Raw genomic sequence first — 72,089 nt, forward strand, 5'->3', positions numbered from 1 at the left:
AACAGGAGAAAATAGATTGGAAAAGAGTTGGCTGTGTACAGCCAACTGCTGCTCGGTCTAGGTGCACCGGACTGTCCGGTGGTGCTTCGGACAGTGTCCGGTGCGCCAGACGAGTCTAAGGTGAACCGGCCGCTCTCGGGACTCAACGGCGGCATACGACTATAATTCACCGGACTGTCTGGTGGTGCACCGGACTGTCCGGTGAGTCGTCCGCGGCGGAGTCGTCGCTCTCGGGAAAAGTTCAACGACATACGGCTAAAATTCACTGGACTGTCCGGTGGTGCACCGGACTGTCCGGTGAGCCAACGACCGCCAGCGCAACGGTCGGTCGCGCAATCCGCAGGCGACGCATGGCCCACACCAACGGTCGACAGGGGGCACCGGACTGTCCGGTGTGCACCGGACAGTGTCCGGTGTGCACCGGACAGTGTCCGGTGCGCCAACCAGCCCAGAGTTGCAACGGTCGGCTGCGCCAGAAATAGAAGGAAATCGCGCACCGGACATGAACAGTGGCTGTTCGGTGGTGCACCGGACTGTCCGGTGCGCCACCCGACAGAAGGCAAGATTAGCCTTCCAAGATTGTCTCCAACGGCTCCTAGCTGCCTTGGGGCTATAAAAGGGACCCCTAGGCGCATGGAGGAGTACCCCAAGCATTCACTAAGCAATTCTAAGTCTCCACACTCCGTCTCCACGCACTCGATCGATCGTGTTAGTGATTTGAGCTCCGTTCTAGCTGTGAACTCTCTGTGCTTCATTTGAGCTCAAGTCTTGGCTTGTGTGTGTGTGTGTGTACTGCGGATTTGTGTGTGTTGCTCCCAACCTTACTCTTGTGTTTTCATTGTGATCTTTGTTGTAAGGGCGAGAGGCTCCAACTTGTGGAGATTCCTCGCAAATGGGAAAAGATATAAGCAAGAAAAGTCGTGGTATTCAAGTTGATCATTGGATCACTTGAAAGGGGTTGAGTGCAACCCTCGTCCATTGCGACGCCACAACGTGGAGGTAGGCAAGTGTTATACTTGGCCGAACCACGGGATAAACCACTGTTCCTTTTGTGTTGTCTTTCTTTGTGATTATTGTGATTCGCAAGAGCTCACTCTATAGCCACTTGGTTCTTTTGAGCACTAACATCTTTATAACCAAGTTTTGTGGCTATTAGTTGTTGAATTTTACAGGATCACCTATTCACCCCCTCTAGGTGCTCTCAGGTACCCATGACCTTCTTTAGCAGGACAAACCTCTGAGGCAATTGGAATTTCTCGTCGTAAATGTGACACAACCGCGGATCTGCGCCGCTGCGTGGGCATAACGCTGGCGCCCCAATCCGAGGTGAGGTCTTTACCCTCGTATTCGCTAGAACCCGAGCATCGTTTTGCACTATTTGCTTTTGTGTTCGGGCTCTTGGTGGTTGTACCGACCTACGCTGACCATGGCCTCCGTCGTGCGGGCACCGCCGCCGCTGTTTGTGTGAAGAGGTGGGCGATAGAGAGGTAGGGGAGAGAAGTTCAACCGTTAGATCTCTTGATGGACGCAGTGGATTAGACCAAGGTAAGTTTTCGCCTGAGCTTGTCCATCGTCGTAGATCTGTCAACGGACGCACGAGAATAGACCTAGGTATTTTTAAATCCTGGTCGTTTATTCAGAATCGGGTGTTTAGGGTCGTGGGGGGGATATGGGTTGGGTGGACGATCTGCAGCCCTTGGATCGTGATCCTACGGCCCTGGTCATGCACGTGTGTCCGGCCGAGACCGTTTTGTCAAAGAGTCCCTATGTTTTCTATGAATAAACCCGCTGTCCTCCCTACGGTAAGAAAATTACGCAGCAGCCCCTGAAAATTGCAAATAAGTCCCTAGAGCTCGATTTTAATTATAACAATGACCTAAAACCCATTTAATCCCTATATTGCTCGTTTTAACCCCGATTTAGTCACTTAAAAATCGCGTTAGCTTCGTAATAAAATTATCTATGTAGTACCAAACATTATTGGACCATATTGCATAAGAATTGGATATTTATTTAACTTTTGATTAGTAGACTAACCATCCTATTTAGGGTAAATCCTTCGATAACATTGACTAACACATGACCTCTAAAAACAAGTTATAGTGTTGATTACAGATTGAATTAGGTATTTCTTTGTAATATTTCTCTCACAAAATTTATATTAACCCACAGGGAAAATAGTTTTATTATTAATCACTTAAATCTTCGGAAAATCATAACTTTATAACCGTAACTCCAAATTTAGCGGTTCTCGAACCTAGGATCTAGTTGTGAAGCGTAGATCATTATTATGCAGTATGTTCTCATGTTTAGTGTGATGTTAATATTTGCTTATACTATGTCTGTTTGTATTGCTACGAATAGCAACGAGGTTACGAGTCACTTGAAGACCAATTTGGTACCTGGGGATCTCAAGTCTAAGACAAGTTGTGCCTTGATCACTCTTCTTTACCTAATAATGTTCCTATTAATCACTGTGACATGCTCAGGTTAATTTGATGGGATCTAATAGGTTCCCCTAGCATTGTTTATCCCCCACCTTGCAAACAGATGAACTATAGGGTAGATTTGCTATTGCTCTACCTTGTTTTAGGAAATTAATGTTTTATTATGATCATGTTCCAATTATGTTTTTGTTTTAATTATTGTTCATGATAAGATCATCTTGTTAATTGGAACATGGAGAACCACCCACGAAAACAGTGCTACCACAAGGGTGGAATGGGACGCCCTTGGCCAAGTAATTAGGAAAGCTAGGGAGAGATTACATTACCCGAAAGGGGCAAGACGGGAGGCGTCGCTGCTAGAACATAGGGAGGTTCTCGGGTCGAACTGGTGCGATGGCAGTTCGGACGAGGGATTCCTATGCTTCCTTCATCCTGAAAACGTAGTGGGTATTCTCGAACTAGTGGAACTTTGGAAAGGTCTCGTAGTGCTACCCTACCTCGCTTCCTCGGTAGAGGTGTATGTGGTCCGATCAACCTCGCGGCAAAAGGGTAACACGACTTGTGGGTAAAGATGTGCAACCTCTGCAGAGTCTAAAACTGATATATCAGTCGTGCTCACGGTCATGAGCGGCTCAGACACTCACATGATTAACTTATGGAATTAAACTCAATTTGTCATTTGCGTTGCATTGTGGGTGTTATTATTAATTGTGATCTCTTACTTAATTGGGTTGGTATCTACTTATACCTAGTAACTGCTAATAAAATTTTGACCAACTTTAAAAGCAATGCTTAGCTTTAACCATCTCCTTTGGTAAGCCTTACACTTCACATGAGCTCCCACCTTTGGTGAGTTCATGCACATTATTCCCCACAACTTGTTGAGCGATGAATGTATGTGAGCTCACCCTTGTTGTACTCACATCCCCCAGGTCAAGGACAGGTACCACATGATGAGGCGCATGAAGGATGTTGTGATGAGTTCGTGAGAGGTCTAGGTCGTCGTCTGCCAGTCAACTATGGTTGTTGGATCGTTGTCTTCGTAGGATGTAATTATTTAACTATTTTATACAGAACTCCATTATATTTTAATGATGTGACATTTGTTTCTGTACCATGTGTCATCATATGTGTGAGACTTGATCCTAGCACACATTTGATTTCGCGCCCAAGTTTGGCCCCCGCAAATCCAGGTGTGACACTTGGCCATAGGTGGTTGGTACCTTGTAATGTGTAACTTGGTCGATTAACCACTACCGTTTGTCGATCTAAAGCCTAGACGCGGTGCAGATCTCTATCGGCCATGGCTGTGCCACGGAGGAGATGTAGGGCAATCTGAAAGGGAAATGTGCCCTTGGGCCATTTCTAAGTATTTTGGTGATTTAGTGTCCAACACAAGTGCCTAAGTGTAAAATGGTGGACAAAGTACAAATCAAGGATAAAGGTATGTTTCTCAGACTTAGTACATTGTTTTAGAGACTAATGTATTGTGTCTAAGTGCTGGAAACAGGAAAAATCGAATTGGAATTGTCTTGGCTTGAGCAGCCAAGACTCTGCTCAGTCTGGGAGCACCGGACTGTCTGGTGGTGCACCGGACAGTGTCGGGTGCGCCAGACTGGTTCGAGCGAAGTGGCCGCTCTCGGGAATTCACCGGCGACGTACGACTATAATTCACCAGATTGTCCGGTGTGCACCGGACTGTCCGGTGAGCCAACGGTCGGCCGGGCCAACGGTCGGCTGCGCGATCTGCGCGGGACACGTGGCCGAGCCAATGGCTAGAAGGGGGCACCGGACTGTCCGGTGTGCACCGGACATGTCCGGTGCGCCAACGGCTCCAAGTCTGCCAACGGTCGGCTTCGCCATTTAAGGAAAGAAATCAGGCACCGGACAGTGTCCGGTGTGCATCGGACTGTCCGGTGCGCCAGACGACAGAAGGCAAGAATTGCCTTCCCAGATTGCTCTCAACGGCTCCTAGCTGCCTTGGGGCTATAAAAGGGACCCCTAGGCGCATGGAGGATAGAACCAAGCATCCTTTGAGCACTATTGATCACTCACACATCATTCTTGCGCATTTGTTCACCATTCTTGTGATTTGAGCCCCGTTCTAGTGTGCTAGTCTTTTGAGCTCAAGTCTGGGTCTTGTGTGTGCGTATTTGCTGTGATCTTTGTGTCTTGTGTGAGTTGCTCATCCCTCCCTTACTCCGTGATTCTTTGTGAACATCAAAAGTGTAAGGGCGAGAGGCTCCAAGTTGTGGAGATTCCTCGCGAACGGGATAAGAAAAGAAAAGCAAAACATCGTGGTATTCAAGTTGATCATTGGATCACTTGAGAGGAGTTGAGTGCAACTCTCGTCCGTTGGGACGCCACAACGTGGAGTAGGCAAGTTTTGTACTTGGCCGAACCACGGGATAAACCACTGTGTCTTCTCTGTGTTGAACTCTTTGTGGTTATCGTATTGTGCAAGATCTTCTCTCTAGCCACTTAGTGATTATTGTGCTAACACTTAACCAAGTTTTGTGGCTTAAGTTTTAAGTTGAACAGGATCACCTATTCACCCCCCCTCTAGGTGCTCTCAATTGGTATCGGAGCCGTTCTCTTCAAGAAAGGGACTAACCGCCCGAAGAGATGGATCCTAAGGGGAAGGGAATCGTGATCAACGACAAGGAGAAGGAGTCCTTCATCAACGAGCCAAAGGATGACAAGCCTAACGACTCGGGCTCGGGCCACAGACGCAAAGATGGGAAGAAGAAGAAGACAAGACACATCAAGGAGATCATTTACTACGACGACAGCGATGAGTCCACTTCTTCCCAAAAGGACAACAACAACGACGACTACGAGAAAAAGAAAACGGTCAATTCAAACTTTTCTTTTGATTACTCTCGTATTCCTCAAAGTACAAATGCTCATTTATTATCTATCCCACTTGGTAAACCTCCTCATTTTGATGGAGAGGACTACGGATTTTGGAGTCACAAAATGCGTAGTCACTTGTTCTCTCTCCATCCTAGTATATGGGAGATTGTAGAGAGTGGAATGCACTTTGATAGTACGGATAGTCCCATGTTCATTAATGAGCAAATTCATAAAAATGCACAAGCTACTACTGTTCTTCTAGCTTCATTGTGTAGGCATGAATACCACAAAGTGAGCGGCTTGGACAACACCAAGCAAATCTGGGACACCCTCAAGATCTCTCATGAGGGGAATGACGTCATAATGCTCACCAAGATGGAGTTGGTAGAAGGCGAACTCAGGAGGTTCGCTATGATAAGGGGAGAAGAGCCAACCCAAACGTACAACTGGCTAAAAACCCTTGTCAACAAGATAATAAGCTATGGAAGCACGCGATGGACGGACCACGGCGTCGTTCGCCTAATGCTAAAGTCTTTTACTGTCCTTGATCCTCATCTTGTGAACAATATTCGTGAGAATCCTAGGTACACCAAGATGACGCCCGAGGAGATACTTGGAAAGTTCGTGAGCGGGCGAATGATGATCAAGGAAGCAAGATACGTGGACGACGCATTGAATGGTCCAATCAATGAGCCTCAACCTCTTGCTCTCAAGGCAACAAGAAGCAACGAGACGCTACCTAGCAAGGTGGCACAAATTGAGGCGGCCGGACTTAATGATGAAGAGATGGCCCTCATCATCAAGAGATTCAAGACGACGCTAAAAGGTCGCAAAGGGCAGCCAAGCAAGATCAAGACAAAGGGGAAGCGCTCATGTTTCAAATGTGGTAAGCTTGGTCATTTTATTGCTAATTGTCCCGACAATGATAGTGATCAGGATCAAGGGAACAAGAGGGAGAAGAAGAAGAACTATAAGAAGGCAAAGGGTGAGGCACATCTAGGCAAGGAGTGGGATTCGGATTGCTCCTCTTCCGACTCCGACAATGAAGGACTCGCCGCCACCGCCTTCAACAAGTCATCCCTCTTCCCCAACGAGCGTCACACATGCCTTATGGCAAGGGAGAAGAAGGTATGTACTCGAAACTCTACTTATGCTTCTTCAAGTGAGGACGAATCTAGTGATGAGGATGAAATAGATTATTCATGTTTATTTAAGGGCCTAGACAGAACTAAGGTAGATAAAATTAATGAATTGATTGATGCCTTGAATGATAAGAATAGGCTTTTAGAAAAGCAAGAGGATTTGTTGTATGAAGAACATGACAAATTTGTAGAAGCACACAAATCTCATGCTTTAGAAGTTAAAAGAAATGAAATGCTTTCTTGTGAATTATCTTCTTGCCATGAAACAATTTCTAGCTTAAGGAGCATTAATGATGATTTGAATGCTAAGTTAGAAATAGCTAGTAAATCAACATCTTGTGTAGAAATTGTTGAAACTTGCAATAGGTGTAAAGACTTTGATATTAATGCTTGTAGCAAACATCTAGTCTTAATTTCTAAATTAAGTGATGAGGTGGCTAGTCTTAATGCCCAACTTAAGACTAGCAAGAGTAATTTTGATAAACTAAAATTTGCTAGGGATGCCTACACGGTTGGTAGACACCCCTCAATTAAGGATGGACTTGGCTTCAAGAGAGAAGTCAAGAACTTAACAAGCCATAAGGCTCCCATCCCCGCCAAGGAGAAAGGGAAGGCCCCTATGGTTAGTAATGCTAAAAAGAACCATGCTTTTATGTACAATGATAGAAGACAGTCTCATAGGAGTTGTAATGCTTTTGATGCACATGCCTATGATTCTTATGCTATGTTTGCTTCTAGCTCTTCTTATTCGCATGATAGAGATATGTCTAGGAGGTATATTCATCATGTGCCTAGAAAGAATATTGGTCATGTTGCTAGTAAAGTTATGGATGGTCCTTCTACAATTTATCATGCTTTAAATGCTTCCTTTGCTATTTGTAGAAAGGATAGGAAGATAGTTGCTAGGAAATTAGGGGCAAAATGCAAGGGTGATAAAACTTGCATTTGGGTCCCTAAGACAATTGTGACTAACCTTGTAGGACCCAACAAGAGTTGGGTACCTAAGTCCCAAGCCTAAATTTGCCTTGCAGGTTTATGCATCCGGGGGTTCAAGCTGGATTATCGATAACGGATGCACAAACCATATGACGGGGGAGAAGAAGATGTTCACCTCCTACGTCAAAAACAAGGATTCCCAAGATTCAATAATATTCGGTGATGGGAATCAAGGCAAGGTAAAAGGATTAGGTAAAATTGCTATTTCAAATGAGCACTCTATCTCTAATGTGTTTTTAGTTGAGTCACTTGGATATAACTTGCTATCTGTTAGTCAATTATGCAACATGGGATATAATTGTCTATTTACAAATGTAGATGTGTCTGTCTTTAGAAGAAGTGATGGTTCACTAGCTTTTAAGGGTGTATTAGACGGCAAACTTTATTTAGTTGATTTTGCAAAAGAGGAGGCCGGTCTAGATGCATGCTTAATTGCTAAGACTAGCATGGGCTGGCTATGGCATCGCCGCTTAGCACATGTGGGGATGAAGAACCTTCACAAACTTCTAAAGGGAGAACACGTGATAGGTCTAACCAATGTTACTTTCAAAAAAGATAGACCTTGTGCAGCTTGTCAAGCAGGTAAACAAGTGGGAGGAGCGCATCACAGCAAGAATGTGATGACCACATCAAGACCCCTGGAGCTGCTACATATGGACCTCTTCGGACCCGTCGCTTATCTAAGCATAGGAGGAAGTAAGTATGGTCTAGTTATTGTTGATGACTTTTCCCGCTTCACTTGGGTATTCTTTTTACATGATAAGTCTGAAACCCAAGGGACCCTCAAGCGATTCCTAAGGAGAGCTCAAAATGAGTTTGAGCTCAAGGTGAAGAAGATAAGGAGCGACAACGGGTCCGAGTTCAAGAACCTTCAAGTGGAAGAGTTCCTTGAGGAGGAAGGGATCAAGCACGAGTTCTCCGCTCCCTACACACCACAACAAAATGGTGTGGTAGAGAGGAAGAACAGGACGCTCATCGATATGGCGAGGACGATGCTTGGAGAGTTCAAGACCCCCGAGTGCTTTTGGTCGGAAGCCGTGAACACGGCTTGCCACGTCATCAACAGGGTCTACCTTCATCGCCTCCTCAAGAAGACTTCGTATGAGCTACTAACCGATAACAAACCTAATGTATCGTACTTTCGTGTATTTGGGAGTAAATGCTACATTCTAGTAAAGAAGGGTAGGAATTCCAAATTTGCTCCCAAAGCAGTAGAAGGGTTCTTGTTAGGTTATGACTCAAATACAAAGGCGTATAGAGTCTTCAACAAATCATCGGGTTTGGTTGAAGTCTCTAGCGACGTTGTATTTGATGAGACTAATGGCTCTCCAAGAGAGCAAGTTGTTGATCTTGATGATGTAGATGAAGAAGATGTTCCGACGGCCGCTATACGAACCATGGCGATTGGTGATGTACGACCACAGGAACAAAAGGAGCAAGATCAACCTTCTTCCTCAACTATGGTGCATCCCCCAACTCAAGACTATGAACAGGTTCATCAATAGGAGGCGTGTGATCAAGGGGGAGCACAAGATGATCATGTGATGGAGGAAGAAGCGCAACCGGCACCCCCAACCCAAGTTCGAGCGATGATTCAAAGGGATCATCCCGTCGATCAAATTCTGGGTGATATTAGCAAGGGAGTAACTACTCGATCTCGATTAGTTAATTTTTGTGAGCATTACTCCTTTGTCTCTTCTATTGAGCCTTTCAGGGTAGAAGAGGCTTTGCTAGATCCGGACTGGGTGTTGGCCATGCAAGAGGAGCTCAACAACTTCAAGAGGAATGAAGTTTGGATGCTGGTGCCTCGTCCTAAGCAAAATGTTGTGGGAACCAAGTGGGTGTTCCGCAACAAACAAGACGAGCACGGAGTGGTGACAAGGAACAAGGCTCGACTTGTGGCAAAAGGTTATGCCCAAGTCGCAGGTTTGGACTTTGAGGAAACTTTTGCTCCTGTGGCTAGGCTAGAGTCCATTCGTATTTTGCTAGCATATGCCGCTCACCATTCTTTCAGGTTTGTTCCAAATGGATGTGAAGAGCGCTTTCCTCAACGGGCCAATAAAGGAGGAGGTGTACGTGGAGCAACCCCCTGGCTTCGAGGATGAACGGTACCCCGACCACGTGTGTAAGCTCTCTAAGGCGCTCTATGGACTTAAGCAAGCCCCAAGAGCATGGTATGAATGCCTTAGAGACTTTTTAATTGCTAATGATTTCAAGGTTGGGAAAGCCGATCCAACTTTTTTACCAAGACATGTGATGGTGATTTGTTTGTGTGCCAAATTTATGTCGATGACATAATATTTGGTTCTACTAATAAAAAATCTTATGAAGAGTTTAGCAGGGTGATGACGCAGAAATTCGAGATGTCAATGATGGGCGAGTTGAACTACTTCCTTGGGTTCCAAGTGAAGCAACTCAAGGATGGCACCTTCATCTCTCAAACGAAGTACACACAAGACATGCTGAAGCGGTTTGGGATGAAGGACGCCAAGCCCGCAAAGACTCCGATGGGGACCGACGGACACACTGATCTCAACAAAGGAGGTAAGTCCGTTGATCAAAAGGCATACCGGTCAATAATAGGGTCGTTACTTTACTTATGTGCTAGTAGACCGGATATTATGCTTAGCGTATGCATGTGTGCTAGATTTCAATCCGATCCTAAGGAGTGTCACTCAGTGGCAGTGAAGCGAATCCTTAGATATTTAGTTGCTACGCCTTGCTTCGGGCTCTGGTATCCAAAGGGGTCTACCTTTGACCTAATTGGATATTCAGATTCCGACTATGCTGGATGTAAGGTCGATAGGAAGAGTACATCGGGGACGTGCCAATTCTTAGGAAGGTCCCTGGTGTCATGGAACTCTAAGAAACAAACCTCCGTTGCCCTATCCACCGCTGAGGCCGAGTATGTTGCCGCAGGACACTGTTGCGTGCAACTACTTTGGATGAGGCAAACCCTCAGGGACTTTGGCTACAATCTGAGCAAAGTCCCACTCCTATGTGATAATAAGAGTGCTATCCGCATGGCGGAAAATCCTGTTGAGCACAGCCGCACAAAGCACATAGACATCCGGCATCACTTTTTGAGAGACCACCAGCAAAAGGGAGATATCGAAGTGTTTCATGTTAGCACCGAGAACCAGCTAGCTGATATCTTTACCAAGCCTCTAGATGAGAAGACCTTTTGCAGGTTGCGTAGTGAGCTAAATGTCCTAGATTCGCGGAACTTGGATTGATTTGTAGCATACATGTGTTTATGCCTTTTGATCATGTTCCTTCTGCATTTTGTTGCTTAATAATGGTGCTCAAGTTGTACAAACACTCCCTAGATCTCACAAGTCCGTTGCAAAGTGATGCACATGTTTAGGGGGAGATGTGTTACAACTTGACCCTTTGAGACTAACCATGTGCTTGAGTTCGCTTGTTTTAGTCTCAAAGGAGGTTAGAAAGGGAAAAGGTGGACTTGGACCATGAAAGACTTCCACTGCACTCCGATGAGAGGGTAACTTATTCCAAGTTCATCTCATATACTCTTATTGCCTTTGTATTCTTATTGAAGATTTTGGTGAGGCAATGGGGTTCTTGGGCCAAGATTAATCCCGTTTTGGTGCTTGATGCCAAAGGGGGAGAAAATAAAGGCCAAAGCGATAAATGGATCAGCTACCACATGAAAGATTTTGAAAATAGTAGAATAGAGCTTTTGGTTTGTCAAAACTCTTTTACTGTCTCTCTTGTCAAAAGTTGGCTTCTTGTGGGGAGAAATGTTGATTATGAAAAAAGGGGAGTTTTTGAAATCTTGAATCAATTTCTCTTGGAATGACTCTCTTTATGTCTTAACATGTGTGTTTGACTTAGAGATAGAAATTTGAGTTTGATTTGCAAAAACAAACCAAGTGGTGGCAAAGAGTGATCCATATATGTCAAATTTGAATCAAAACAATTTGAGTTCTTATTTGAAGTAAGTTTGTATTTGTTCTACTTGCTTTATATTGTGTTGGCATAAATCACCAAAAAGGGGGAGATTGAAAGGGAAATGTGCCCTTGGGCCATTTCTAAGTATTTTGGTGATTTAGTGTCCAACACAAGTGCCTAAGTGTAAAATGGTGGACAAAGTACAAATCAAGGATAAAGGTATGTTTCTCAGACTTAGTACATTGTTTTAGAGACTAATGTATTGTGTCTAAGTGCTGGAAACAAGAAAAATCGAATTGGAATTGTCTTGGCTTGAGCAGCCAAGACTCTGCTCAGTCTGGGAGCACCGGACTGTCCGGTGCGCCAGGCTGGTTCGAGCGAAGTGGCCGCTCTCAGGAATTCACCGGCGACGTACGGCTATAATTCACCGGACTGTCCGGTGTGCACCGGACTGTCCGGTGAGCCAACGGTCGGCCGGGCCAATGGTCGGCTGCGCGATCTGCGCGGGACACGTGGCCGAGCCAACGGCTAGAAGGGGGCACCGGACTGTCCGGTGTGCACCGGACATGTCCGGTGCGCCAACGGCTCCAAGTCTGCCAACGGTCGGCTTCGCCATTTAAGGAAAGAAATCAGGCACCGGACAGTGTCCGGTGTGCACCAGACTGTCCGGTGCGCCAGACGACAGAAGGCAAGAATTGCCTTCCCAGATTGCTCTCAACGGCTCCTAGCTGCCTTGGGGCTATAAAAAGGACCCCTAGGCGCATGGAGGATAGAACCAAGCATCCTTTGAGCACTATTGATCACTCACACATCATTCTTGCGCACTTGTGCACCATTCTAGTGATTTGAGCCCCGTTCTAGTGTGCTAGTCTTTTGAGCTCAAGTCTGGGTCTTGTGTGTGCGTATTTGCTGTGATCTTTGTGTCTTGTGTGAGTTGCTCATCCCTCCCTTACTCCGTGATTCTTTGTGAACATCAAAAGTGTAAGGGCGAGAGGCTCCAAGTTGTGGAGATTCCTCGCGAACGGGATAAGAAAAGAAAAGCAAAACATCGTGGTATTCAAGTTGATCATTGGATCACTTGAGAGGAGTTGAGTGCAACTCTCGTCCGTTGGGACGCCACAACGTGGAGTAGGCAAGTTTTGTACTTGGCCGAACCACGGGATAAACCACTGTGTCTTCTCTGTGTTGAACTCTTTGTGGTTATCGTATTGTGCAAGATCTTCTCTCTAGCCACTTAGTGATTATTGTGCTAATACTTAACCAAGTTTTGTGGTTTAAGTTTTAAGTTGAACAGGATCACCTATTCACCCCCCTCTAGGTGCTCTCACAATCGTTAGACAGACAATCATGGGTCGACAACTAATGGATAGTGTCGACGCTAGACATCAGGTGGCTAGGGTTAGAAAGTAGACTGGAATGATGCCGTTGTCGATGGGGACATTTAATATTTTTCCACCTTTACAGATAATACTAAATTAGCAGTCACTAACAATTGAGTCATTAATATGATATTTTTTGTGACATCAACCTTGTAAATATGACAAAAGATTAGATTATATTGTTAGATACAAACATAATTGATGTGTAATGGATAATAGAGTGAAACATTTAGGCTAGTCCAAATACCTACTCCCTCTACTTCTAAATCATCGTCAGGCAGGGCTGCAACCCCGACAGCCCCCTTTCATCCGCCCCTGCGTACAATATTTTGTAGCTTGGGTCCACTGTTGTGCAAACTACCAATGCTTGGGTACAATGTAGGCCTTACCTCATCGACAGAGATGAATGACTCCCCTTTGTCATCATCGGTTTACACACCCTTACCCATTCTGCATCGCTTGTTCATGGTTGGTTACCGTGTTGCCTCGCAGGTACATTCCTCTCGCCTGCGCGAGCACTCCCCCTTCCATTCCTTACTTTCGACGGTGTTCGGACCGCCTCCTCATCTTCCCGTCCGTTCGTCGTCGATGGTAGGTACGTTGGTGTGGGACGACCTCATCGACGAGTTCCTCCAGTTGTTGCTTTGTGAGAGGGCGACAGCGTCAGTACAATGGGTGAGTTCTTCCATTCATGGGATAACCAGATTTGGGACAATTTTGTTTCCTTCTATGCACCCAATGGGTTGCAATCATTCTAATGATTTGTGTTTGATCCATGGCCTTTAGATTAGGGCTACTCAGATTTGCTGAAAAGTAAGGTGATGTTCTACATCTCTACTTGTATTACATTTTGCACTTTATTTGATTGTGGATTAGGTTTAGGGTTCATTTATAGGGTTTAGGGTTTACTCGGTTTCATTGGGTATTAGGTTTTGGGTTCGTTGTGTGTGGGTAGCTGAGCCACTTCATGTAAGAAATCTGTTGTAAAACCTTGTGGTTACCTGGATGTTAGATTGTCCCCATGCCATCGTATACCAACAACCTAAATCCACATCAAATGGATTCGGCAAACTCCATAGCCGACAAGGCAATTGTAAGGATGCAAGTAATTTTGGACAAGATTTTTTCCATAGACAGGGAAACAACCCGTCCTGGATGAAGTTTGGCCATGTTTGACGCTACCAAGCTTTGTGTAACATTGGAGGACATAACGTGCATGCTGGAGCAAGACTCTCTGGTGTTCCAAGAGTATTTGGACAAGGTCAACAATGATAAAAACCATGTTGATGACGACTATGTACCCTCAGACTTGTCCTCACCAACCCCTACTGAAGCAGACCTCGGTGAAGACTGGCACTTCGCCGAGCACTTCGAAAACTTGTGGGTGTTGAATATGACTCAGATCATATGTCTTCCTTTAGTTACAATGAGGTCTAAGTTAGTTTAGTGATGTACTATGCTAAAGTAAGGCTACGTACAATAGGAGAAGCCTTTTGGTTAGGGTTTAGGCTTTATCTGTTCCAAGGGGTATGAACGTCAATGGTCGGGTGGATTGATGTGAAGTATGCTAAGTACTTTATGAACTTGTAATAAGCGGTACCTGATAGTTCCTTTGTAGTTCTAGTACAACCCTTTGCATTTCTGTTACCTGATAGTTCCTGTTGCGTGCATAGTTCCTTTGAAGTTCTGGATTGATGTGAAGTATGCTAAGTACTTTATGAACATCAATCGAAAGTATGTCCATTATGTTTTGTTGTCTTAAGGTTCCTTTGTAGTTGTGGTACAACCCTTTCGTCGACATCCTTTTACCGTACCTTTAGTCCAACCTTATTCCTTGTTGCTTAATTGTATACTTGTTTTGCATTAGATGGACAAATCTGGGAAAGTGATAACAAAGTGGGACACAAGAGCAACTAAGATTTACATAGAAATATGTGTAGAAGAGGTCAATGCACGCAACAGTCCGTAACACTTTTTGAATGCAGAAGGGTATGCTAACCTCATTAGAAAGTTTTGAAAGTTCCATATGCCCGGGAACAAGATCTTGATGTCACCTAGAGGGGGTGAATAGGCAAATAATAATTATCACTGTAAAACTTAAAACCTTACTCTACTCAAAGACTGGATCGCAGCGGAATGAAGATTGCTTCGAGTAGGTGGCAGCGGAAATGAAGTTCATGTCCCAAAAAGTCATGCACTTCACAAGTAACTCATACCACATGTAAGAGTATATGAAGTGCACACAGTAATAAGGAAAGAGACAAAGAACAGAAACAGAGATGAGACAAGAGTCACAGCACAGAGCACGCAGGACACAAGGATTTATACCGAGGTTTAGCCAATCCTGAAATGCTTGCCTAGTCCTCATTGGAGTTAGCCACACCTTGGCTTGGAGTATCTTACTCCGTCCTGCTATGTGCTCAAATCCGTCAGTGTGATAGATAGAGCCTTCCAATATGATGATGGTTGTTACAACGTTGCCACGGCTGCTTACAACTTTCTTGACAGTACTCCGGCAGAGTAACAGTGCTCAAGATCTTGATCTTCCTCTCAGCAGCACTTCCTCTCTCTCTCTAAAGGCCTATAACTGTGCCTCTACACACATTAGATAGAAATACACAAAAGGGGGAGAGCAAAATGATCTGCAATGAGTCTACAAAGTGTTACCGCACTTGGGAGTCTTCCACAATATGTCTTGCTATGTTTCTTGGGCTCCCACACCTCCAAATAACCGGTTGGGGGTATTTATAGACTCCCCCACACTTCTAGCCGTTGGACAGAAAGCAGCAACTTTTTGTCGACGGGCGTACCAGACAGTCCGGTGTGCACCAGATAGGGCACTGTTCACTGTCTGGTGCCTGCCATGTCAGTCGACCGTTGGATCTGACCATTGCCACCCTTCGGCCACTTGGCGCACCGGACAGTCCGATGGCGCACCGGAGAGTCCGGTGCGACTTGATGACCGTTGGCTTAGCTGATGTGGCCGGCGCTAACGGTGCGACCGATTGTTGGTCAGGCGCATGGCTGGCGCACCGGACAGTCCGGTGATTTAACTACTTCCTGAGAGCGGCATGTTCACCAAGGGCCAGCCTAGGCACCGGACAGTCCGGTGTTTCCAAACAAGTGCAACTTATTTACTCCAATTTGTCTTCTTTTGGGATGATCCCTAGCACTTAGACACACACAGTTAGCCACTAAAACAATTGAATAAGTCTTGGGATCATACCTCTTTACTCTAGGATTTCTGATCTACTTTAGACAGAGCTTCAACATAATCAAGTCAACTAGACTTGATCTAGATTAATACACATAAGCTCCAACACCTTGCAAAGGTCACATAGAACATATCCAAACATAGGAACAACCCAAACTAAAGGTCAAAGTAAACCTAGCTCTTTTGGACTGCTTCTAGTTTTGACCCTGCTCCTCCTTCTAGTGACCTTGTTCACTTCTCGAGCTTGATCTTGAGCCTTATGACTTACACCACATAAATGTAGATGTTACCTCATTGGTTGTAAGTCATGTCCTTATGTAGTGATCCTTGATGCACCATAACTCTTCTTAACTCGATCAACCTTGAGTTTGCAAGTCTTCTTGTTCACCCCTGGCTTTGGGTTCCTCGTCCTCTTTGACCTTCTCCCGTGCATTCGATACCTCGAAGCTCTTCTTCCCTCCATCCTTCGCTTGATCAGTTGTCTCCGAGTTACGCACACCGAGTCTCACTTAAGCAATGTCCATCTTACTTATGATGTCCAATATCTATAGATATTCCATTCCTTGGACCATCACACTTGTTCACTTGCGTTGAACCTTGTAAGCTTTGCATTAAGCACCTATTCAACACTTAGCACACCTGTTAGTCCTTTAATTGGGTTGTCATCCAAACCACTAAAACCCACAAGAGAGCTTTCAATCTCCCCTTTTTGGTGATTGATGGCAACACAATTAAAGTTTACACAAGAATAGGATTTAAAGCACAACTTTTTGAATTTTAAGTTATAGAATGCTCCCACTAAATATGTGCTTACATTAAAATCTCAACTTTGGCCTTATATGCCAAATTGGACATACTTAGGCTAATTGCGAATCATTACTACACCTTAGCACCCGTGGGATGCATTGTGTCAAGAATCAAACAGTGATGTGTATGACACACAAATGCACAGAATCAGAGTTAAACAGCAATTAAATGGATATACCACAGGAATATCAACCTACCACTATTCACCATTAAGATACCAAGTTAAAGCACGAGAACCACATGAATATCTATCACAAGATAAACAACAAACGCAATAGATACCAATTGATTCATATCAACGGAAGCATTAATTATGCATTATCACCATATAATACAACATGAAGCATATGATAAGCATTATCAACAAAACTAACACATCCTTCCCCTTAAGATCACAAGAACTCAAGGAAACCCCTTTGAGTCCTTTAGCACACACAAAAATAATCTTCACCCTAAAGATATCTTCACCCTTAAGATAAGCTTTCCTCTTAGGTCGAGGTAAGCTTTAATGCACCCTGAAGATATCTTCACCCTTAAGATAAGCTTTCCTCTCAGGTCAAGGTAAGCTTTAATGCACAAATCCTCCCCCTTTGACATCAAACACCAAAACCATATTCAAGCAAGAACATAGGATGATGTCAAGGGACAACAAGGTATTAAGCAGGGAAAATGCAACACACTAATATTACTCCCCCTTACATATTGAACATATGCAGTACCAGTATTAGAGAGAAATCAAGGTACAAATACTTAATGTAAGAGAGTCCATACCTCCTTTTGTAGCTTTACCATGGGATGGTGTCCTTTCCATCTAGTTTTGCAAAGTTCCCTTTTCATTAATTTAAGATTTCCACCTTGAAAGCTTTATCTACAGGGAGCTCCTTCACACTTGTGCCTATTCCTTTATCATGACCTCTTCTTGTTGCTAAGACACCAAACTTAGAACAAGTTATATTATTGTGGCACGAGAGGAAACTACTATTCTAGTGACCACCAAGAGATACCAATTGAAGCACACTACCGAGGCTACCAAATGAAAGATCATCACCAACACAGCTCTATGATATTTAAAGACAAGCATCTGGGATCACCAACTATTATAGAGCACGAGCAATCTTTAAATACGCAGTTACTCACAACTTTAGATACCAATTACTCGACTTGTGGAGGTACCCAAGTCCTGATCACTCCATTTCTTGCTCATCTTCCCTTTTTCCACCTTGAGACTATATAGGATCACTCAAGAAACAGTTAGTCTCAAAATACACAAGTTATGTGTGCTCCCCCTAACGTTGTGCATCAAGTATTTGAATGACTTGCACCTTGCACATTCTAGCATCCTCAGAACTAGAGGGGATCACAATATACCTTGGTCTAGGCATAATATATCAATTGCATCACAAAAAAGATACCAATTGAATAGATGACATAATACAACTTATGCCTAGTAGAAACAATGCATGCCTCAAGATATATAACATTTTAAAAGACACCTAGGCACGCTACACACATGATGATCATTGCAACACATATATCAATTTAAAAGGCAGGATCATACATATAAAGCACAATGTCTAAGCACATCATGATTAAGAAGTATTTTCTTAGGTACACCAAATGAAAGGAAACAATATTTTAAAGCATAAAGCACCTAAGCCAAGATACTACCAATTGAAAGGCAAGAACATAACTATGATCACAATCAACGGAACTTCAAGATATTCAATGAAATTGCATAGTTCCATTCTCCATACCTTTGCCTTTTACCTAAATGCCATGAGATCCATTATTTTAGGTAATGTGAAGTGGAATCACCTGTTGTTACCAATTCATGGCTTCTTTTTGCTTATGAACTTCCTTTTTTAAGATTACCTTGACACAGCTCAAGGGAGTGCATTAGAGACCCAACAAGGATTTCCCTTTTCAGTACGCATAATACTTAAGACAGAGAAATCATGTGAACATGGACTTAAACAAAACTATCATGCTTGCACATAGGTTAATACATAATCATTAAAAACCTCACAGCATGATTTACAAAAAGATACTTATTTAGCCACATACACCAAGAGAGTTAATGATGGTAGATATATCAACTGAAAAGCTACCCATTGAATGATTCAAGAGATATAACCTATAAAGCACACAGTCATGATGAGCAAACATGATTATTATCTTGGAAATCATGGATCACTAATTGAAAGATACTCAACACAAGCAATCTCAAAAGCATAACTACTCCAAGGATAGGTATAGCACGGCAATCCAACTTAATACCAATTGTAAATAATACACTTAAGATACACTGGTACCATCCTTTGGAGAGCAAGATGCAGATTCTCATCAAAGTACTTTGATTGATTCACAAATATTGATTAAGGACTTCTACAACTTATTTAACTCGAGATGAACACTGGATTAGTATTGCACAATAATTCAACCTTGGGTCAATAAATAGACAATAAAATCGACAGCTTAAGCATAGAGTTGAATTAACCATCTTAAGCTCTCCCAAGGTCTCTAGTCCATATGAGGCACCTCATGGTCTAGGTGGCACAATTTGGTACCCATCTGGGGATGGGTCCATAGATATCATTTAAAAGAGCCTTTAGTACCCAAATAGCATTTGTGCTAATTCTAGGTGATCTCAACATGGGTCTAGCACAAGTGTATGATTTAGGTCTCCTAAATGAATAAAAATGAGATGAATTTATTTGCTTAGGAACCTTACCCTTCTTACATACCTTTCATAGATGACCTTGCTCACCACACTTGTAGCAGAAACGTCGCTCAGCTTGGTATGATGCTTGTTGTCCATTCTTGTTTTTGGTGAGGGTCATCGTGGGGAATGCATGTCTTTGATTCTTCATGAGCGAGCATGAGGTGATCACATGGTCCTTATCGTTGCATCCAAAGAATCTTCTCATCATTTCATCCTTGTCTTTGTGTGGACAAGACGCAATGAAGTGGCCTAATTCCTTGCACTTGAAGCATCTCTTTTTTCTTCTTCCCTTTTTGCTCTTGGATGAAATAGAGAGATGATCAATGCAAACAACATGACTAATTGATTTTTTACCTTTTTCCTTGTTCATGTTGATTGCTTCATTTATTGCTTTAGGAACTTCCTTCTTATGCAGTTTGAAACTTGCTGCGATTTCTCCCATCTTAAGCTTATTCACCACGCGTCCGTGGATATCTTGAGGCGGTTGAGCAATGCGTATTATCCTTAGTTGCTTTGCTTTCTTGTTCCTTTCTTTATTTATGGGCAACTTTTCTTTTGATCCTGTAGCTTCATGCTCATTCAAAAATTGGCTTTCTTTTGAGCAACATGGGTTAGCACATGGTGATATATTATCTAAATGCGCACATGTGCAAGAATGAAGTTCACATGAATTTAAGCTCGCAATTAAAAACCTCATGAGCAACATCAAGCATGATATGTCTATCCAAAAGATTATCATGATAATAAGACAATATATCATATTTTTCAGTAAGAGCAAGTTTATCATGATTTAGCAATTCTACTTGCCTCTTAAGCATGGCATTTTCAATTTAAAGTTGAGCAACACAAGATAAAGCATCATCATTATTTCTTTGCTCAATTAAAACTGAATCATACCGTTGGACCAAATCATCATGAGAGCACCTTAGCTCCTCATGTTCTTTGGTCATCTTCTCTAGGTTGTCATTGGTTTTGATGAGAGTCTCCTCCAACCTAAGAAGCATCTTGTCTTGTTCCTTGTTCCTCCTCAACAGTTTAATCAAGAGCACCTTGTCTTCTTTGTTGAGATGGGTGTATAATTGGCAAATCTCCTCTTCTCCCACATCCTCAGTCTCATTTTCCCTGTCATCATTATTAACGGAAGCAATACGAGAGAATGTACCTTGTGATGATGTAGATTCATCCTCACTATCATCATGTCCCTCCTCATCGTCGCTTTTGTCTCCACTATCATTGTATCATCATTAGCAATAAGACATTTATAACTAGTGGGAGACAAACTTATCGGTGAGGTGGATTCATCGCTTGGTGTCCATCGTTCTTGTTCTTCTCCATTGGACAAGTTAGTACCACAAGCAATAGAGGGAGCAGAACATTGCATACGGACTTAAAAAATTTCAACTTAATTATAGTCCATAGATCATGAGCATCAACAAATAAATCACTATCACTACTCATGATGGCAAAATAAGCACCTCTAGAAAGAGAGTCAACTAAGATGTTGCAAGCATGGTGATTGAGAGATAAACATCTTACAACCTTAGAAGAATTTTTACTAATATCGGAGGAAAAATACTTCTACTAAAAATCTGTCTCAAAACAACATCAATATGCGTGAAAGCATTATAAATAGAGACAGACCAAGATTTATAATTAGAACCATCGCCTAAAAGAAGTTCTAGAGTTACCTCTTGTGACGACATCATCATCTCCGGACGGCTAAGCCCACACTGGAGAGGCCTAGCTCTGATATCAATTGAAAGTCCCCTATGCCCAGGAAAAGGATCTTGATGTCGCCTAGAGGGGGGTGAATAGGAGAATAATAATTATCACTGTAAACTTAAAACCTTACTCTACTCAAAGACTGGATCACAGCGGAATGATGATTTCTTCGAGTAGGTGGCAGCGGAAATGATGTTCCTATCTCAAAAAGTCCTGCACTTTACAAGTAACTCATACCACAAAGATAAGAGTATATAAAGTGCACACAGTAATAAGGCAAGAGACAAAGAACATAAATAGAGACAAGACAAGAGTCACAGCACAGAGCACGCAGGATACAAGGATTTATACTGAGGTTTGACCTAGCCTGAAATGCTTGCCTAGTCCTCATTGGAGTTAGCCACACCTTGGCTTGGAGTATCTTACTCCGTCCTCCGATGTGCTCAAATCCGTCAATGTGACAGATAGAGCCTTCTAATATGACGATGGTTGTTACAACGTTGTCGTGGCTGCTTAAAACCTTCTTGGCAGCACTCCGATAGAGTAACAGTGCTCAAGATCTTGATCTTGCTCTCAGCAGCACTTCCCGTCTATCTAAAGGCCTATAACTGTGCCTCTACACAACTTAGAGAGAAATACACAAAAGAGGGAGAGCAAAATGATTTGCAATGAGTCTACAAAGTATTGCTGCACTTGGGAATCTTCCGCAATATTCCTTGGTATATTTCTTGGGCTCCCACACCTCCAAATGGCCGATTGGGGGTATTTATCCCCCCACACTTCTAGTCGTTGGACAGAAAGCAACAACTTTCTGTCGACGGGTGCACCAGACAGGGCAGTGTTCATTGTTTTGTGCCTACCACATCAATCGACCATTGCCACCCTTCGACCACTTGCCACATCGGACAGTTCGATGGCGCACCGGACAGTCCGATGGCGCACCGGACAGTCCGTTGGCGCACTGGACAGTTTGGTGCGGCTTGATGACCGTTGGCTTGCCTGACGTGGCCGGCGCTGACTACGCGGCCGACCGTTGGTCAGGTGCGTGGCTGGCACATTATACAGTCCAGTGTACACCGACCAGTCTGGTGATTTAACTGCTTCTCGAGAGCGGCCTGTCCACCGAGGGTGAGCCTGGGCACCGGACAGTCCGGTGCTCCCAGACTGGTGCAACTTCTTTACTCCAATTTGTGTTCTTTTGGGATGATCCCTAGCACTTAGACACACACAATTAGACACTAAAACAATTGACTAAGTCTTGGGATCATACCTCTTTACTCCAGGATTTCTGATCTACTTTAGACAGAGCTTCAAAACCATCAAGTCAACTTGACTTGATCTAGATTAATACACATAAACTCCAACACCTTGCAAAGGTCACATAGAACATATCCAAACATAGGAACAACCCAAACTAAAAGTCAAAGTAAACTTAGCCCTTTTGGACTGCTTCTAGTTCTAGTTTTGACACTGCTCCTCCTTCTAGTGACCTTTTGTTCACTTCTTGAGCTTAATCTTGAGCCTTATGACTTACACCACATAACTGCAGATGTTACCTCATTGGTTGTAAGTCATGTTCTTATGTAGTGATCCTTGATGCACCATAACTCTTCTTAACTCAATCAACCTTGACTTTGCAAGTCTTCTTCTTCACCCCTGGCTTTGGGTTCCTCAGCCTCTTTGACCTTCTCCCGTGCACTCCGTACCTCGAAGCTCTTCTTGCCTCCATCCTTGGCTTGATAAGATGTCTCCGAGTTACACACACCGAGTCTCACTTAAGCAATGTCCATCTTACTTGTGATGTCCATTATCTATAGATATTCCAGTCTTTGGACCATCACACTTGTTCACCTGTGTTGAACCCTGTAAGCTTTGCATTAAACACCTATTCAACACTTAGCACACCTGTTAGTCCTTTAATTGGGTTGTCATCCAAACCACCAAAACCCACAAGAGAGATTTCAATCTCCCCCTTTTTGGTGATTGATGGCAACACAATTAAAGTTTACACAAGAATAAGATTGCTGCTGACCATCTGAAATTAGGCAATCGAATTTTACTGCAGGCAATGTAGGGTGTATTATGTTCAAATCTTCCCCTCTTGAAAATGAGGATGACCTAAAGATCATGTTTGGCCCAATTGTGTGCACCAATGAGACTACTCTAGTTCCTGGAGTTGAGGATGCAAATTCATCCTCTGATGGTCACGAGGAAGATGCGATCGCTGCTATTGAAAATAGTACTCCTAACCCAAGTACTAGAATCAAAGGAAAGCGCAAGGTTTACCACGACTCTCTGAAGCCTAGGAAAAAAAGAACAGAGGGATGACTACTTGAGAAGGATTGTAGATGCATTTGAGGCAAGAACTTTTAGCTCCACCAAGAGCATTTCTAATTATGAGGAGGACCCAGTTCGTAAGGAGGTTGTAGCTCAATTGAACCAAGTGCTTGAAGACGGTGCTACCGAAGGAAGCGATTTGCATTTCTTCGCAACACAACTGTTAATAGACAAACGTCATCGCGATGTCTTCGCAACTCTTCAGACAAAGGAAGGAAGGACAGCTTGGCCTCGCCGCGCGTACGAGAAGCATGAAAAGTCGAGTTAATAGAATTGTTCGTGCCGGCGCGCTTGAGTTTATTCTGTTATGTCGTTTTTACGGTACTGAGTGAGTTGATGTCGGTCTACTGTTATAAGTTTTCCAGAACTATTGTAGTTCAAGTTTTTCGTCATGTTTGTTATGCTTCTAGTTTTAGGTCATGGTATTAGGTTCGAATAAATACACTTGAGAGTGAGTCTGGTTCGTTGTAAGTCGGACACTGACAGTTATGTGATGTTGTTAAATAATTTGCATTCCTTCCTTCCAACTGTCTATTTCAATTGTGCATGATGTGTGAATCTGTAGTACATATGTTGTTTGTATGCAGACGATGCAAACGGAGGATGAACAAAATGACAACGATTGTCATGAGGAATTTATGGTGGCTATTCTCGCCTTGGATATCTGGGAGAGCTCCTCAAGTGGGGTTCCACTTGAACCAATGGGAGAGACAGGTATCCAATGGGTTGAGAGTACCTTACAAATTAGTGATAATTACTACGACATGTTTCGCATGCGTTAGTGTCGTAGTTACTTATGTGAACCAATCGATAGTTAGGTTGTAATGGACATGTCATCTCTAAATGTAAAGAGGTATTGTTTATTGTGTATTTCTCTGTTTCCTTTTGTGACTCAGAATCTACAATCTCAGAATCTGCATATCCAAACACCCAGATTCTAATCAACAGCTTCTTCCCACAGCCGCCCAACCAAACACACAATTCTTCTCCGTCAGCTTCTCCCCACTATCAGCTTTTCAGAAAAGCTCCGCAGAAACAGGCCGTGTGTTGAACACTATCTGGTGATGCAAAGCTTTAGTTGTCATCCTTGATATGGGGTGTGGGTAAAATGGGGATGGGTTTCCATTCTTTACCCAGTCGCATGGCTACTGCTGTCTGCTTTACTCCTATACGTCTTTCCAGTCGTTGGCCACATGGTGCCCTGCCTAGCACGCTACCAGTACCACAACGCTGGTACATGCATCACACGACTCGCGCGCCATGCATGCATCGCGTACCGCTTTGTTGGGTACTCTCATCAGTGTCCAGTAGCGCTCACGAAAGTCATGAGCTGTGTATGACGGTGTCAAGAGCGAGCTAGTGTGCCAGTCCTGGTCGCTTTGCTTGTCTCGGACGCTGATCGAGATCGATACGGCACAAGCATCGCACCACAGTCCACAGCAGACAGCACCAGGCAGCTGTTGCCGCCGTTTGCATGCTTCCGAAAAAAAAAAAAAAAGACAAGAGGCTCCTGCTCTTGTACTTGTTCGTTTCCACCGCCGTTACCGTTGCTCGCTCATGCTCGTGTGCGGGCTGCAGGTGGGGCACCTGGTCCCCGACGTGGGTGCGCTGGAGGTGGCTGCTGTCTGCTGGAAGCCTGGAAGCTGGAGTGGGACTGCTGCCTACAGGGTAGGCGCGCGCCGGCTTCACCAACTGCTCGCCGCCGGCGGGCTCCTGCTGTCCTGCATGGATTGCCTTGGCGGTTGGCTGGCACCCCACCACTTGACGTAGTACATGGTACTGTCGCCTAGCGACTCTGTCGGTCGCCTCGTTCCTGCTTGCATCACTTGTGAGCGGCGGAACCAGAAACTTTGATTAAGGGAGGAGGCAAACAAATCAGACGACATCTCCAATATGACAAATATATATAAAAAAGCGTATGTTCTAACAACTTTCCCAGTATTTTTACACATATAGTTAGTATCTGTAACAAAAAAAAAACATAATATTATTTATTATGGTATATAAAATGGGTAAGTTATGCTATAAATTGCAATATTTATAGAGATATTTAAAAAAACATTTCTACTGGATTTGGGGGCCACTGAGAGAGATATCAAATTTAAGAATTCATTATTCATTTTTTCGATACCGGCTCAGTTACACCCGTCTCCTTTTATACAGGCCACCGCCGACACCTGGCTAACGGCTGACATAACAGTAGACTAACGACTCTCAACGCTTCTAGTACAGTAGTGCTAGCCAAAAACTACAGCTACGGAAGGAAAACAGGCTTGAAGAGCCTAAACCCACCTTCAGCGCATTCGTCTACCTCCCCTCGAAACCTAGCTTATCTAGGGACGAAAACGGTCGAAAACGATTGAAAAAATAGCTAAATTATTTTTATTTTCATATTTTGTTGGTCAAAACGAAAATGAAAACAATGGTCGAAATACGGGATCGGAATTGTCGGTTATTCGAAAACGATTGAAAACGATAAACTATAAACATAATAAAGTGATGTATTGCCTAATTTTTAAGATATAAAAATATACAAACAACACTTTTTCATCATTCGTATTAGTTAGAGTAATTATAACTTTTGCTTTTCGCTTATTCATTCACTTGAACACAACAAAAGTCTCTAAGAATAAATTATATGCTAGATCTATCTCATATTATATAAAAACGGTATCATCACAACTCAGAAACTAAAAATACGAAAACGATCAGAAATCTAGCTAAATCGTTTTCGTGCCCTTTCTAATCGGTTCCCGAACAATTCGAAAACGATCGAAAAAAACAGTATTTGAAACGGGACGGTACGGAAATTTCTCGTCCCGTTTTCATCTCTAAGCTTGTCCTAAGTTGTTATATGAGGAAAACTTCGCTTGAGCCACGTCCGAAACGAACTATGCATGTTGCCCTCCCACGACCACATCTCCAGTTATGGGGAACAACTCTGAGCAGGATTCACAATGCCCAACTGCTTCGGGGTATGTCATTGCGAATGATATAAGGAGCTCATCAACAATTGTGTGTCATTGAGTCGAAAGAACACCCACCACACTTGTAAAATGCTCAGTCCAAGCAGCTTGTAAACGTTATCGAAATAAGTTTGAGCTACCTCTACAACGGTGTAAGGATGAGACAGAGAAACAAAGTCGCCATATATACTTTGTGAATTTCTTGATGACCACCATAACTGTATCAAATTTGGATGACTTGGGCAGCACCATTATGAAACCTAAACACACAACCTGTCGTGCTTGATTGGGCACAAGAAGTGGCTACAATAAACCCGTGTTTGGCTGATCTCATCCGACTTGGTCAGGGAACTGAGTCGGATGCCATCATCGCTCCCTAATGGAGGGTGCAACAATTTGTTGGCAATCCCTTTCACACCACAAATAAAAACAAGAAAAAGGGTTCGACATATGAATCAGTGTTTGCCATACTCCTTTTACCAAACACACACCACGTATAAAAACAAGAAAAGATTTGGCATATGAACCAAATGATGAATGAACAATGAACAAACGTTTCAAACATAGATCCAGTCGCTCCTTTTGTCCATCTATTTGTAGATGATATGAAGAGCTCATCAACAATAATAATTGCATATCAGTGAGTCGAAACAACTCCCACCACACTGTACTCAATGCTCCGCGGAAGCCCGTGCAGCTTGTAAACATTATCCAAATAAGTTTGAGCTACCTATAGAGTGGTGTAAGGATGGTCTAGAGGAACAAAGTGGTCGTACTTTGTGAATTTGTTGATGACCACCATAATTAATCATATCGAATTCGGCTTACTTGGGCAGCACTCTATGGAACCCAAACACACAATCTGCCATGCTTGATCGGGCATATGAAATGGCTGCATTAATAAACCAGTCTTAGGTTGATCTCATATGATTCGGTCAAGAAACTGAGGCAGACGTCATCACCGTGTTTTGATTTAGGGCATAATATTTTTTGTTGTCGACCCCTTTTACACCACATATAAAAATAGGAAAACGGTTAGCATACGAACCAACAATCATTGCACCCATCTTAACAAACACGCACCTAAGATCTAATATATCTACACATGGTTAGTTAATGGAAGGTCGTTGCGGTAATGCTCACAGCTCCCAACTCACTAGACTTCGATGCAATGACATCCTCCATGGTTTTGGTCTTAGACCCTAACCCTAGATATTAGGCTACCTTTAGTTTTGGAAACAATCATAAGTCATCCCCCCTTCACACACAAACCTTGGTTCCATGTTCCTACCCATTAGAACAAGCTGAAGAAGAGAGAAAGGCAAACCCTAACATGGTTTTCCCCAAATCTCTAAACCTTAACCCTAACTTTTTCCTAATCTAGACCTCTTGAGCACAAAGAGGAAAGTGAAAGGGGTCTTAGATGTTACCTGGTCATCGGTGAGGCCAACAAACCATGGAAGGCGATGATATGACTGCCAGCCTCGGGCGTGAAGACGCACGTAGGGCCTTAGGGCACCACTGAGAAACAACTTGACAGTGGCACGCTCACCACCGGTGAACACATGCACTCGTGAGGGGCATCAGTCACACCTGGGTTTCAGGGGCACCAAAACCCGGGCACGAAATAATCACCAAGTGTGCTAGGATCAAGTCTCACACATATGATGACTCATGGTATAGAAACGAATGTCACATCATTAATATATATTGGAGTTCTGTACAAAATAGCTTAATAATTACATCATACGAAGACAACGATCTAGCAACCCAAAGTTGACTAGGAGACGATGGCCTAGACCACTCACGAACTCATCACAGCATCCTTCATGCGCTTTGTCCTGTGGTACCTATTCTTGACCTGGTGGGAGCCCATGTTGTGGGGACAATAAGGGTGAGCTCACATACGCTCATCGCTCAACAAGTTGTGGGGAACAATGTGCACGAACTCACCAAAGGTGGGAGCCCATGTGAAGTGTAAGGCTTACCAAAGGAGATGGTTAAAGCGGAGCATTGCTTTTAGAGTTGATCAAAATTTTATTAGCAGTTACTAAGTGTAAGTAGATACCAACCCAAATAAGTAAGAGATCAAATTAATATCAACACCCACATTGCAATGCATATGACAAATAAGTTTAGTTCCAAAAATTACTCATGTGAGGGTCTGAGCTGCTCATGACCGTGAGCACGGCTGATATACCAGTTTTACAATCTATAGAGGTTGCACATCTTTACCCACAAGTCGTGTTACCCATTTGCCAAATGATCGTGACTTCCCATTCATCTCTACCGAGGAGACAAGGCAGGGTAGCACTAAGAGGCCTTTACAAAGTTCCACTAGCTTCAGAAAACCCGCTATAGTTTCTAGGAAGCCCTAGTGCAGGGATTCCTCGTCTGACCGCCATCGCAGCAAAATCAACCTGAGACCTCCCTACACCGACCACTCCCCTACTGCCCTTGCCCCTTTCGGGTAAGGTAGTCATCCACTAGCTTTCCTAATTAGTCAGCCAAGGGCGTCCCATACCAGCCTTATGGTAGCACTATTTTTCCGGGTGGTTCTCCATGTTCCAATTAACAATATGATATTATCATGAACAGTAAATAATGAATTGATAATAAAAGCATGATCATGAATAATGTGTATCTCAATACCCAAAACCACATAAAGCAATAGCAGGTACTACCCAAAAGTTCAGTGGTAAGCAAGGTATAAAGATAGTCAAACTAGGCTAACCTATTGGGTCCCATCAAAATTAACATATGCAGATCATAATGATTAACAGAAACATTATTGGGTAAATAGAAGTGATCAAGCTAGGGCACAACTTGCCTTCAACGAGCTCCTGCTCAGTAGTCTCCACCTGCTGAACACCTGGGTCCTCATTGGCTTGCTCGTCTACTCGCAACAATACAAACAAACATGGTATAGGAAAAAATAACATCACACAAAACAATAGAACATAATGCATGATAATATTCTACGCATCATAACGACACAGTAGGAACAAGAATCACTAAATTCGAAATTACGGTTGTCGAGTTATGAATTTCTGAAGTTATTAAGTGCTTAGTATAGAATGAATCAAGTGAACAATTTTAATCTATGTTTCATGGCTAAACAGAGTTACCAAGTGATAAATAATATTAAAACAAAATTATTGCAACTGGAATGGATCAGTTTGGAGTAAAAATGAATTTTATATGAATTAACTAAGATTCTGGAATTATTTTAGTACAAGGAATTGTTTTCTATCTCAATTTATTTGATTTACTTGGTTCTTGGACTGCGCACACAAATCTGGAGAAGTTCAGGGTTCATTTCATAAAATCTAGGGCCTCGGTTTAAATACTTTATAATGGTTGCGGATGGCGGGTTGATTCCTCATAACCAGAGCGGCTCTTATGTAAAGTGAAGTAGCCGAAGCGGTATCGAATGATCACAACCATCCGATCAAACAAGACGACCAGGATTAAAATCTCGCCCGCCCGAACCGTTATGCTACGTCGATCCTTAGATCCAGATCCAAGGGTTTAGCACCTATCCACGCCATGGCCCAACACCCGCCTTTCGATGTGATCAAACGACCCTGGGCTTAAAGCGGTGAGCTGGCTAATCCAGGCCATCCGCTCGAGATTGGACGGTGGAAGACGCCCTTACCTCCCCCGGCTACCCGATCGGGCGACGGGGAATTCCGACGCGGTGGCGCCATGGCCGGACCGCGCAGATCTCCGGCATGACGCACCAAACCTCGATTCGATCGGTGCTACACGATGTGCTATGCTAAACGAATAGGATGTATGGGTACTTACTCCTTAATTCCCCATAGATTGACACGGCTACGGCAAGCGGTGGATCCGCGAGTCCAGTAGGTTATCGGCTTGAAATTGGGCCAATCCCAGGTGCCCGACGCACAAGGACACCTCCACGCAAGCCTCCCCGGCGGCGGTCGACCCCAACCAGCGGCAGTCAGGGCACGGAAGGCGAGAAACGTGTCGTCGACGCCTGATCTCTTCACTCGCAGAGCTCTCTGACGGTGGCGAGGTTTCTCGATGATTTGGAATACGGCGAGCGTAGCTACGAGCCCAACCCCCATCATATATGTGCAGGGTAGCTAGATTCTAGGGGTCATGACGCGCGCGGAGGCGGAGATCGCGGACGCAGTTGCGCCGGCGCACGCGATTTCCCCCAGGAGATGGCCCTGACCCACTAGGCCCGCAAGGCATAGGCGCGCGCAGCCAGCGCGGAGTCAACAATGGTGGAGGTACGATGACGCGCGGGCTCGGAGCATCGGTCACGGCTTCCCCGCGACGCGGCGTTGGTTGGGCCCGCGGGCGCCGAAGTCAAGCGGACTACAATGGCGCGCACAGGCCCAATTAAGCTCCTCACACATTGCCTCTTTCTTTTATTATGTTTTCCTTTTTTTTGAGTCTCAATTTTGAATTCAAATTTTGTGGCCAATTTTATACTCAGATTGGTTATATAATTTGATCTTGATCTTACCTATATGGGATGAACTTATTTGTTTATATATTTATTTTGGTACAGTGTAGGACTTTTCTTTTTCCCTTTTACATTTTCAAATCCTAATTTCAATTTAGGGGTTAATCCGACCTTCCAATCATTATTATACTTTCATTAATATTATTATTATTTTTATTAAATGCACAAACAAAGGACATACAACATGATGCAGAATTTTCAGGTATCTTTAATAGGTATTTATCTGAAATAAAATGTGTCTCATGCAAAAATCCCTTCATTCAAGGAGCTTCTTTATTAATTTCCTTGACAAGGTAATCAGTAATCTATACTAGGGTTTACATAGGCTTCTCTATCAGCCAATTCTCCTAGGTGTGCTAAGAACTGGCTTACATGCTCGTGCGTGCTTTTCCCACTTTCACCGGAGAATTTAGAAAAATCTGGCATCCTTGTCCCTTGCGGATATGGCACGATGTTGAATCGATGGTTATAAGGTTTCTGATACGACTGTCTTGATATGGCTACACTTATGCTGAGCCTTTCTCGGAGTAGTTCAACAATTTCTTCCCTAATTTTTTCCATAGCGCCTGGTGGCAAGCCACCGGTCCTTGGGAGGTAGGGCTTATTTGGTCGGGCCTTTCTATGCCTGCCTTCCTACTATGGTTGATCGAGAACGACGCTCGACCTATGATCGCATGGCACTCCATGAATCCGATATGTAGGGTGAGTAACATATTATTGTTGCGGTATATAATAATTTGGTGTGCTTTGCGCCGCAACAAGTTCTGCATACGTGTATCTAGACGGTTCGGTCAAGGTGACCAGACGGTCCAGCGCACTGACGGACGGTCCGTGGATATATCCAGACTGTCCAGTCGTGTTTGCCACCACTGAGGGGCCACGTGGCAGTCCTAGCATGGGTCCGGACTATCCGATAGAGAGAGTTGGATTGTCCGCGATTAGATGCGAACGGTGCAGTCATATCTAGATTCAATGATCTGTCAAGCAAGGATGGCGACCATGGAATTTGCCCTTGATATGAATTCATTGACATACCATATGTTGGAGCGAAGGCAGAAACGCCACCCTTCGCTCGAAGTCTCCGCTGCTTAGCCGCTGCTCTGACAGACAAAGCAGGCAGGGACACCCTTCGCTTGATCGGCACCAAACGAAGACCGGCGACGAAGGCATCCCACAGTGCGGCCTCGTCCAGCTCAGAGGCCCACGTGCGATCCGGCCCATTGTAACGGGCCCTGCGTGGCCGCCGCGTGTTACGGGCCTAATTTGTAAAGGCATCCCTGTAATTACAGTCGGTAACCCTGCTTTATGGGAATATTCTGGGGATAACCTAGGTAGCTGAGGGCACATGCGTCCTTAACACAAGGCGCTGGGCGTTCAGGTACCTATAAATACCCCCGCACAGTGCCCGTGAGAGGCCTGGTTAATAGAGCTATTTGCCATCTCACGCGTAACCCTACTGTCCACACTGTTCACCCATGTTGGCTTTCTTGCGACTGATAGCAAGTTCCAACATTTGGCGCCCACCGTTCGTGCTACGACAAAACCACCCGCGATGGCACCCAAGAGAGATAACCCGAAGGCTGACGAGGCTGCGAAGGCAGCACTGCTTGCCGCAAGAAAGGGCAAGGCCCTCGTCCTCACCCAATCCACCCACCAAGAGCCCACTGAAGACAATGTTCCCCGCACCTGCGAAGACGACACCTTCCGCACCTGCGGGCCCGAAGGACAATCGCAGCCGCCCCCAGGCTTCGCCCCAGTGGAAGGCGCGGATCTCACCGAGGACGGCGAGGTCCTCGGCGTCTCAACAGAAGAACAGCTACAGCTGCGCGCCCTGCGCCTCAAGAACCGCAATCTCCAGAGGCAGAAAGAGATACTGGAGGCCAAGCGCCAGCGTGTGTCCGCACTAGCCAAGGTGCGGCAAATGATACGCGACGAGGAGCAGAAGGCCCAAGACCTCGAGCGCGAGATCACGCTGATGCAGCGCGAAGGCCACCTCGATCTACAGCAAGAGCCGCCCCTCCAGCAGCGCGCGCAACCGGAAGACACGCGCGAAGGCCACCTCGGCCTGCAGCATGGCCCACCCCTGCAACACCGAGCGCAGCCGGAGAACCCGCGTTTCCCCCAGCATGACTACACCTTCCAGCACGGCGCGCCATTCCAAGGGGTCAACTACCTCGACGAGCGAAGTCCCCTGGCGCCACACCTGCAAGTGACGCCTTGGCCAGCTAACTTCCGAGCAGGGACCTATCCCAAGTACAACGGCAGCACCGACCCGGCGCAATACATAATGAGTTATCAGGTCGCCGTTGCATCCGCCGGAGGGGACGACGCCACAATGGCGAAGTCTTTCATCATCGCCCTAGAGGGCCCAGCACTCACCTGGTTCACCAGATTGCCTCCGCTGTCCATTGATTCATGGAGAAGTCTTAGGGACAAGTTCCTGCTCAACTTCCAAGGGTACCGCCCAGACACCGACGCCTTGGCCAAGCTCTCGCTTTGCAAGCAGCTGGAAAAGGAGACTCTGCGAGAGTATTACCGCAAATTCTTAACACTCAAGTCACAGCTGCCCTCCGTCGATGATCAGATCGCTATCCACTACGCCATCAGTGGCCTTCGTGCCGGCGTCCTCTACAGTCATTGTATCAGAGATCCACCCAAAAACCTCCAGGAGCTATATCAGCTCTTTGAAAAATATGCCAAATCCGAAGAGCTCCACCAGCGCAAGGTTGAGTCACAGCGGAAGCCCAAAGATGCCCCGCAGTCCAGCCGCACATGGACGAGGACTCCGCAGCCAGACTCCGGTCGAGACGGCCGCAGTCAGCAGCAAGTGCACAACATCGCCAACCAGCATCCCGCTGCTGACCCCCCTCGCCGCCAGGAATATCCCCCCCAAGGCCGCGGAAATGGAACTCGTGGCAGGGGCCGAGGGCGCGCACAGCCGCCGCGCCGATTCTACTGCCTTTTTCACGGTGAAGACTGCGCCCACCAAACCAAAGACTGCCCCGAAACGAAGGCCACCAGAGACAGAATGGCACGGGCGCAGCCAGCCGACAACCCCAGAATTGTCGCGCACAACTACCAGCAACCCCCTCCACCATATATCCACGCCCCCGCTCCGCATCCACCGCACCACGCTTACCAACACCATCAGGAAGTACAAATCGTACCTCCTCCACCCCCACCTCCACACCAGCAACATCAAAACATCCCCCATGCCCCAAAGCAGGAAGACTTCGCCGATCAACCATATCGCGGAGTCATTCACATGATAACAGGGGGGTCAAGCACTGACTTCGACACCAAGCGGCAGAAGCGGGACCACTACTGCAGCATCAACCATGTCGCCGTCACTGGCCCAGTCGTGCAGACAAAGTGGTCCCACATACCGCTAACCTTCGACGCACGAGACGTCGACCTGCGCAGCGCCCCCACATTGACGCCATGGTCATCAATTGCAGCGTGGCAGGCTGGGACTTACACAAAGTCCTAGTCGACAACGGCAGTCAGGCGGACATCATCTTCCTCCATGCCTTCGACCGCATGGGTATAAGCCACAGCCTGCTCAAGCCTTCGGACAACCCGTTGTATGGCTTCGGCGGCAAGGGCACCTTTCCCGTTGGCAAAATAGAGTTGCCCCTCTCCTTCGGTGTAGCACCCAATGCCCGAAGTGAGCAAGTAACCTTCGACATTGTCGACATGGTATATCCATACAACGCCATCATGGGCCGGGGCTCCATCAATAAGTTCGAAGCTGCCATCCACGGACTGTACCTATGTATGAAGATACCAGGTCCGCTAGGCGCTATTACGATCTACGGCAACCAGCAGACGGCGCGCAACATAGAGCGGGACTTCGTGCCTGGTCAGAGGAACGTGCACTGTCTCACGACCCAGCGCGAGGTCCCTGCGCCCGCCAGCCCAACCGATAAGCTGCATGACAAGGCACAGTTGCAGAGCCAAGACGGGACCAAGACTGTCCCCCTCGATCAGGCCATGCCCAAGCAGACAGTCACTGTCAGCGAAGACCTTACCTCACATGAAGAAGAGAAGCTTCTCTGCTGCCTGGCCAAGAATAAAGATGTCTTCGCCTGGTCCGCCCTCGACCTGGTCGGAGTCAGCCGATCCATAATTGAGCACAGCTTGGGAATTGACCCTTCGGTGCGACCAAAAAAGCAAAGGCTTCGCAAAATGTCCGACGAAAAGACAGAGGCCGCCAAGGCGGAGGTGCACCGCCTCCTAGAAGCTAAATTCATCGAGCCAGTGGCTTACCCCACGTGGCTCTCCAATGTCGTAATGGTGCAGAAAAAAAGCGGGAAATGGCGAATGTGCATAGACTTCACCAGTCTCAATAAGGCCTGCCCAAAGGACAATTTCCCGTTGCCGCGGATCGACAAAATAGTCGATAGCGCGGCCGGATGCGAGGTCATGTCACTCCTCGACTGCTTCTACGGCTATCACCAGATATACATGAAGGAGGAAGACAAGGCTAGCACCAGCTTTATAACACCCTTCGGCACTTATTGCTTCATCAGAATGCTAGAGGGACTCAAGAATGCCGGGTCCACCTTCTCCAGACTCACCAAAACAGTACTCGAAGGGCAGGTTGGCAGAAACATATTTACATATGTGGACGACATCGTCGTCGCCAGCAAGAATAAGGAGGACCATCTCGCCGACCTCGCCGAGACATTCGCGAACATGCGAGATGCACGACTCCGCCTAAACCCGGAAAAGTGCATCTACGGTGTTCGCCAGGGCAAGATATTGGGCTACCTGGTGTCACACCGCGGCATCGAGGCCAACCCAACCAAGATCCAGGCCATCGTCGACATGTCGCCTCCGCAGTCCGCCAGGGACGTCCAGCGTCTGACAGGCAGATTGGCCGCTCTCAACAGATTCATCTCCAGGTCCGCCGAGCGAAGTCTCCCCTTCCTCAAAACACTCCGCGGTGCAAAAGACTTCGCCTGGGGACCGGAGCAAGCAGCGGCCTTCGCCTCACTAAAACAGTACCTGTCGAAGCTGGCCATCCTCACGAGCCCCGACTCCTCGCTCCCCCTATTGCTCTATGTCGCGGCTTCGCCGCACGCGGTCAGCGCGGCACTAGTGCAGGAGCAGACAGTTGAGGGCGCGGTCAGAAAGTGCCCTGTTTACTATGTCTCCGAGGTCCTGACACCGTCCAAATGCAACATGACAGAGCTGGAGAAGATCGCCTACGCAGTTGTTATGTCTTCGCGCAAACTGCGCCATTACTTTGAAGCATTCAAGGTCCGAGTCACCTCAGACAGGGGGCTCGGCGAACTATTCAGAAACCCGGAGGCATCGGTGAGGATTGCCAAGTGGGCAGCCGAACTCTCCGGCTACCACATCAGCTTCGAGCCCAGGACAGCCATCAAGTCACAAGTCCTGGCAGACTTCGTCGTCGACTGGACTGGGCCAATAACACAGCCGGACCCGTCCACAGAGAAGGTTTGGACCATCCATTGCGACGGCGCATGGTGCCATGCAGGGGCAGGCGTCGCTGCAGTCGTCACCTCACCAGCCGGAGTCAAACACAGATATGCAGCACGCCTCAGCTTCGCTCTGGAATCCGACAGATGCACAAACAATATAGCAGAGTATGAAGTGGTTATCCTGGGCCTCCGCAAGCTAAGGGCCCTCGGAGTCACCACATGTATCATCAAAACAGACTCCAAGATAGTTGCCGGCCAGGTCAAGAAGGACTATGCAGCGAAAGACCCCGCGCTCATGCAATACCTCGCGGCCATCCGAAGTCTCGAGAGACAGTTCAAGGGATTCACCTTGCAGCATGTGGATAGGGCCAAGAACGAGGAGGCCGATGCACTGGCCAAGGCTGCCGCCAGGGGCGAGCCCTTGCCCTCCGACGTGTTCTTTCACACCATCGGCACGCCAGCCGTCCGGAGCCCCGAAGGGCTCCAAATAACTAATGACAGCGAGGGCCACCGCATAGTCAACCTAATCATGACTGAAGACTGGCGGGCACCAATAACCCTGTTCCTACAGGGGTACTATCACCCAACCGACGTCAGTGAGGCCAAGCGCCTCAGACATCGAAGCCGGGACTTCGCATTGATTGAGGGCCAACTCTACAAGAAAGGGGTCAGTCAGCCAATGCTTAAGTGCGTCACCGAAACCGAAGGCATGCAGATCCTACGTGAAGTCCACAGTGGCACGTGCGGTTCGCATGCAGGGCCAAGGGCCCTAGCTGCCAAGGTGATCTGCCAAGGGTTTTATTGGCCCGCAATGATCTGCGCCGCAAATCGGGTCACAAGGTCCTGCGAAGCCTGCCAGAAGTTTTCTCCTCGGTCAGGCAGCCCCTCGCAGTATACAAAGCTGATTGCCCATACATGGCCTCTCCAGCGCTGGGGCCTGGACATCGTCGGGCCCCTGCCCACCGCTCAGGGGAACCTCAAGTTCGCCTTCGTAGCCGTCGAATACTTCACCAAATGGATCGAAGCGAGGGCTGTTTCTACAATAACATCAAAGACTGCCCAGAAATTCTTCTAGCAAAACATTGTTTGCCGCTTCGGAGTACCGTCCGAGCTAACAGTTGACAACGGCAAGCAGTTTGACAGCCAAGATTTCAAGGATTTTTGTTTCTCCATCGGCACCAAGCTTGCCTTCGCTTCAGTCTATCATCCGCAATCCAACGGGGTCGTGGAGCGCGCCAATGGGAAAATCTTCACAGCTGTCAAGAAGATGCTTCTCGATGAAAAAAAGGCAGATGGACCGAATTGTTACCGGAGGCAGTCTGGGCGCTAAACACAACTGAGTGCAGGGCGACTGGGTTCACTCCTTTCCGCCTTCTATACGGATCGGAGGCCATGACCCCGCAAGAAATAAAGCATGGGTCCCCGCGTACAGTTCCGTCAGCCGTCCCCGACGTGGACGAGCCAACTTCAAAAGATCTCATTGACGGAGACTGGGTCTTCGCCCTACAGGCCCTAAACAAATACCAAGCCCAAACCAAAGCATGGCGCGACCACGCAGTCATCCCGAGGGAGTTCAGCGAGGGGGACCTCGTACTCGTCCGAACAGCTCGGACGGAGTCCAGGGGCAAGCTGGAGCCCAAGTGGGAGGGCCCCTTTATAGTCAAGACAAAAGCTTCCCCCAGCGCTTACAGGCTCACAACGCCAAACGGCGAGGACCTGGAGCACTCCTGGAACATCGACAACCTTCGCAAATTTTTTGTTTGACTCATTAGGGCTGATTTCGCCCTTGTAATTCGCCAAAAACAATCTTGTACCGGCCCACACTCTTTTCCTCCCGGGGGGTGAGGTTTTTAACGAGGCGAAGCCATGTAATATATGTGTGAAAAATCCCCCGCAAAAACATGCGTCAAAAAAAGACCGCGACGACGGTCTTCGACATTCGACCAATTCGAGGTCACCGCGAGGCTAAGCGCTAGCCACCCTCGCGTGCGACAAATCCGCGCAGAAGTCGCCTAAGGGTGCAACCGGACTAGCACAACAAGTGCGAAAAAACACGAAGTCTATCGCGAAGACTATCCGCGCAGAAGTCGCCTAAGGGTGCAGCCGGACTAGCACAACAAGTGCGAAAAAAACACGAAGTCTATCGCGAAGACTATCCGCGCAGAAGTCGCCTAAGGGTGCAGCCGGACTAGCACAACAAGTGCGAAAAAACACGAAGTCTATCGCGAAGACTATCCGCGCAGAAGTCGCCTAAGGGTGCAGCCGGACTAGCACAACAAGTGCGAAAAAAAACACGAAGTCTATCGCGAAGACTATCCGCGCAGAAGTCGCCTAAGGGTGCAGCCGGACTAGCACAACAAGTGCGAAAAAAAAACACGAAGTCTATCGCGAAGACTATCCGCGCAGAAGTCGCCTAAGGGTGCAGCCGGACTAGCACAACAAGTGCGAAAAAAAACACGAAGTCTATCGTGAAGACTATCCGCGCAGAAGTCGCCTAAGGGTGCAGCCGGACTAGCACAACAAGTGCGAAAAAACACGAAGTCTATCGCGAAGACTATCCGCGCAGAAGTCGCCTAAGGGTGCAGCCGGACTAGCACAACAAGTGCGACAAACACGAAGTCTATCGCGAAGACTATCCGCGCAGAAGTCGCCTAAGGGTGCAGCCGGAATAGCACAACAAAGTGCGAAAAAACCCGAAGTCTACCGCGAAGACTATCCACGCAGAAGCCGCCTAAAAGGCGCAGCCGAACTAGTACAACAAAAGCAGAAACGACAACATCAAACCGTCCGCGTTAAGACCGACTATAACCACACCAGCACAGCATAACAAAACATACCAGACAAAGTACACAACGCCTCCGCAGGCACATGCAAGCGAGGGCACACAACTTCATCGTACAAGCCTTTACACATATACACGCGAGGGCGCCACACTCTACATCGGCTCAACCTTAGGAATAATTCCCATCTCCCTATAATTAAATAACATTATCCTAAGCTCCTCACCCGCAAAAAGACTCCGCAGTTCCCCTTCCCCTGTACTCGCGGCGGCCGGCAAAGACAACAGTTCCTGCCGACCAGCCCTACTCACACGAAGCCGAGACCTTTCCTCCGTACTAACTCTACGCTTTGCAACCGCCCTTCGCCGTCGGCGCCCGGTGCTAGGACCTGGCACATCTTGCGCGTCCGCAGCGTGCGGCGAGGTCTCCGCCGCAGCCACATCCAAAGCCGTGAAATAGTCCAAATCCTCCTCCGACGACTCCTCAGTCCACTCAACCGAACTCCCAGAATCAGCAACACCAAAAAACTCAGAAAATTTAGATCCAGATCCACCACATTCATTACCACCTTCCGCGGTCGAAGCCGCCAAAAATTTAGCAGTAGCGGTTGCGTGCGCAGGCCCAAAATCTTGAACCTGCGCAGCAACCAAAATTCAGTAACATATCAAAAATTCCCCAACCCTATTACACCCACTATGCCACCTGCGAAGGCCCTGACGCTGCGGGAGCCTCCGCCGCTGGCTCCGCCGCCGCTTCTGCTGTTGTTTCCGCCGCCTCCGCCGCGGGATCTTCAGCACTCGGCACAGCAGCTGCGGGGGCATCAGGGGCGCCTTCGGCCACCTTTGGGGGCAGGTCTTCGCCGGCCGCAGCAGATGTGGGGGCAGCCGTCGCGATCGCCGCGATCTCCGGGGTTGGCTCCAGGGCGACCCCGGACACGGCCTCCGCAGGGGTCGGCTTCGGGTCAGGCAGCGCGCTGTTCAGGGCCCCGAGGTCGTCCACCCGCTCGCCACGCAACGCCTAAGACAAAACACGCAAGATTCAGCAAACACACGCACGCCCCACATCCAACAAACGCCAAACAAACGAAAATATTACCTGAGCCATCGCCGTCTCCGCCCGCTCCCTGACCACCTCGCGACCGTGCGGACCCCACATCCGGTCGTAGAGGGCCCCGGCAGAATCCTTCACCACGAGGTCTTCAACCTTATAGACATCTCGATCAAAATCTTCATCCGCTTGGTCGAAGACCTCGAAGTGCCGGCACCCTTCGCGGGAGAGCGCGTTCATCGCCCCCTCGCAGGTGACCAGGGAGGCGTACGACATAAACCCCCCCACGATAGCGGGGAGTTCCAACACCATACAATGGTTGGGGCTGCAAATCCTCATTTGTTACCGATGTATTAGACACAGTGATGAGGACATCACTCCCATGGATTCAAACAACACTCCCCTAGTTGATGTTCAAGGTCCGATTACTCGCTCACGCGCAAGACAATTGAATTCGCAGGTGAGCTCATTCCTATGTACTTATTCTTGTGCATTTGAGTATAGTGTGCTACCTAATGAATTAATTGTACTTAGGAATGAAGAAAAGGACCAGCAAGTACATGGTGAAGGACTTGGAGGCGTGGAAGGCCAGCAAGGACGTTCGGATCAAGGTGGAGGTCCATAATCTGTCTCGGTGCTACAACACCGTAACTTGGCCTTTGGGCCATGTATCTTTGTTGAGCCCATTAGGGCGCGTCCAGGGAGGGAGTCACGCTCCTAACCCTTATATAATCAGTAGCCGCCACCACATTAGGGCTCGGGTTTTGCTTAAGTTATTCTGTCGAGAACAGTTTGCCGCTCAATCGGTTTTGTGAGACCCCAACTTGTGAGCTTAATCATTCATCCGCAATATTCCAGATTGTGTTCTTGCTTGTGTCTTCAATTCTCAGGCAAAAATTAGCCCTCGTGGTGAGGTCAATCGCGTTGATAACCAGAGGAGAAGTGGTGCTGCGATTGCGGGGTTCTAGTCGTGTTGATTGGAAGCCGGATCGTCTGTGTGACATCTCCACCAAATCGATAGTTACCTTCACCTGATGGAAGATCGGGCACCCCTGTTCCTATCAAGTGGTATTCAAAGCCTCAGGTATTACCGTCAGGTCTACCCTAGTTTAGTTTATGTTTTTCATCCTATAACTCAAGAAAATTGCCATACAAAAAAATTCCGATGTCCTAGAACCCTTGTTTAGCCTTTGCAATTTCGTTTTCAATTTGGCTTTGTTCAGTTCGTGTCCGTGGTCGAGTCGTGTTGCTGGTTTAGGTTGTATCTTCGTCGTAGTTCAACTGCACCTTCACCGTACCCCATCCACCATTACCCAGATCACAAGTCGATCCACCCCATTAATCGACTTTCCCTAACCGCCACGCCGCTTTCTAGTCGTGCCTCCCAAAAACATAACTTGAGGTACTTTCCTTAAAACCGGCATAACTTTTCGCTCGGTTGTCCAAAAATTCTGAAATTTTTACAGGAGCTTGGTGACGGCCTGTTTGTTTTCGATAAAATTGTCAAAAAAATTTAGGAAAATAAAGAAAAAAATTTGTCAAAGATCTTGCACGCTTTTCAGAGAACATGATGATTTTATGTAGACCACATCTGACCTCTGTTTTAGGTGAAACTTGGTGTGGTTCCTATTTTGTTACTTCTTGTGCTGAGAAAAATATCAACAAAATCATACAAAAAAACAAAATCACCTGTGATTCCTACTAGTGCCTTTTTGGCCTCGGTAGTACAATATTTGTGGTACTGCCATTCTGCTAGTTCGGTGAGCTTCCCATTGTTCTTTGCTCCAACTTGTTATGCTACGCCTCAGATACATCTCTTAGCCAACAATTGTGACTTGTGCTTTGGATATTTATTGAACTTCGCTCATCTGCACTCGATTTTGTTCCACATTCACATACATATTGTGCCTGTCCTACAGCTCCACATACTATATCTTCTGATCAATACAGATTTGATCTTGCAATCGCGGTTTCACTACCTCTTGGTAAGTATCACGAACCAGCCTCCGATTGTACCATCCTTTGCTTTGTATTTCGTCAGACACTTGTAAGAGCTTGGTAAGATACAATAGAGCGTGTTCTCGTGTTCCACCGAGAGGAGCGTGTAGTGAAATTATTAGGGATAACCTTCACTGTTTGTTTCCTGTTTTTGTGTTTCGATGGCAGGCGACGAAGAAGAAGCAAGGATCCCTACAGACTTCGATGAATGTGTTAGCCGCCAAGATCTTGAGGCAAACAACAAGCTCCTGAAGGAGCAAATGGAGGAGACGCTCCACAAGTCAGTGCATGCTGCCTTCATTGACATGGACCTTGGCAAGACTTACGAGAGGCTAGATCGATGATTGTCCGAGATCGTCGACAGACTTGCTGTGTTGGAGACGCAACAACAAGCACCGCCACCACCACCTCCTCGTCCACGTCGTCCCGATGATGCGGTGTTTGATGCAGAAGGTAACTATGATGAAGCGGCCACCAGAAATTTGCGCCTACCTCGCCGTCTTCATCAAAACACAGAAGGTATGCCACACCGCCAGCAAGGTAATAACAATCGTGCTCCTGACGACCCTTATGCTAAGATTAAATTTACTATACCATCCTTTTTGGGTCATTATGATGCTGAGGGATATCTTGATTGGGAGATGAAAATAGAACATAAATTTGCTGCCCACCTTGTACCTGAACGACATCAAGTTAGACAAGCCACTAGTGAATTTAAAGATTTTGCTATTGTCTGGTGGATTGGTCTAGTTAGGGATGGCAGAGCACCTACAACTTGGGAAGATCTTAAGGTAGCTATGCGCGATAGATTTGTCCCCCCATCTTATCATAGAGAATTGCGTAAGAAATTGAAGTGTTTAGAGCAAGGGGATAAATCTGTTCAAGATTATTATGCTGAGCTTCAGAAGGGATTGCAGCGTTGTGGGATAGTAGAGGGACATGAGGACGCTCTTTGCTGTTTTTATTCAGGTTTGCGGTGTGACATTCAGGACATTGTGGATTACAAAGAATTTAACACTGTCAACAAGTTGTTCTAGTTTGCTATGCTTGCAGAGAAGGAATTGCAGGGACGCCAACATCGACCTAGGGCTACTTTTGGCGCCTCCTCTACATCACGGACGCACACACCTGCCTCGAGTCATACACCTTCGACCACTCCAGCACATGTTGGTAAACTTCCTTTGCAGGTACCCGCCAAGAAACAGAATTCACCAGCACCTGCAACACCTTCTAGTGGTCGTTCTTCGGGTATTGTTTGCCATCGTTGTCATGGGATTGGTCACGTGAAGAAGGATTTCCTGAGTCAGCGAACATATATTGCTACAGATGATGGCTACATTAGTGCTTCCGACGGTGAGGATGACGATGATGATTCCTGTGATGTGACTGCTAATGATGATGCCATGCTTGGTGCTGATGCTACGGTGAACCTTCGAAGCATCATGGTGCAGCGTGTTCTTAGTTCTCAACCTGAATCATCAGAGAAGCAGCAACACCATAATTTGTTCCAGACTTTCTTCGCCATCGAGAATTGGGGTGCACATGTTATTATTGATGGTGGAAGCTGCAATAATTTGGTGAGTTCAGATTTGGTCAAGAAGCTTGGCCTGACCACACGTCCACGACCACATCCATACCACATTCAGTGGATCAATGACTCAGGCAAGGTTAAGGTAACACACATGGTACGAGTGCATTTCTCCATTGGTATGTATTCTGATTATGCGGATTGCGATGTAGTACATATGGAAGCTTGTTCTCTTTTGTTGGGTAGACCTTGGGAATATGATACTGATGCACGTCACCATGGTAGGAGTAATACATACACTTTTAGGCATAAAGATAAAAACATTACTTTGCTACTTTTGACTCTTGCTGAAATTGTACAAGCTGATAAAGATAGAGCTGCAAGTACCCATAAGGAATCAACTAATGAGACAGAAAATCAGCAACAAATTAAATTGAAAGCTCCTGTCATGCTTGCTACTAAATCTGATCTTCTTGAAACTCATGCTACTGATGCTAGTTGCTATGCCTTGGTTTGCAAAGATGTTTTCTTTTCTATTGATGATATTCCTAGCACTTTGCCTGCATCTGTGACTAACCTTTTGCAGCAGTTCCGAGATGTTTTTCCCTCTGAGTTACCTCCAAGACTTCCTCCCATTCGTGGGATTGAGCACCAGATTGATTTGATTCCTGGAGCGAGCTTGCTCAACCGTGCTGCATATCGAGCAAATCCTGAGGAGACTAAGGAGATTCAGCGCCAAGTCCAAGACCTTTTGGACCGCGGGTATGTACGTGAGAGCCTTAGTCCTTGTTCTGTTCTTGTCATTTTGGTTCCAAAGAAAGATGGGAGTTGGCGCATGTGTGTAGATTGTAGAGCCATTAACAACATCACTATCCGGTATCGTCATCCTATTCCTCCATTAGATGATATGCTTGATGAGTTAAGTGGTTCTAAAATATTTTGTAAGATTGATTTGCGCAGTGGGTACCACCAAATTAGAATGAAATTAGGCGATGAATGGAAAACTGTTTTTAAAACCAAGTTCGACTTGTATGAGTGGTTAGTGATGCCTTTTGGATTAACTAATGCCCCTAGTACTTTTATGCGTTTGATGAACGAGGTTTTGCGCCCATTTATTGGAAAATTTGTGGTGGTTTATTTTGATGATATCTTGATCTACAACACTTGTTTATCTGAACATCTTGACCATCTACGTGCTGTTTTTGATGCTCTGCGCGCCGCACTCTTATTTGCTAACCTTGACAAATGCACCTTTTGCACCGAACGAGTATCGTTTCTTGGCTATGTTGTCACTCCTTAGGGTATTGAGGTTGATGAGGCCAAGGTGCATGCTATTCAGAGTTGGCCAACGCCATCGACGGTGACACAAGTGCGGAGTTTTCTTGGACTTGCAGGATTTTATCGTCGTTTCATGAAGGATTTCAGCACCATCGCTGCCCCATTACATGAGTTGACCAAGAAGGGTGTTTCATTTTATTGGGGGCAGTCACAAGAGGATTCTTTTGCTCTTTTAAAAGAGAAGCTTACTCACGTGCCACTACTCCAACTTCCTGACTTTGGTAAGACTTTTGAACTCGAATGTGATGCAAGTGGAGTTGGCATTGGTGCTGTTTTGATGCAAGGAGGTAAACCCGTTGCATATTTTAGTGAGAAATTGAATGGCCCTGTTCTTAATTATTCCACTTATGATAAAGAATTATATGCTCTCATACGATCTTTGCAAACATGGAAACATTATTTGTGGTCTAAGGAATTTGTTATTCATTTTGATCATGAGTCAGTTAAGCATCTTCATAGTCAAACAAATCTGAACCGTAGACATGCTAAGTGGGTAGAATTTCTTGAAACTTTTCCTTACATCATTAAATATAAAAAAGGGGAATGATAATGTGATTGCCGATGTTTTGTCTAGACGCTATGCTATGTTGTCTCAACTTGATTGTCGTATTTTTGGACTTGAAACAATTTAGGGACAATATGCTTTTGATGATGATTTTAAAGAGGTTGCATTAAATTGTAAAGAGGGCCATACATGGAATAAATTTGTGCTAAATGATGGATACTTGTTTAGAGCTAACCGCCTATGCATCCTAGTTGGTTCGGTTCGTCTTTTGTTGTTGCAGGAAGCGCATGGTGGTGGGTTGATGGGTCACTTCGGTGCCAAGAAGACGGAGGTTGTGCTGTCCACACACTTCTTTTGGCCTCGAATGCGGCGTGATGTTGAGCGCTTTGTAGCAAGATGCACGACGTGTCAAAAAGCTAAGTCACGATTGAACCCACATGGTTTGTATATACCTCTTCCTATTCCTTCAGTTCCGTGGGCGGATATTTCTATGGATTTTGTTTTGGGATTGCCTAGGACGAAGAGGGGGAGCGATAGTGTTTTTGTTGTGGTTGATTGTTTTTCTAAGATGGCACATTTTATACCTTGTCACAAAACGGATGATGCCATTCATATTGCTAACCTCTTTTTCAAAGAGATTGTTCGTTTGCATGGTATGCCTTCTACTACTGTTTCAGATCGTGATGTAAAATTCTTGAGTCATTTTTCGCGTACTCAGCTCTATGGAACAAATTGGGGACAAATTGCTGTTTTCTACTACTTGTCATCCCCAAACTGATGGACAAACGAAAGTTGTGAATAGAACATTGTCTGCAATGCTGCGAGCAATATTGAAGAAAAACTTGAAAATGTGGGAAGAGTGTTTGCCGCATGTGGAGTTTGCATATAATCGGGCGGTACACTCCACCACCAAGGTAAGTCCTTTTCAGGTAGTGTATGGCTTTAACCCTTGTGCTCCTATTGATCTTTTGCCTCTACCTACTACCGATCAAGTACATAGTGATGCTAAGGAGCGTGATGACTTTATTTTGAAACTTCATGCTTCAACTAAAGCCAACATTGAAAATATGACTGAAAAATATAGAATTGCTGGTAGTCAACATAGAAAACCAGTTAAGCTTGAAGTGGGTGATTCAGTGTGGTTGCACTTGAGAAAAGATAGATTTCCAGAGTTAAGAAAGTCTAAATTGATGCCACGTGTTGCTGGTCCATATAAGATTTTGGAGAAAATAAATGATAATGCATATAAACTTGAGTTGCCTCCCAAGTTCTGGGTTAGTCCTACATTTAACATTGCAGATTTGAAACCGTATTTGGGGGAAGAGGATGAGCTTGAGTCGAGGACGAATCCACTTCAAGAGGGGGATGATGATGAGGACATCACTCCCATGGATTCAAACAACACTCCCCTAGTTGATGTTCAAGGTCCGATTACTCGCTCACGCGCAAGACAATTGAATTCGCAGGTGAGCTCGTTCCTATGTACTTATTCTTGTGCATTTGAGAATAGTGTGCTACCTAATGAATTAATTGTACTTAGGAATGAAGGAAAGGACCAGCAAGGACATGGTGAAGGACTTGGAGGCGTGGAAGGCCAGCAAGGACGTTCGGATCAAGGTGGAGGTCCATAATCTGTCTCGGTGCTGCGACACCGTAACTTGACCTTTGGGCCATGTATCTTTGTTGAGCCCATTAGGGCCCATCCAGGGAGGGAGTCACACTCCTAACCCTTATATAATCAGTAGCCGCCACCACATTAGGGCTTGGGTTTTGCTTAAGTCATTCTGTCGAGAACAGTTCGCCGCTCGATCGGTTTTGTCAGATCCCAACTTGTGAGCTTAATCATTCATCCGCAATATTACAGATTGTGTTCTTTCTTGTTCTTGCTTGTGTCTTCGATTCTCAGGCAGGAATTAGCCCTCGTGGCGAGGTCAATCGCGCAGTGCACGGTTGATAACCAGAGGAGAAGTGGTGCTGCGATTGCGGGATTCTAGTCGTGTTGATTGGAAGCCGGATCGTCTGTGTGACATCTCCACCAAATCGATAGTTACCTTCACCTGACGGAAGATCGGGCACCCCCGTTCCTATCACATAGATATCCTATTGCTAGTTTCGTATGACAAAAAATTAGGAGCAACAAATTTCTCAAATGTGTGTGCTAATTTTCTAATTGTTTCTTCCAACCCTCCAATCCGTTGTTTCATTTCATCTTGTTGTTGCTTAAAAAAATTGGATGTCATCAGATTTACTTACATTCGAGATTCGAAGCGCAGGTAGGAGGTATGCAATCTCGATCTCTCCATGCTTAGTAATCTTCTGGTGGCGATCCACCATGACGTATGATAAGAATTTCTTTGTCTCCTCCTCTTCATCCTTGGCAATTTGGCGACGTGCTTCCTCCCTCAGTTGACTCATCAAGTCATCAGATAGTTGTTGCTCATCGGCCGACAGGCTTCTGATAGCCGGCCTAAGGATATTGTATACGGAGATATCAGTGTGATCTTTAGAACCGGCCATTTGGTGGCCTGATTTTAGTAGATCTTGACACTTGGTCCCAGCAAAGTCACCAAAAAGTATTTTGCTGCCGATCTGGGTGTCAAACACGGTAATGAACCATCTGACAGTGTTCTCTGCAGTGGCACGGACGGTCCGCGACACAGGGTCGTACGGTCCGCACCCTAGGCGCAGGAGCGACTCCTCCTCTGCGTACGTCCGGATGATCCGCGCCTGGGGCTCGGATGGTCCACGAGGGCGCAGAGAATCACCTTCTTTGCATCAGACCTAGATCTTGCCTCCCGGGAGGGACCCTATCGAGATCCTAGGGTGTATTGGTGTCAGCAGGCCACCCAAGACGCTTCTAGTTGACATAGAACCGAAGAGAGGTGAAGGTTCAAGGTAGAGGAACGCTAAACTAGGGCAACTCCTAATGCATAAAGTAAAAACGAGAAGTAGAGTTGATTTAATCGATTGTGTGGGGTTCAATCGACTGTAACCCTTCATCTATATAAAGGGAGGAGGTCCGAACCGTTACAAATCGGTTCTAGAGTTTTCCGAGTTAATCCCGCAGGTTTTGCTAACAAATCCTACTAAATATTCGGAACCCTAACTGTTGGGACTATGCTTCGTCGCCGAAGGTCTTGTAGGGAGAAGCAGCTTTCGGCTGAAGCTGTTCGTATGAGATGACCGAAGGTTCCTACTCATGAAGTTTCGGTATTACAAACCGACTTAAAAGTAGAATGACCCTTTAGTCCATAAGTGCTTAGGTCGCTTTTGTAATCCTTTATAAGGGGCATAATTGTAATTTCTCACAGGCTGTGTCCTGTGCCTATAAATAGTGAACAGTATTCCCTTACTGTTCACGGATTCTGGTTTTTGCAATCACATCATTAAGGAACCAATCTTTGCCAAGGCAGAGCATTTGAGAACGAGTCCCCAACATTGGCGCCCACCTCCGGTGAACTCACTTCCACTTTTTTGAGCTGATGGCTTCGTTCAACGATCAAGCTGGAGCTGCTTCGGACCCGAAGCTGGTGCTCCCGATTACAGGTGGTTCGTGCTCAGAACCAGCCAACAAAAAGCAGAAGAAAGAGGCGCAGAGAAGGGTACAACATGTTGGAGTGCAAGGACCCTTTATCAAGTCAAGGTGGTCCCATATCCCAATCACCTTCTCCCAGGAGGACCTTCAGCTCAAGGATTTTCCTCATAACGATGCTATGGTTATTTCTTGCGTTATCAAAGGGTTTCTGGTCCACAATGTCTTGGTTGATACAGGCAGTGCAGCTGATATCATATTTGCTAAGACCTTCAGACAAATGCAAGAACCAGAAGATAAGATTCATGATGCTACACATCCTCTCTGTGGCTTCGGAGGAAGACAAATTGTAGCACTGGGCAAGATCACCATGCCAGTGACCTTCGGATTCATCAACAACACTAGAACTGAGCAAGTTGTGTTTGACATTGTTGACATGGAGTACCCTTACAATGCAATTATTGGTCGTGGCACTCTTAATGCTTTCGAAGCAATTCTTCATCCTGCTTACCTTTGCATGAAGATACCTTCGGATCAAGGACCCATCGCTATTCATGGAAGTCAGGAAGCTGCCAGAAGGGCCGAAGGAAACTGGACTGACTCAAAAGCAATCCATAACATAGATGGAGCTGAAGCTTGTGAACAGTACAAATTCAGAAGGGAGAAAGCAGCTTCAGCAGATCAGCCGAAACCCATGCTCTTATGTGAGGACATAACAGAGCAGAAGGTGCTGTTGGGCTCTCAATTATCCGAAGAACAGGAGAAAACCTTGATAAGGTTTTTGTTCAACAACAAAGATGTTTTAGCATGGTCAGCCAATGATCTCTGCGGAGTTAATAGGGATGTTATTGAACACTCTCTCAATGTTGACCCATCCTTCAGACCCAGAAAGCAGAGGCTTCGGAAAATGTCTGATGATAAGGCCGAAGGTGCTCGTAATGAAGTCAAAAGACTCCTCAGTGCAGGAGTTATCAGAGAAGTAAAGTACCCAGAATGGCTAGCTAACACTGTTATGGTAAAAAAGGCCAATGGCAAATGGCGAATGTGTATCGATTTTACAGATCTCAACAAGGCTTGTCCGAAGGACGAATTCCCATTGCCAAGGATAGACTCCTTAGTTGATGCAGCAGCTTCGTCAGAGCTTATGAGTCTTCTCGATTGTTATTCAGGCTATCATCAAATTTGGATGAAGAAGGAGGATGAGCCAAAGACCAGTTTCATAACCCCTAGTGGAACATATTGTTACCTTCGGATGCCTGAGGGGCTCAAGAACACTGGAGGAAGTTTCAGCAGAATGACTGCGAAGGTTCTCCAATCTCAGATAGGTAGAAATGTGCTAACTTATGTTGATGATATCATTGTAAAAAGCACGAAGCAGGAAAATCACATTGCTGATTTGCAAGAGACCTTCGCCAGTTTTAGGCAAGCTGGCCTAAAGTTGAATCCAGAAAAATGTGTCTTCGGAGTCAAGAAGGGGAAATTTCTTGGATGCTTGGTTTCAACAAAGGGAATTGAAGCTAATCCAAGTAAAATTGAAGCTATACTTCGAATGGAGCCACCAACTACAAAAAAGGGGGCTCAAAGATTGACAGGGAGGCTGGCATCTCTTAATAGATTTATATCCAGATCAGCAGAAAGAAATTTACCATTCTTTGAAGTACTGAAATCAGCCGAAGTCTTTCAATGGGGACCAAGCCAACAAAAAGCCTTCGAGGACCTGAAGCAATATTTGATAGATTTAACAACCTTAACTCCACCAACGCCAGGGGCTCCGTTGTTATTATATGTGGCAGCTTCGCACTCAGCGGTAAGTGCAGCACTTGTCCAGGAGAAGCTTGACGGCCAGGTCAAGAAGCAGGTCCCAGTGTATTTTGTATCTGAAGTTCTTAGTATATCAAAGAAAAACTATACAGAGTTAGAGAAGGTGTTATATGCTGTTTTGATGGCATCCAGGAAGCTTCGGCATTACTTTCAAGCATACAATATTATTGTTCCTTCTTCGCAGCCATTGAAGGATATTATGAGAAATAGAGAAGCTACTGGGCGGATTGGAAAATGGGCTGCAGAGCTCAATGAATTTTGCATTGATTATGTGCATAGATCTTCGATCCAGTCCCAAGCGTTGGCAGATTTTATCGCCGATTGGACGCCAGGGGCTCAGGATGAAGAAACAAATAAAGATGCCGAAGTATGGACAGTGTTTTGCGATGGGTCTTGGGGAACCTTCGGGGCAGGAGCAGCTGCTGTGTTGGTCTCGCCATCCAAAGTTAAAACTTGTTATGCGGCAAGACTCGATTTCAGTTGTACAAACAATATTACTGAGTACGAAGCCCTGCTTTTGGGTCTTCGGAAGCTAAAAGCAATGGGAATCAGAAGGGCCATTCTTAAAACTGATTCCCAGGTTGTTTCGGGTCATATCGACAAGAGTTGCAAGGCTAAAGATCCGAAGCTTTAAAAATATCTAGACATGGTTCGAAGAGTCGAAGCTTCCTTCGAAGGATTTTCTGTCAAAAATATCCCTCGAGGACAAAATGAGCATGCTGATTTGCTAGCCAAGTCAGCAGCGCAGGGACTGCCCTTACCTTCGGATGTGTTCTTCGAAACAATAAAAGCACCTTCAGTGGAACTTCTTGAAAGAGCAGTCCTCAATATATCTCCTGTTTATAGCGAAGATTGGAGAACTGAGATCATCTCTTACCTTCAGGGTAAATTCCTTTCAGATGACGAAACTTATAACAGGAGGATAGAGGCAAGAGCTCATCCATATGTCGTGATAGAAGGGGAGTTGTACAAGCATGGAGTTTGTGCTCCGCTACTAAAGTGTTTATCTAGAACCGAAGGCATAGAGTTGATGAAAGAAATACATGCAGGCCTGTGTGGATCTCACATTGGATCTAGGCCGTTACTTGGAAAAGTTTTCCGCCAAGGGTTTTATTGGCCGAAGGCAGCTTCGGATGCAGCGGAATTAGTTCAAAAGTGCGAAGGTTGTCAGAAATGTGCAAGAGATCAAAAACAACCTTCGTCCTTAACACAGCTCATACAACCCATCTGGCCATTGCAAAGGTGGGGCCTTGACTTGTTAGGTCCATTACCACCGGCCCAAGGGAACTTAAGATATGTTGTAGTGGCTGTGGAATATTTTTCTAAATGGATTGAGGCAAAGCCTTTAGACACAATAACTTCAGCTACCATCCAAAAGTTTTTCTGGCAGAATATTGTTTGTCGTTTCGGGGTACCAAAGGCCATCACTGTAGATAATGGAACACAGTTCGACTCCAAAGCTTTCAGAGTTTTCTGTGATCAAATTGGTACGAAGATCCATTTTGCATCAGTCAGGCATCCGGAGTCAAATGGACTCGTTGAAAGAGCCAATGGCATTATAATGACAGGAATAATGAAGTTAATCTTCAATCAACCCAGGGGAAAGTGGCCAGATCAGTTAACCAAAGTGGTGTGGAGCCACAACACAACAACATCAAGGTCAACAGGCTTTACTCCATTCAAGTTATTATTCGGTGATGAAGCAATAACTCCGGAGGAAGCTAAAACTGGATCAATAAGAGTAGTAGCTTCGGCAGAATCAGGTTCTGAAGATGCTTATTCTGTGGAAAAAGATGCTTTAGAAGGGATCAGGCTTCAAGCTGTGGAGAATATCAATAAATATCAAGCCGAAACAATCAAATGGCGTGATAGAAAGGTTCGGCTAAAGAATATTGAGCCAGGACATTTGGTGCTTCGGAGAGTGGCCAACCCAGACACAGTGGGCAAGTTGCAGTTGAAATGGGAGGGACCTTTTTTGGTAGTATCTTCGTCAAGACCCGGTTCATACAGATTGAAGGATATGGACGGCAACGACATTCCTAGATCTTGGAATGCGGATGAGCTTCGGCGATATTATGTATAACTTGATGTAATTTTTTACATTTTTTATTTTTTTTATTTTTTCTTTCATGGCACCCTTTTCCTTTCCGAAGGGGGAGAAAGGTTTTTAATGGGGCCAACATATGTAATTTCCTTTTTTAGTTCTATAAGAGCAAAATCCCCCAAGGAATGTAAATGTAAAAGCTGAGAACGCACCATCGAGTGCCGAAAGTAAAAGGCGAAGAAGCTCCAAAGTCGTTCCTAAGGGAATGCAGAGCTTACAGCGAAAAGTCAACGCTGATTCCGCCGAAAGTAAAAGGCGAAGAAGCTCCAAAGTCGTTCCTAAGGGAATGCAGAGCTTACAGCGAAAAGTCAACGCTGATTCCGCCGAAAGTAAAAGGCGAAGAAGCTCCAAAGTCGTTCCTAAGGGAATGCAGAGCTTACAGCGAAAAGTCAACGCTGATTCCGCCGAAAGTAAAAGGCGAAGAAGCTCCAAAGTCGTTCCTAAGGGGATGCAGAGCTTACAGCGAAAAGTCAACGCTGATTCCGCCGAAAGTAAAAGGCGAAGAAGCTCCAAAGTCGTTCCTAAGGGAATGCAGAGCTTACAGCGAAAAGTTAGCACTGATATGTGATCGTTTCTAAGGAAATAATGGCTGTGATTATGACTTCGGATATGTGTTTGGACATTCATTTGCACATCACATTACATCATAGCATTTGCATTCATAAACATTCATCCAGGCATATGTAGGATAATCATCATCATAGCATAAGTGGTTGCTTCGGCAAAAAGAAAAAAAAAAGAAGAGAAGAGCTTCTTCGTGTACGAAAAGAAGAGCTTCGGAAGAAAGGGAAATGTTATGTTCTATGCTTCGCTGTGTACGAAAAGAAGGGAAGGTGTTTTTTCGCCTTCGGCTCAAAAAAGATAATTTCGTCCACATCAAAGCACTTCTCATACATTAATGGAAGGATAAGAGCATATTACAAGGTATGAACAGAGTTCATTAAAGACAAGTTTAGTTACATTTACAAAAGTTATCTCAAAAGTTTCTTGAGTTTGTCTACAGTCTACTCCTATTTAATCTTCAAGGGACTTCAGCTTCGGCGTCATTCTTTTTAACCATCGGCTTCGGCTTCGTCATCCTACATGAATTAAGTTGTTGTAAGCAAAAATCGAGCTTGAAGGAAGAGGTAAGCACAAGGTATGATTTCTTACTGGTTCAAGATGACTTCGAGCTTCGTCTCCAGCCTTTTCTCGCCCGCCTTTTGTCCATATCATCTTTACAAATCTATTGGAAATGCTTCGGGCGAGATCAGGAATGTCATCTAGAATTGATGGTGATAAAGTGAAATTGGGTCTATTGACAATCTTTCCATGATCGCAGCCAGCTTTTAGGAAAGCTGCAGCAGTGCCCCGAGAAGCTACCCAGGCGCAGAAGTCACCGTGCCCGGCTATAACTTCGTCAAGCTCATCAATTTCACCCTCAATATGTTCGAAGGTCTTTGCTAAATCTTCAGCTGACGGGGTGAATTTCTCACTGCTTGCTCCGACTGAATGGAAAATTTTTCTCAGTTGTTGAATACATTTGTTGCTAAATTCTAAACATTTGTCTTGAAGGCCCGCCAATAGTTTTTTCAAAACTAAATTTTGTTGAACTTCGGCTTCAAGTTTTGCATTAAGTTCTTGCTTTTCTTGCTCAAACTGTTCAGATTGGCGGAGAAGCTTCGTGTTCAATTCTGTTATTTTAGCTTCGGCCTCCGCCAATAAGCCTTCAGTTGCTTGAAGCTCGAAGTTTTTCTTTTCAATGGCAGCTGATTGCTCTTTTATCTTGCCTTCTAAATTTTCAATTATAACTTCGTGTTTCTTGTCTTCCAGATCTTGCTGCATTTTCAAAGCTTTGCTTAACAGCATACTCTGCACGAAAACAACCTTCGTTAGACATGTCTTCATTATCCAAAACAATAAAAGTCAGGGGAAAATAGTTCACCTTGAAATTGGAATAGAATAAACTACCAACGATATGTTGTCGTCGGTAGCGGCTAATGTCCGTTTCTAGCTTCGGAAAACCGATACTCTTTGACAGAGTACCGATAACCTTAGCTCCAGTTTGATTCCGGATACAGTCCAATTTTTCATCATCAATACCTCCGAAGAGGAGTGCTCCTGGTTTATATCCGCAAGATTTGGCATACTCTTTAAGCTCTTCTATTTCGGTTTTTGACAATTTTTCTCCAACTAAATTTTGGAACATGAAGGCTTCGTCCTCTGAAGCTTCGTCAGCAATTTCCTTTCCTTTCCCCGACGCTGCGGCCACGGCCTCTTCGGCGGCAGTAGTAGCTTCTTCTGCGGCCATGTCTAGCAGCATTTTGTCGATGTGTTCAATTGTGCTTTCCAAGTTCAAATCTTCATTTGAGGTAGCTTCGGCAGCCGCAACCTCCGAAGGTGTGATTTCAATATTTGTCATTCCCTCAGCCGCTGGTACCTTCTGAGCTGAAGCTCTCGGTGGTGTCTTGTCAATGACCTCTGTCACACCGATGATTCTCTGTCTCTTTGCTTTAGTCGTTTTCTTCGTTTTTTCGGGCTCCTTTTCCTTCTGAAAAAACTTTGTCAGTTGAGGCCCCAATGGACTTAGCTTCGCAGGCAGGGATTCAGTCATTACCTTCAAAATTTCCTCCATGTCAGTGGCAGAGTGTGATGCGGGGGTTTCTTCTTCGTCGGATACTTTTTGCTTCGGAGAAGACGCTTTCCTCTTCTTCGGAATTTTCTTCTTTGATGGTTCTTTCTCATCTTCATTTAAGGCCTCGGTTATCCTCTTCCTTTTCTGGCCTCCGACATCTTTATTCAGATTTTCGTAGTCAGGGTATTCAAAACCCAAGGCGTCCAGCACTCGATTTAGTCTTCGCTTCGGACGGGTGCCGAAGGCTGCGGTCATCAACTGATCTTCTTTTTTGGAATAATTGCCGAGTATTTCATTGCACATTACTTCAATTGTATCCAGCCACTCTTGACAAGGTGTTTTAAAGTATTTCTTAAACTTGAAAAAGTAAGGTAACCGCACAAGTTCACCTTTTTTCTTCTCCCCCTTTAGCTTCGGCATTTCCCATTCTTTTAAACTAGGAAAAACCTTGAAAGCCAAAAACTCCTGAACCAGGTCTCTTGTACTGATATGCTCTGCAATAATTCTGAATTCATCCAACGCTTGTTGGGTTGGACCTTCTGGTGTCATGTTGCAACGAGGTCGGGTTTCTCCGAAGATTAGTTCAAGTGGACTTGGCACAAGCTTCTCCTTGTCGTCATCAACCTTGACATAGAACCACTCCGACTTCCAGCCTGCTGCCCATTTGCTTCGATAGCTGATTACAGGAAACTTTGTGGTTTTCCGATAAGCAAAATTATAACAACCAAAATTGTCATGTAATCCATCTTTTCTAGCCTTCGTCTGATAGTGCAGCTCGTGAACTCGACAAAAGCTGTCCGCAAACGGCTCCACCGCTTGGCTTCGGAGTGCCCAGATATAAACACTAAGCCTAACGATAGCGTTAGGAGTCAACTGATGAAAGTAGATACCAAATCTCTTCAGTACCTCTGCAATAATCCCATGTAGGGGGAATCTTAATCCAGCCTTTAGAAAGCTCTTGAAAATGACTATTTCATCCTTCTCCGGCTTTGGGGTAGTTTCTTCTCCCCCGAAGCGTAATAGCTTCTTCTGATTTTCACTGAAAAAACCCGACTTTACCATCTTGGAGAGATCAGCCTTCGAAATAGTAGACTTTTCGAAGTCCAAGTGGCTGGGCTTGCTTGGCATGACAATACGATAATCATCTTCGGGATCAGTTTCCTCAATATCTTCTTCTTCTTCTGCTTCGGCAGTTGCTTGTTCTGCTTGTTCCACATCAGCACTGGGGATTTTTTCCGAAGTTACCAGCCCGGATCGTTGCATTGCTTCAGAGATGGGAATAGTCTCCAAACCTTCAGCTTCGCCTCCCTCACGCTCAACCCTAGCGGTAGAGCGCACTCTGGCCATTTAATTCTGAATTTGCGGCAATTAAATACTTTTTTCTCCGAAGTTTTTCGTCTGACGAAGCAAGCTTCAAGCTGGAGCTTCGTTCGATTCCGAGAGTCAAGCTTCGGCTATGGTTAAAAATTTTGGCAGCAAAACAGTGCAAATAGCAATGAATGCTGTGGTAACTTCACACCTACTCGTCTGTTTATATAGTACTGCAGGTAAGAAGGCGAAGCGCCAGGATTTTTATACAAGGCGGACAGCCGCTTGCACTCGCTGCGTGGTGGACCGCAGAGACCAAACAGTAACTCTGCAAGGTGGGACCGCTACGCGCTGGGAAACTGAATCGTTTCTCGACAACGAGCTCAGGGAAGGTGTTTTTTGGACCTTCGGCTTCCCGAAGCTTAAGAGACTTTTTTCACGGATCAAGCTCGTTACGAAAAGCGATCTAGCACCGCGAAAGGGGCTACTGTTGGGACTATGCTTCGTCGCCGAAGGTCTTGTAGGGAGAAGCAGCTTTCGGCTGAAGCTGTTCGTATGAGATGACCGAAGGTTCCTACTCATGAAGCTTCGGTATTACAAACCGACTTAAAAGTAGAATGACCCTTTAGTCCATAAGTGCTTAGGTCGCTGTTGTAATCCTTTATAAGGGGCATAATTGTAATTTCTCACAGGCTGTGTCCTGTGCCTATAAATAGTGAACAGTATTCCCTTACTGTTCACGGATTCTGGTTTTTGCAATCACATCATTAAGGAACCAATCTTTGCCAAGGCAGAGGTATAATTGTATTCAACAATTCAATATATTAAGTAAATATAATATGTTCCGTTTATGATTCATTTACCTTTGGTACTCTTTATTTTATGTTATCTTATTCAATCTATTACAATTCAATTACAAAGATTTAACCTTCGTAATTGTATTGCCATTAACCTTCGTCCAAGGATCATTATCCTCAAAGGAGTAATGCTTCGTGGACGAAGGACATTAACATTTAACATTTTATGTTGCCTTGTTCTTAATTCATAGCATTTGAGAACGAGTCTCCAACACTAACTGATTCTGCGCACGCGCGAATCGTCCGCGCCGCCACTGCGGACCGTCCGACTGCCCATTTTGGGGCTCAACATATGCCCCTTATCTTTTTGTGGATGTTGACCCAAAAGCATATGTACTGCTAACAATCTTCGAAAAACAATATAGCTTACGGGTCATCTTGTTACCGAAGTAAGAACTAAGTCTAATACAAGTCACTAACATTTTTTAATCCGATAGGTCGATCGTTTAATAGAGCTGCATTTCGGGGCCGAACCGTGTGTCTATCCATTTCCGGGCTCAATACACGCTTACAAACAAGGACTGATTGCACAATAATATTTGCCGGGGAACCAAACACCCCAGTAGACAGTAGACTACTCATAGTGGTCAGCGGATGGTGGGGCGGTGCCCGTGCCGTGAGGTGCGGGGCCAATTAATGGACTACTCCACAAACCGGGTAGCGCAAGAGAGCGTACGAGCATATCTCCGTCACGAGCGGGCGCGATCATCATCGAACGTATGTATGTACCTGCTGCTCGCTGCGGCATCATGCATGCATGCACCAGGACGCCACTGATGAGCGGCGCCAAACTGCGGGTCGTCGTCGTGCGTAGGGCTGGACGAAAAACTCATAGCTCGTTAACTCGCTCGACTCGACTCAATAGCGGCTCGACTCGACTCGACTCGTTTATAATTTGTAACGAGTTGAGCTTGTATTTCAACTCGTTACGATAACGAGCTAGCTCGAGCTGGCTCGCAAGCTGGCTCGCGAGCCAAACGAGTTGGAGTAATTAGTCAAATTACAATAATCTCGGATCCAAAATAGTTAATCTTGTACTCTACTATAGTTAATCTTGTTCTTTGTTGAGTGTGGAATCTTAAGTTGCAAACTATATTCTTTTTTTCTAAATAGATCTCCTTCTTTTCTTTTGCTACATGTTTTTATATCCGTTCGTAGACACTAGACATGGTATTATCGAGCTGGCTCGCGAGCTAAACGAGCCAGCTCGAGTTGGCAAACGAGTCGAGTCGAGTTGGATTTTCAGCTCGTTAACATAACGAGCCGAGCCGAGCCAACTCGTTATCATAACGAGCCAACTCGAGTCGAGCCGAGCCGAGTCGAGCCAGCTCGATATCCACCCCTAGTCGTGCGCGCACGGCGTGCACACTGCACAGCATGCTTCTGTACGTTGTACGTTTACGAAATTAAAGAGAGAAAAAAAGAACAGATTTGTAGCAGTAATTAAATAAGAGTACAAAACAAGTGATATATAGTTGCGCCATGCGCACGCATGGTCTCACGATGATGATATCTAGCTAGGCAGGCATGTAGGCATGGACAGTAGTGTTCGTGGAGGTAATAGTTGATTAGGCGTAGCTAGCTCTAGCTGGTCGTCAGCGTTCGTTTGGCATCTCGCTTGATGCGCCATTAACCTAACCTAACCCTTGCAACAATTTTCTGCCAAACTTTCTGCGTGGTCGTCTGTCGTGGCTGGACCGGCGTACGGCGATCTGGATCCTGGCCTGTGCGCCCTTGCGCGTCACCCGCAGCGGCATGCAGTGCATGCTCGCGGTCGCGGTCTCGGCCCACGCCAGCAGCGTGGCCACATACAGCCATACAGGTACACACAGCATGACCGTATCGTACAACTACAGCGACAAAGAAGCTAGGACTAGGAGAAGTCTCTATCAAACAAGTTATGTAATTAGTTGTGGCTTGTAGCACTAGTACACACAGCCTCTATAGTGGCGGTTCTAGAGACGTTTTCACTGGCGCTTTTCAGTGCCGCCAGTGCTAGGGGCTAGTGGAAATCGTCATTTCCACTGGCGGTTATTCTAGAACCGCCAGTGGAAATTCTATTTTCACTGGCGGTTTTCTTTAGCAACCGCCAGTGGAAATGCTATTTTCACTGGCGGTTTTATAAAGAAAACCGCCAGTGAAAATAGCATTTCCACTGGCGGTTTGTTTTATTTAGCCGCCAGTGGAAAGTTTTCCCGCCTTTTTTTAAATTTATATATATTTACACACACAAAACATATATATATATATATATTGATATTAAAAGCAACATGGAATTAAATTCTATCATACATTTATATACATCAAAGTCTTGTTTACAACCATGTATGCATCACACATTATATACATCAAAGTTTTCACTTAAGCTCTAATAACTATCTCGGCTAAGAGATAGTCTACTAATTTCTGTTAGTATTCTAAACTCTGGCAAAGCTAATGTTCCGGAAGCATCGTGATATTTCCCTTCTGCGGGAATGACCTCTTTCAATATGAATGTGCACAGGTTCTCAACTATGCCATACAATGCACCTTCAGTCAAGTTCTCTGGGCTTCCTTGTTGAAATTGCTGTAAAGGAAGTTTATAAACATCATCTATTTATACTCAATAATAACACATTTGCATCTTTAATGACATAAATACATATGTGACTATTACTAATAATACCTTGCCAGGGTTCGTGATGTATCGTCCGTTCATTCTCATGAACTCGCACACGTAGAACCCACATAGGACCGATCCGGGTGGTTGCTTGTGGCACTACATAACGGGAGATTGGTTATTTAGTTGCAAGATTGTCCTATGTACGTACATGTATGATATGTATTCATAAATTCACATACTTACCGGCCAGTTATAATGGATGTCTAGTGGCACGCCTTTTTTGGACGTGTCGTACTTTCCACCTTGAAACTTATAAAACCTAAATGCCCTGTGATCTCAAATAGAATCACCATGTTATTCTACAATTCTCATCGATATAAGTATGCATGCATAGAAAAGGCTTACAGCTCTAAGATGCTGAGGAATTTTGAATAGGCAGAAGGCTCGGTGTGCAAGGAGTCGAGCACCAGCACCTTTCCAACCTTAGGATAAATGAAGAAGCATATACAGTGGTCCCTGTACGAATCAAACTTGTGATACATGTGTATTGAAATTATTAATTTTATTTATGCAAAATCACACTTACTTAAAGTTGTACGGGGCCACTATGGATTCCCTGTCTTGAAATTGAAGCATTGCGTGTCCTATGTAGGTGGCGTATCTTGCTTCAAAATCCTTCTTCAGATCCTGGATACGCACCTCAATTTCTTCGTCTGTTAGCCCCTGTAATGCTTCGTTGCCTTTTCCGATTCTAAAAGTGTGGTTATCCTCGCATATCTTTATTGGGTTGAGATACCCAACCCTTTTACTGGCACTAGCATTGGGATTGGTACCATAAAGGATCTCCTGCTGATCATGTTGCATTCTGCAACGCACACGTGCATGTCAGATATTGAAAATTTATACAACTCACTAATAATAACACATATATATGGAGTATGAGTGACACTTACAATGCAAATATGGTTACAAGTTACACGTCGAGTCTCTGAAGGTTCATCATTAACCACATGTCCTTGAATGTAACAACGGCTTTTTGATTTGAACCAATAAAAGCATGGGCTGGTATATTAACACTGATGGTGTCGATGCCAACTGAAGATGCCCGCATGTACCAATCATGCAACCTTTTAATATTAGTCGGGACCTTCTTTAGTTTCTCAAAAGTGAGTAGTGGTCTGCCCGGCACATATTTTTTAGGCACGTTTTTATAATCTGCCTTAGTTGGCTTCTTTATCTTTGCGGCCATTGCCTCAGCCTTTTTTGCGGACTCCTCGAGATCGGCCAAATCAACATTGTCTGACATGAGGCTCCGTCCAATCCCTTTCAAAAAACAAACAGTGCCAGCAGTGGATTTACTCTTCTTTTTCTTATACGGGGACACTACTTTTGGTATAGAAACTTTAGATGGTCGTGGAGATGGCTGTGGAGAAGGTGGATCCCTGAAGGGCGATGTATGTGGCAGAGACGGTGGGCCACCATGAGGATGAGGAGAAGGAGGGTCAGAAAGAGGATGAGGAGCAGCATGTGAAGTTTGAGGAGGTGATGATGGATGTGCAATAGGAACAGCAATTTGAGAAGGCGGAGACGGTTGGGCCTGCGACGAATTCGACCAATCAAGCAATTCGACATCCCTTCGAGGCCAAAGGATAAAATTCTTGATAGCTTGTCCAAGTGTCTCGATACCTTCGGGCCCAGGGATGTCTAGCATGTCGTCCTCGTATCCTTGGACGACTGTCGTCACTTCTAGCCTGCAATATTCTTTTGGAATGTCGTTTCCATGGAACTTGCGTCCTGGGATCGCAAGGCCTGTGGCTACTTTCCTTGTACGCTGATTGTTAATACCATATCTTATAACTAGTGTGCATGCCACAGGCCTTGTGATGTCATCAACTGGATAGCGGACCTTATTTCCCGTTGACGCGACAGAGCTTGGGATGGTCGTACCCTCGGTGGCAGCCGGCGTTTGAGCTGCTGGAATTATTTGCATCTGTGGAGTGGTCATTTGTTGAACAGACATCGCACTCGCCATCGCCAATTGCTGCATCAATTCTGGAGGAGGATTCGATAGCATTTCAGACATCAGGTCTTTGAACTCTTTCTTGGCCTCCTCCTTAAAATAATTTGCCATCTCTTCCTTGTATCGATCACGTTTCTTGTACAGACCTTCCCATTGTGGTCCGAATCCTTCCTTCCATCCTTCCTTAGATGATATTCCTCGTACACGACCAGGATGCTCAGGGTTACCGAGACCAGCCGTTAGAATGTCTTTCTCCCTTTGCGGCTTAAATGTTCCTTCGCTCTGCTTAGCTGCAATTGCATATATGTTTTTTGCCGCTTCTTCGACATTGGGATCATCAAAAGATACACCAGACTCAGTTTCCCTTGGTTTTCTAGCACGGATCCAATTAGCTGTCCTTTCACCGAGTTGCTCGGACAGCATCGGCAACCCTGCAGCCTTCTTCTCCGCGTCTTCTTGTCTCCATTTAGGAACCTGACGCTTGTAACCACCTGTGCCAAGGTGGTGGTATTTGTTCTTCTTAGACAATTCTGAATTTGCCTCACTTAGCGATATGAAATCAGGGCTGCTCCTCTGCTCTAGAAATACTGCCCACTGACCTGCTGAGATTTTATATTTTTTCGTCGGGTCTAGGCCTTTCTTTGCAAACTTTGTATTCATCTCAGACCTCCAGTTTCGGAAATTTATTGCAAACTGCTTCATCGTGTATTTTTTCACGAGTTCTTCTGAAACCCCAGGCAAAACGAACCTCGTTACTAGCTTATTCCACATTTGATTCTTGACATCATCTGATATATCTCTCCACTGTCGGATTGTGATGTCAAGATTATCTCTAACTAAGAACCCAAGTGCATTCCGAAACTTAGACAGTGCCTCTTCTGGAGCTAGGGGCTAACCATTCGAGCTCACGTTTGTGATTTTATATGTCTTGTCAGTAAACTTGTTTAGCCCCCTGTCACCTCTGTTCCGATCGCTCTGCTTCCTTTTCCTTGACCTCTCGGTGGTTGTCTCGGTCGATTCCGGTGCGCCTTGGGTCGGTTCCGGTGCGCCTTGGATCGGTTCCGGTGCGTCTTGGTATTGTGCCGCAGCTTTTTCGAGCATCGCACGAAATTCAGACAAGACCTCCTATTCATGTAATAAAATGCACAAGAAATCATGCATGTGTAATAGACATTGTGAAATCAGCTAATTAATTAGGTACACACACGAAATTAAGGATGTGTAATTTACCTCATGTTCTTGTGGATCATAAGTAGGGTCACGTTGCAACTCACGCGCAGCGGCCCTATCTATCCTAGTGGTAGGAAAAGGGTCGCTAGGCGTTTCATATCCTTCACTGCTGGATTCTTCTTGAGCAACACTCTTGTCCATGTGGTCGGGCCCTAATCCTTGGTCCTTGGTTGGAGAACTCATTGAGCTACATATTAACATAAGCAATAATTAAATTCGTATTAACAAATACCCTAACCCTTATCGAGGAGGAGTCGTATAGAACGTATAGAGAGAGAGAGAGAGGGAGAGAGGAGGAGTCGTATAGGACGTATAGAGAGGGAGAGTCGTATAGAACGTATAGAGAGAGAGGGAGAGAGGAGGAGTCGTATAGGACGTATAGAGTCGTATAGAACGTATAGAGAGAGAGAGAGAGGAGGAGTCGTATAGAACGTATAGAGAGAGAGAGGGAGAGAGGAGGAGTCGTATAGGACGTATAGAGAGGGAGAGAGGGAGATGGAGAGTCGTATAGAACGTATAGAAAGAGAGAGGGAGAGAGAACTCGCTCTGGTCAAGTGGGGTTCAGATGAGTTGCTCTTAATCAAAACAACGCAAGTGTGTCGTACGTCGTCTTCTAATTTCACTAGCTAATAGTACTACAATGGAATACGTAGTTTACTAGTGAATCTAGTCTACATTTTACAATGTAATACGTTGTTTACAATAGAATACAATAGAATATGTTGTTTACAATTGAATACGATGGAAAAAAAACATGCTTTCCGTTGCTCTCTCCTCTCTCTCTCTCTCTAATCTCCCTCCCTTTCCTCTCTCTTCCCTCCCTCCCTCTCCCTCTCTTTCCTCTCTCTTCCCTTTCCCCATCTCTTCTCTCTCTCTCCCCTTACACTCTCTTTCCTATATATACACTCCCTCTCCCTCCTCTCTCTTCTCTCTCTCTCCCTCCCTCCACTCTCTTTCCTCTCTCTTCTCTTTCCGTCTCTCTCCGGAGAGAGAGGGAAAGAGAAGAGAGAGGAAAGAGAGTGGAGGGAGGGAGAGAGAGAAGAGAGAGGAGGGAGAGGTCCTCTCCTCTCTCTTCCCTCTCCCTCCTCTATCTTCTCTCCCTCTCTCTCTCTCTCTCTGCAGAGACGCGCGCAGGGTCTCCCTCTCTTCCCTCTTCCTCCTCTCTCTTCCCTCTAACTTCTCTCCCTCTCTCTCTCTCTCTCTGCACGGCGGCGGCGCTTGCACGGCGGCGGCGGCGGCGCGCATGCCCGAGCTATAGTCGAAGAAAGGGAGAGAGAGAGAGAGAAGAACATACCTACGGCGCAGGGACGACGGCGTGGACGACGACGTGAACGACGGCGGCGCACGGCGGAGAAAATCGCCGGGCGAATTTTTGGCAGCCTGACGGCGGGAAGATGGAAAGACAGGGCGCCAGACTTAGCGAAAAAATTTTCGGCCCCGCGCGCGCTCCTTTATATAGGAGATATTTCTACTGGCGGTTCTCTATGACAACCGCCAGTAGAAATCATTTATACTAGCGGTTGTCATAGAGAACCGCCAGTAGAAATGCCATCCACAGACTGTGGAGGCCATTTCTACTGGCGGTTTTCATCGACAACCGCTAGTAGAAATTATTTATACTAGCGGTTTTCGTTGTGAACCGCCAGTAGTAATGTTTTTAGTATATTATTTTTTATTGTATATTCATACATTAATTATATATATTTTTATACATATTAAATATATATATATATATATATATTTATTTAGTATACATAATATATATTTACCTCTATCTCTCTCCTCTCTCTCTCTCCCTCTCCCCTCTATCTCCCTCTCTCCTCTCTCTCTCCTCTCTCTCTCTCCCTCTCTCCTCTATCTCTCCTCTCTCCTCTCTCTCTCCCTCTCTCCTCTATCTCTCCTCTATCTCTTCCCTCTCTCTCTCTCTCCTCTGTCTCTCCTCTCTCTCTCTCTCCTCTATCTCTCTCCTCTATCTCTCCTCTATCTCTTCCCTCTCTCTCTCCCTCTCTCCTCTATCTCTTCCCTCTCTCTCTCCTCTATCTCTCCTCTCTCTCTCTCTCTCTCTCTCTCTCTCTCTCTCTCTCCTCTATCTCTCCTCTCTCTCTCTCCTCTATCTCTCCTCTATCTCTTCCCTCTCTCTCTCTCCTCTGTCTCTCTCCTCTCTATCTCCTCTCCCTAGCTCCTATCTCTCCCCTCTCCCTCTCTGTCTCTCTCTCCTCTATCTCTCCTCTATCTCTCCTCTCTCTCCTCTATCTCTTCCCTCTCTCTCCTCTATCTCTCCTCTCTCTCTCTCCTTTCCCTAACTCCTCTCTCTCCCCTCTCCCTCTCTCTCTCCAAGTCCTCCCTGCTTTTATTTTACCTCGCGTTCTAGGTGATAAACCATGACCGGGAAAAAGACCACGACTTCCTCTGACGGCGGCACTCCAAAGAAAGCCAAGGTGGTGGTAGAGGATGAGGAAGAGGCGGGGTTGGAGGATGAGGAAGAGGCGACTGTGACACTATCCGTGGAGAAGGACGCGCTGGAGTGCGACATCTACTGCCTACCCTTCCAGTCTGAAGTTTTCATGGCAAGTAAGATTACCATGCATACATATTGATCGGTAGGCTCCAACATGATGTTCTGCTCTGTGTAAAATCAGTGCAAGAACGGGCATTCTGGATGTGCAAAGTGCTGCATCCGCACGGACGATAAGTGCTGGACCTGCTCCGAGCGCATTGGCAACAATAGCTCTCCTCTCTAGAAAGTCGTGTAAAATTACATGACATGTCCTAACAATAATCAATTACATGACAACTATATAATCTAGGGAACTATTGTTCTGCCTTGTTCATCGTGGCGTACCCAGGGCATCGAATTGCGTGGGATGCTTCGCTCAACGTTCCTTATCTTGGTTGGATGGTCTATGAAAAGAGACATGTCGTTGAACTGGTTAAAATCCTCTAAATCAGATACACCATCAACTCCTATAGCTTGTTGTTTTCCAGGAAAAACTACATGCTTCGGTTTGTCGGTGCTTTTCTTCTCATTGTTAGAAATGATCTGTTCAGCATAGAAGACCTGTGCAGCATGATTAGCAAGGATCCATGGGTCATCTTTGTAACCTACATTACTTAGATCAAGAACTCTGACCCCATAGTTGTCTACCGTGACATGTTTGTCTTCAACCCATTGACATCGGAAAACCGATATCTGAAATGTACCATAGTCTAGTTCCCATATGTCCTCAATAAAGCCAAAATATGTAATAATCTCACCAGTTTCATCATCTATGGCCTCGCATCGAACACCACTGTTTTGTGAATCCACTAATGTCATAGGTTTGCCATGTTGTGACCTGGCGTGAAGGTCCAGATGCCAACCCCTTGATGGTTTTTTCTTCTATTGTTTCTCCACGTGGAATGTCCTTCACCATTAGCCATGTGTTGAACCGCTGCTTATGTTGCTTCATTACCCAATCAGCCGTATGCCCAGGATTTTGCTCGTGAAGCTCATTGATGTGTTGTTGGATAAATGGCTCTATTATCGCTAGCTGATGTAGGATGTTGTGATGTGCCTCAAGTACTGTATTGTAATCTGGTGGAATGAAAGTATTCCGTCCCATCCTCCCGCTTCCATACAATCTACCCTCGTGTCGTGACGGAGGCAGACCTATTGCAACCTGATCTTTTAGGATATTATTGCAGAATGGACCTCCCGACTCAATGGCCTCTTTAGTACAGTACCCCTCTATCATGGATGCCTCGGGACGAGCACGGGTTGATACATAGCCATTCAGTATTGACATGAAACACTCGTACGTCCACATTTCATGTAAGTACATAGGACCCAATGCCTCTATTTGTGGCACCAAGTGCACCACAAGGTGCACCATAATATCAAAGAACGATGGAGGGAAACACATCTCAAACTGTGTTATTGTCTCCACTGCGAATTCCTGAAGAGATGCCAACTCATCACGGTCAATTACCTTTTGTGAAATTCTGTTGAAAAAGTAGCACAACCGTGTGATTGCCATCTTTAAAAACAAAGGATTTATAGCCCTGATGGCAATAGGTAGGAATGTAGTCAGCATGACATGACAATCATGTGAGTTGTAGTTGGTGACTATCAGGTCTTTCATTGACACAATACTTCGTATGCTAGAGCAGAATCCGGATGGGACTTTCAAATTCTTAAGCCAAACACACATCGCATGTTTCTCATCTACATTGAGATTGTAGCTTGCTGCTGGGAGATGATACTTCCCATTTTCTTGAAGAACAGGATGTAGTTCCTTTTTTATGCCTAAATTTACCAAGTCCATGCGTGAATTGAGCCCTTCTTTTGTTTTGCCCTTTATGTCTAGCAAGGTGCCAATTATGCTTTCAAACACGTTCTTCTGAATGTGCATACCATCGATCGCATGCCGCACATCTAACTCTTTCCAGTAAGGCAAGTACTCGAAGAAAATAGACTTTTTCTTGAATATAGCCCCCGGAGCTGGTTTGACATCTTTCCTTGTTTTTCCGTCTTTTGTCTTCTTCCCGAAAACAAACTTGATATTCTTGACTATTTCAAAAACTCTATGACCTTTATTGTTACCCGATGGAGCAGTAGAATGTAGTTCACTATTATTGTCAAAGTACTTATCCATCTTTCGCATGCGGTACCTGTGTCCTTCCAATAAAAAGCGTCTGTGCCTCATGTACACTATCTTCTTAGATGCAGTAAGGGACACGTAAGCAGTTTCATCAATGCATACTGTGCAGCCAACCTTTCCCTTAAACTGGCCTGATAATGTGAAGAGTGCAGGGTAATCGTTGATCGTAACAAAAATAATTGCTCTCAGCGTGAATGAATCTTTACGATACTCATCCAACATTTGAACACCCGTTACCCACAATATTTTCATATCCTCCATTAAGGGCTCTAAAAATACATCTATATCAACTCCAGGTTGTGTAGGTCCAGAAATAAGCATGGTTAGCAAAATGTACTTTCGTTTCTGCATCAACCATGAAGGAAGGTTGTATATGGTGAGGATCAATGGCCATGTGTTATGCTTGTTGCTCCTTTCAGCAAATGGATTCATTCCATCAGTACTCAGTGCGAACCTAACATTTCTTGGTTCATCGGCAAAGTCTCGGTGGTTCTCATTGAAATCTTGCCACTGCTTCCCATCGGCTGGATGTCGAAGCTTCCCATCGTTTTTGTGCTCATTAGAAGCATGCCAGCTCATAAGTTTGGCATCCTCAGGGTTAGCGAACAAACACCTCAATCGATCGACGATGGGGAGGTACCACATCACCAAAGCAGGAATCTTTTTGAGCGCATAATAGTCTACTTCTTCTTTTTCTTTGCTCGTGGATTTTGAAGTCTTCTTTTTGGCTTTCTTTCGCTTCTTCCCTTTAGACACAGATGCAACACACTCTTCCTCTTGATAGTCTTTATTCGTCTTGTACCTACTTGCACCACACTTTGGGCAGCTCTCTAAGTCTTTATAATCATCACCTCGATAAAGGATACAGTGATTTCTACACGCGTGGATCTTCTCCACGCCCATAGTGAGTGGACTGATTAGTTTCTTTGCATAGTACGTGTTAGCAGGCACTTTGTTCTCCTTTGGAAGCATGTATGCGACAATACTCAAGAACGCATCGAAGCCAGCATCAGACAGACCATATCTAGCTTTTAACATCAACAACTTTAACACAGACCGGAGCGTCGTGAACTCTTTGGTACAGCCCTTAGACTCGTCGTACAAAGGCTCTTCTGCTGCCTTCTTTAGGGACTCCATACCTTTCATGAAGAACATCGATGGATCTGTATGACGACGCAACATTGTCTCTAACAACTCTGCATCTTCCTCGTCCATAACATTTGGCAGAACATGGGTTCTTTCACGTTCATTTCCTCCGGCGTAACCATGATCAGTAACATTTGGCACTACATGTTTGCTCTGTGGAAGAGGTTGTTGTGTCTCGTGAACGAACTGAAAGCTGTCGTCGATGTTTGCAGGGTTTCCAGCTGTATAAGGCGAAGAGCTACCCTCTCCATGCTTTGTCCAAATTATGTAATCTTTCACAAATCCTCGGCATACCAGATGAGATATGATTTGTTCTGTGTCATCAAATACAACAGCATTTTTGCAGTCCATGCATGGACAATATATGTGCTTTGTCTTTGTTCTCAAAGCATGGTTCTTAGCGACAACAATAAACTTATGGACCTCAGATATGTATGATGGATCTAGCCTTGATAAGTTATACATCCAGGATATCCTCTCCATCATCACCTGTAAAAAAGTAACATAAAACACATGGTGAAACCCTATATCCAAAAATGTGGCTAAAATGTGAAACCCTCTCTCTCTCTCCTCTCTCTCTCTCTATCCTCTCTCTCTCCTCTCTTTTAGTCGAATAGTCCTTCCTGCTTTTATTTTACCTCGCGTTCTAAGTGATAAACCATGACCGGGAAAAAGACCACGGCTTCTCTATGGAGGATGAGGAAGAGGCGGGCTTCTCTACGGCGGCACTCCAAAGAAAGCCAAGGTGGTGGTGGAGGATGAGGAAGAGGCGGGGTTGGAGGATGAGGAAGAGGCGACTGTGACACTATCCATGGAGAATGACGTGCTGGAGTGCAACATCTGCTGCCTACCCTTCCAGTCCGAAGTTTTCATGGCAAGTCAGATTACCATGCATGTATATATACAGTACATATTGATCGGTAGGCTCCAGCATTATGCTCTGCTCTGTGTAAAATCAGTGCAAGAACGGGCATTCTGGATGTGCAAAGTGCTGCAACCAAAATGTGCCTAAAATGGAGGAAAAATGAACAAAATTTGGCAAAAGAAACATAAGCCAAACTTTCCTAACTACTAATAAACAAAAAAATTTAATACCCAAACCTATCTCTAACACATGGTGAAAGCCTAGTTTCAAAATGTAGTTAAAATTGAAACATAATTAAACAACCTTCCATACGACACATTCACCATTCATTAAGCAATTAAATATGTGTTATGGATAAACTTAATTGAGAACTAAACATGAAAAAGGAGAGGGAATAGACAAAAACTGACCATCTTAAACAACCTCATTTGAGGAAATAGAGAAAATAACCTAGCTATACTCTTCTCTCTCTCATGTAAAACCCTAGATCCAAAATGTGGCTAAAATTGAGCAAGAATGAACAAAAATTGACAAAGAAACATAAACCAACCTTTCTTATCCACCTTCTTCCAAGAAATGAAGACCAAAACCTCCCCCATTATATTTTTGTGAAATCTGGACCTCCAAAATCGCCTCCAATGGAAGTTGGCTGCGAGCATACAGTTCACTGTCGGGGGGAAGAAGGGGTATTTATAACAGACAGTTCACTGGCGGTTATCTTAACACAACCGCCAGTGGATAGGATGTTTCCACTGGCGGTTGTGTAACACCAACCGCTAGTGAAAATTGATTTCCACTGGCGGTTATCTTAACACAACCGCCAGTGGAAACATCCTATTTCCACTGGCGGTTCCCAAGACGGGCCCACCTCGTTTTTTTTACTGGCGCGCGATAACTGAAACCGCCAGTGATAATTTATGGGTGCCGCAGGCTATGAGCTCTTTTCTACTAGTGTAGGGCACCAATTGGTAGTAATGAGCATTTCATTGCTAGCAAGCTTTTTTTATCAAGAGGGAGCAAAGGGAAATGTTCATGGCCCTAGAAATGCCCTTGTAACTAGTTTACTTGTGTACTAATGCAGTTGCTCTATTGTGCTAGCAAGATTGCATAGCTTAGTAGCTTAACTTAGCTTGTGTAGCTAAGTTGCTTTCTCTAGTTTAGCATGTGTAGCTTTACTAGTTGAGTAGTGCTAGTGTGCTTAGGCTTTGTGCACTTATCTAACTAGTTTGTGTAGGATTTTCCCATTTGTTTGAGTATCAGTTGTATATGTTTGTGTGACCTTATACTACCGGAATCCGAGGCTTTGCCGAGTGTTGGCCTCTTTGTCGAGTGCCTTTTGTCGGGCACTCGGCAAAGACGGCTTTGTCGAGAGCCACACTCGGTAAAGTTAGGCTCTCGGCACAGAGCCTCTTTACCGAGTGCTGGACACTCGACACAGGACCCCACTCGGCAAAGGGGGCGCTCGGCAAAGGGCCATCAGCGGCCGTCCCAAAGCTGACGGCCATCAGTCTTTGCCGAGAGCCAATGGTTGACACTCGGCAAAGAGTCTTTTTTGCCGAGTGCCAAATAGTGGGCACTCGGCAAAGCCCTCTTTGTCGAGTGTCTTCTATAGACACTCGGCAAAGTATATTTTTATTTTTTTATTTTGTCTCCCAAATTTTTTGTGGTATGTTTCTACACTATGTAGACATACATGTATCATT

Source organism: Zea mays, chromosome 1 (genome assembly GCF_902167145.1).
Source record: "Zea mays cultivar B73 chromosome 1, Zm-B73-REFERENCE-NAM-5.0, whole genome shotgun sequence".
In the NCBI taxonomy this organism is placed as follows: Eukaryota; Viridiplantae; Streptophyta; class Magnoliopsida; order Poales; family Poaceae; genus Zea; species Zea mays.